Source organism: Trifolium pratense, linkage group LG1 (assembly GCF_020283565.1).
Source record: "Trifolium pratense cultivar HEN17-A07 linkage group LG1, ARS_RC_1.1, whole genome shotgun sequence".
Taxonomy (NCBI): domain Eukaryota; kingdom Viridiplantae; phylum Streptophyta; class Magnoliopsida; order Fabales; family Fabaceae; genus Trifolium; species Trifolium pratense.
Window position 1 is genome coordinate 46,281,050 of NC_060059.1, and position 72,089 is coordinate 46,353,138.

The following is a 72,089-nucleotide window of genomic DNA, read 5'->3' on the forward strand; positions in this document are numbered from 1 at the left end:
TAATTGGAAGTGCAACTCAAGCAAGGATCACAAGGAAATAATTAAAATAGTGCAACTCAAGCAAGGGTCACAAGGAAATAATTAAAATGCTCTTATTAATATAAAAATAAATTCAGATCTAAGTAAATAAATGATTCAGTGAATTTGTTAGTTTAAGAAATTGTCATCTTTGCAATATCAAATCAAATCAAATATAACACTAATGTAATTGGAAGAAATGTGTTCTAGATATTAAGTACTTGGTGATTCAAAACATATTGGTACAAGAAATATGACGAAGGCACAAGAGATTTCTTTCACCGAGTAGGGCAGCTGTGGTGATGTCTATGAATCTAGATTAGGAAGACATTAGTACAACTTGTATTAAATAGACTTAATTACACATTTGGTTCCTTACGTTTATTTTAGGTTTCAATTTGGTCCATTACGTTTAAATAGTATCAATTTGGTCCCTTACGTTTATTTTAGGTTTCAAGTTAGTCTTTTCCGTTAGTTTTGTCACTAACACCGTTTGAACAGTACACGTGTCAGTGTGTCAAGTGCCACGTGTCAGTCCACATATGCAAATTGGCTGCCACATGTGACAAAATTGACGGAAAGGACTAACTTGAAACCTAAAATAAACGTTAGGGGCCAAATGAATACTTTTTAAACGTAAGGAATCAAATTGAAACATAAAATAAACGTAAGGGACCAAATATGTAGTTAAGCCTATTAAATACTATGGTCTCTCTTGCTAGATTATCCATGATTCGAGCTTGCTTTTAGGAAATGAGTCACACACAGTCTCTTAAGCAACGTATTAGATTTCACCCTTGTAGATGAAAAAAAAGCTGTAATTGAGAGGGCAGATCCACAAAAGATGTTCAGTTAGGTTCCACCGCAGAAGTTAGTCATATGCAAATTTGATGAATATTCAGAACCAATAATTTGATGATATTTCGTACCAATGATGTGATTTTCATGAGATAGGAAAAAATTTCAATGTTATCTAGTGTGTTTGGTTTAGCGGTGATGAAAATTGAGTTTAAGAGAATTGATTTTGGTAAAAAGTAAGTTGAACAGAATTGATTTATGTTGAATACATTTAGTAAAAGTGATTTTCACCAATTTATATTGTTTAGATAGTTTAAATCAAAATTGCTTTTGGCATAATTAATTACAAAAATGGGTTTTAATTTAAAATTTTGAATTTCCATTTAAATAGTTTTTTGAAGGATTCCATTTAAATAGTTATTATTAAAAAATATGGTGCATTATTTTTTTTAACATGAAAATATGTTGCCTTAAAGACTCCTGTACAAAATATATATAAAGATTACTTTTTTTTTTTCTACTCAAAAACAATAATGTTCATTCATTCATTCAAATTCATAGAAAATACATCAATCAGAATCATTTTACATATTCAATTTCGCTAAAAACTAATAAGGATGAATCTGCGAACATGCTCATAACATCCGAGTTAATAGCATAAAATGACCCAATGTCTATGACAAAGCCTACGGTTGATATGACAAAATTCAAATGTCCGGAATAGTGATACATCCGGATCTGCAATGTTGACGACGCTAAAGTCATTGAATCTGCACTGAATTTTGATCGAGGCAAACCTACAAATCTGAACAAAAACAAACAGCGTACAAAGACGGGACAAACAAAACACCGTACTAAGACGGGACAAAACACCGCACAAAAACGGATTAAAACAACACCAGATGAGAAAATCTCGAAGAAAACTCGAATGAAACCTAATAATATGTGAATATTATCACTTATTTAAATAAAAAGAAATTAAAACGATCAAGATGGGGTGATTTTGGATCAAAATTAATTGATCAACCAAAAGAAGAAGAAGAAATAACGGCCGAGAGAATAAGGAAAGAATTAGATCTCCCAAGGTATTACAAGAATTAGATCTCCCAAGGTATTACCTGCAGCTGATTGCATGCGCAATCGTTACTGTACCTTATCCTTAATTCCAAAATAAATATAAAGATTACTTTTTTTTTTGAAGACTATATAAAGATTACTTAAACATTTAATTTTGTTACACATTTCAAAAAAAAAATCGTTAGCTACACTTTGTTTTCCATTTCTTTAACCAAAGTGATGTTCTGCACACATGAAAACCGAAATTTTTTTTGCGAGCTAGGGGAGTAGGCGAGAAAATGAGTGGGTGAGATAAGAAAATTTCCAATTCTACCATTTGTTGGATATTTTGATCTTATAATTTATTTTAAAGTTATTTAAAATAATAATTTTTGTGACACATTGAGAGAAATTGGACTTTAGCCACTTGAAATCAACAAGTGATAGGAACCCAACCTTTGTGATTGGAGATCCCATGAATAAAGTTCATATGGGTAAGAACAAGTTACTTGTTAGATCTGCTAGCACAAAAAAAAAAAAATTAATCAATTAATTTTTGTCTTAGTCCTTTTCCTATGGTGTGAATGAGAAAGTGCTATACACTGCATTATTGAGAGGGTAAGCAATAAAGCTTTTAATGATTTTCATATCCCTTATGGGTGGTGTATGATTTGCAGCATACACTTGATGAAATCACCTATGTGAGTGTCAAGTGGGGCCGCTTGTATGAGATCTCGGCAAAATCTCTAGAGCACTCATGAAAGAATCCAGGCACGCGCACGGCCTATCAGCGCAACACAGCGGCAACAGCAAGAAATGTGGGGTGTAATGCGATTGGTAGACCGCTAACATACGCTAAGTATCATTGGTTCATATAGCTTGCTACACCAATGTTACTGTGTGTTAAGTACTACCAGTCTAGCACTGGTTCATATAGCTTGTTACACCAGTTTGATACATTACATCAATGATGTTAATCCAGGAAATGTTCTTTTCAGTATTCTTTTATACTTTAAAATAAATTTTGGGGATTGTTGGATATTTTGATCTTATAATTTATTTTAAAGTTATTTAAAATAATTTTATATATTGTTTAAATGAATTAATATTATTATTAATGATTGTTAAATATGTGTTTACTTGGTCAAGTACACGTTTTATTTTCAATTGGTATCAATAGCCATTCATTCCTAGTTAATAGCCATTATGGTTAATGAAAGAAAGTTTTTGCTCCTGAGTATATACATATATACGGATGTGGCTTAAGTAGTGTGAGGAGCATATACATGATTCATTTTAAGGGCACATAGAGTTTCCAAAATAAAATCAATATTACCTTTTCATATAAAATTGAGTGTTATTTTCCTGGAGTACATCACCGGTATCTTATAATGTCTTGCTAATTATGTCACCTCGAATATAATTCATATCCGTGAAGGACCTATTGAATCCTGGGGGATTTGCGCTTATGAGGCGGATAAATCCTTAAGGACAGTGCGATCAGCACGCCTCAGGTATTGTTTCATGGTTAACTATTCTCAGATCATCTCATTTGTGACTCGGTGGTTGTTTAGTGTCAACATCAATTACAACGATCATAAGATAAGTTCTGCTAACTCTAATTTAATTTATTCTCTATGATATTTGTTGAGTTACTTAAATTAATATATGGCTGAATATTGTGATTAGGTCCAATTTTTACAACACCATTCGGAATCAATTTTCTCATGAGAGATCCAAACATCATGGCAACCTAGGAAACTCACGTTTTACCTTCTAAACGCACGTTTTTTTTATTTCAACGCAAAACCAAGTAGATGCGTAGAAACTAGATGAAACTGACAATCCATGTCAGAATCACATTTCCCTATTATGATCAAATTAAGCCATTTGTGCCAACCTAAAATTCACTATATTAAAATTAGAGTATGCTAACTAGTGCCCCCGGGCACTAGTTAAGGATATAAAAAAAGCAATTTTTGTATTGAAAATGACATTTTTTATACTTTACAAACATTGATTACACTAGTTTCAATGTAATTTTACTAAAATTACATTCCTTAACTAGTGCCCTGGAACACTAGTTAGCATTTTCCTTAAAATTATTATTGTATTAAAAAAAAACTATACCAGACAATCATTTCCGAACAAGCCGTACAATTAACGTTTCTTTTCTATTGGAATTGGAACCACACCGAACAAAAAAATATGGCGTCAAGTATGGCTGAAAATTTTGGTTTGGGATAGCCATCACATCATCTGCATATTGAAACAAAAGCAACTGCCAATGTTATGTTTGTTGGAAAAGCCACTCATCATTATTGAAAGTTACGATTTAGGATACTTTTTGCAACACAAATGTTCAATAACACTATTTTCAATGGTGTAGTATCTAGTGGACTCCAGAATTATTAGGGAGTCTGGACAAATTTTTGGAGGAAATTTTATCAATCCAAATTTTGAATATAAAAATATTTAAACCTTGTTTTTTAATATTTAATTTTGGAAGGAATTTTTAAACAAGAAACAACAAGCAATAGTATAGTCATGTTTTCAATATAATTAAGGCTCAACTAAATAAGAGACTACAATGAAAACTGAATTCACATCGACATATATAATTATATTAAACTACTTATTTATATAATCACTTACCAATCAAAACAGCTTAACAAATTTTAAAATTCAAAACAACATCAAGTCATCAAACAAAGATTGTAGATTGAGAAGATTTTAGGTTGTTAAAAATTAGAATTAATTGCATATTTGGTCTCTTATGTTTATTTTATGTTTCAATTTGGTCCCTTATCTTTTAAAAGTTTCAAGTTGGTCATTTTCCTCAAATTTTAGTTTAAATCGTCGACTTTTCTAATGAATTTGCGTACGTAGACCACTTAGAGCACCCACATCCATCTAACTCATTTAAGTTCTTTAAATGGATCCCACTTGATATTTTAGATTACTTTACACTTCCCAACAATTTAAACAATTCAACTACATTTTTTAAATATCCATATAAGACTAGATTTTTTTCCCAAAATATACCCCTCTCCCTCTCTTATTTCCCGTAATACCCCCCTCTCAATTTTTTTTTCCCGTAATGCACCTCTGACAGAAGACAAACTGGGTAGCACCATTTGAAATGGCGCCATGGCCATGTGATAGCGTCATTCTGAATGGCGCTATTGACTGCTTTTCTGCTTTTCTGCTTTTTCTGTGTCCCCTGTACCAGACTGCTTTTCCCAACATCAAGCCATTTGAAATGGCGCTATCACACAAGCATCAAGCCATTCAGAATGGCGCTATGCTCCTTGTTGTTTTTTCCTGTCTGCTGCGCGCGTGGCTTGCTGCTTGGGAGGGAGAGAAAGAAAATATTTGTGTTTGAAATTTTTTAAATTTTTTCTACTATCTCATTCTATAAATACCACATCTCACACATTCATTTTTCACTCAACTAACTTCATCTTATTCATTTTATTATCTTATTCACTCTCTTTATTTTATAAATAATGGCATCTTCGTCCAATGATTGCCATAATTTTTCTGTTAAATTTGAAGGCCGCCAAGAACATTTTAAGTTACCGATTAGCAAATTGAGTTCGCTTGCAGCTTTAAAGAATAAGATTGAAGAAATGTTCTTGTTAAAAAACAATGAACATATACAAATCCAGCATATGGCTTATTTAAATTCATGCACGGACATCACAAGTGACTCCATCGAAGCTACAACAACAAAATATTGGTACAAATTAAAAGGTGATTTGGAAGTGCAATTGATGTTTTCCTTTGTTGAAAACGAAAATGAACCACATCGTTTGTACGCGACCTTAAAGAAAAATGGTTAAGTTGTTGTTGTACGTGGTTTATTTTTTATTTTTATGGTTTATGTACTATGGTTAATTAAGAATGACACAAGTCTTCATTTTATTGTTTATGTACGTGAACTTTAGTTTCTTAAAAATGATGTAAGTCTTTATTTTATTCTAATTATTTCGTATGAATGTGATTTTAATTATTTTGTATGAATGTGGACAATTATAAACATAGAAAAAAAATTAGAAATTACTTAACATGGATTCATTCATTCATTATATAAACATGGAAAAAAATTACATAAAATTAAAAGGAAAAGTTACGACGAGGGTCCCGCAACATTAGGACAATTATTTCTGTTATGATCCGGCATTCTACATAAACCACATAGGCGCTCTTTTTTGCCGAATTCGTCCATTTCGGTTCTAATGCGGTTCTTTTTTGGACGACCTTTCTTGACCCTTTTCATATCAGGACGGGGAAAAAGTTTCGGGCCTTCGTATGTCGGCCAATACATTTGGCCTTGAACCACTTGGAAGGTATTCTCATAAACGCGGCATACATTGGCAACTTTGAACACATCATCAATGTACACTTGATAGTCCAAATGAGCGTGAAAACAAGCAGCAATAACATGTGAACAAGGTAAATGTAATGCTTGAAATTTTCCACAGTCACACCATTTTTCTTCCAAGTGTACTTTAAATGTATCCTTTGGTCGGCCTTCGCGGGGATCCTCAGTTTCCTTCACTGCGAAACGTTGCCTATCATGACGAGTGACTACATGTGAGTGGGCCTTAGTCATTGCATCTGTTAGCCTTTTCTGAAATGGCACAGAATACACCTGACCAGAAGCTAACACAGCCATTGCATCCATTCCGCGTGTTCCAAAAAGTGTCGCAGTCTTAGAGTATGTTCCTTTGACCAATGCTGTGATTGGTAGGCTGCGAATTTCCTTGTAGACTGAGTTCATCGCCTCGACAAGATTGCTCGTCATGTGACCCCACCGACGACCTCCATCGTACGCCTGCGTCCATTTTTCTTTCGGGATTTTATCAACCCAATTTAAAGCCTCCACACTTTCCTTCCTAAGTTCGTTCCGCCAGTATTTGAATGAAGGTTCGCTGGGTGCATATCCTAAATTAGAAATAAATAAATTATTTTCAATAATATATTAGAGGCAAATAATTAGTGGCAAATATAATAGTAAAATTTAGAAATATTTACCCATATTTGTAACTAACGGCCGAAGATTTTTCTGTTTGATTTCTCTCACAAAATTCTGGCCGATGTGTCGGATGCAGTAGACATGCGTCGTTGGAGGATTATTCCAACCATTCAAAGGATTTTCATAAGCACTTTTAATGGATGCATGCCTATCTGAGATGACGCATATACCTTCTTGTGGAGTGACGTACTTCCTCAAATTTTTCAGGAAAAAGTTCCACGCTTCCTTGGTTTCTCCTTCGACAATTGCGAAAGCGACCGGAAAAATATGGTTGTTTCCATCTTGGGCGACGGCCAGCAACAACGTCCCCTTATACTTTCCGTACAACCACGTTCCATCGACCTGCACAATTGGCTTGCAAAACGCAAAACCTTGAATGCATTGTTTGAAAGTCCAAAATAGGCGTTCAAAGAAAACTTGACCATCTAACGCTGTTGGACTTGTCTCCATTTTGACAACTGTTCCTGGAAGCCACCTCTTCATCACCATCAACCATTGTGGAAGCTGCTGATATGACTCATCCCAATCTCCATAAATTCTTACGATTGCCTTGTTTTTTGCAATCCAAGCCTTTTTATACGAGATTGTATAATTGAACATATCTCTAATGTGAGTAACAAGAGTTTTCACCTCTATTGTAACGTTACCTTCCACAAGTGAGAGAATGTTTTCACATATCATTTTTGAGTCAAGTTTTTGGTGATCTTGCGTCAACGCAGAAGATACACAAGTGTGGGTATTACTGATGCGGACAATTTTCCAACGGTCTGTTACCTTACTATGCGACGCTCTCAAGGAAAATTGACATTGTGGAGCTTGTTTGCAAATAATTACGTACCTCTCTTGATCAGATTGTTTTGGTGTAAAATCTATTGATCGTTTGATGTGGTACGTTTTGATTGCTTGCACACAATCTATTTTATTGTGAAATACCATTCCTTGTGTTAACTCTGCATTGACGGGAAGGTGTTGATCTTCATGGAGTAAAACTGCAGTGGGTTCGCGAATAAGAACGTTGTCCACGTCTCGCATTTGGCTCGGTGGATTGTATGGTTCTCTGCCAACGTTGTTGTCATCATTGTCGTCGTCGTTATCAGACGTTGGTGCCACATACTCTTCTTCATCCTCAGTGTCTTCATGAAAGTGCTCTGGAAAGTTTGGTACTTCGTCGGGACGTCGATGAGGGATTTATTGCGGTTGTGACTCAGCGGGTGGTTCATTTGAGGAGGACCATGGTTGCCATTGTTGCGGTTGTGACGACTCAGCGAGTGGTTCATTCAAGGAGGCCCATGGTTGCCAGTGTTGTGGTTGTGACTCAGCGAGTGGTTCATTCAAGGAGGCCCATGGTTGCCATTGTTGCAGTTGTGACTCAGCGAGTGGTTCATTTGAGGAGGCCCATGATTGCCATTGTTGTGGTTGTGACTCAAGGAAAGGTTCATCCGGAATTGTTGCATTTAAATCAATCGGCCATTGTTGAGATTGTTGTTGGTCGCATTGAGGCCATCGTAATGACGTGTTTCCGGACGACCATTGTTGAGATTGATTGTATGGCACCATTGGTTGACTATGCAGTGAGGTAAATTGTGGGTTAAATAAATTAACACTTTCTAACGTAACATATAACTCGATAGGAGTTAGGTTAGAAAGCTCGTCTGAGTTGAACATATAGTCAACCTCGTCGTCGTTTGTAATTTTCATATCTTCGTATCTTAAATTACCCCGAACATCAACAAACAGATGCCTAAAAGTAATTTCGGAGACCACTTGATTGTCTCCTAAATTCAACTTTTCTTCAATTATTTTCTTTAAGGGAGTAAATTTTCTCTTAGTACTCACATTAAAGAATTTTTTTTCATCACTTTGAAAAAAAATACCATTAGAATTTCTACCACATTGTCCATTATAATACACCACTACAGCTTTATTTGGTGCCATATTATATAAATCAATGTGTGTTTTTGTGATATTTTGATATTTTGAATGTATGTGTGTTTTTGTGATATTGTTGAGTTTGTAACTGATAGAGGAATATGTAGTTATTATATACAGATTTTTGCTACTCAAACCCTTAAAAAAAAAATTTCACTATGTGTTTCCCGTGAGGTGTGGTGTTCCCGTGACTGTGTGGTCAAAGCTTGCTGGGAAAAAATGAGACAGACATTGATAGCGCCATTCAAAATGGCACTATGTGTGGTCAAAGGCGCCAGTCAAAATGGCGATATGTCATAGAACGCAGGCTTTTTCAGTGATAGCGTAAAACGAAATGGCGCGATTCATAGCTGATGGCGTCAGTCAAAATGGCGCTACCTACTGTACCTGTCAGTTTGGTCGGTAGCGTGTTTCAAAATGGCGTGATTCATAGCTGATGGCGTAAATTCAAATGGCGCTACCTATGCATGCGTTTTTTGACTACATTTTTCTCTATATAAATGATCAGCTTTACCTGTTAAATCACACCTCTGAACTTATTTCTTCTGTTCAAGAAAAGATGGAAGCTGGATATCTTGCATGTGTTCACTCGTACGGGAAAAAATCAATGACTGAATTTGGTGTTTATTATACGAGCGGAAATCCAATTTTATGTCGTATCAGTGAAGATATTAGCATGTCCGAGTTGAAGGAAAAAATTCGACAAGTAACGATGAATGGAAGAAATATTCTGGAAATTTGTTATCGAAGTCCTTTTCTAGACAAACATGGAGTTGTTATGTATCAAGAAAAATATTTGTGTAGTGATAATAATGTACGTCAAATGTTTGAAATTATTTCAAAATTTCAAACATTTATCGGACCGATTGAGTTGTATGTTCAATTTGTTCGATCGGTCGACGGAATTATAGAACTCTGTCAAACACCGGCTTCTGATAATTGTATGCAACATCTTTAATTTATATGTTTAGTTAATTGTGTAATCGGTGGTTAAGTGAAATGAATTGATGATTAAGTGTTAACAAAGTTTATTTCAGTGTTGAATAAATATGCAAATATAGTATACATACATACATATCATCAAACTTAATAATACTCACCACACACCTTACTCATTTACTCACACACTTATTACTACTTTTTTCACTCACCTAAATTTTCTAAACAACTTAATACTCACATTCACTCACACACTTACTACTACCCTCACTCACCTACACTATAAATATACCACTCCTCTACACATATTCTTCACACTACAACTCATTCACACCCTTACTACTACCTTCAATTACTACTTCTTTCACTCACCTTCATTTTCTAAACAACTTAATTCTCTCATTCACTCACACACTTACTACTACTCTCACTCACCTACACTATAAATATACCACTCCTCTACACATATTCTTCACACTACAACTCATTCACACCCTTACTACTACCTTCAATTACTACTTCTTTCACTCACCTTCATTTTCTAAACAACTTAATTCTCTCATTCACTCACACACTTACTACTACTCTCACTCACCTACACTATAAATATACCACTCCACTACACATATTCTTCACTCATTCACTCATTCTTCACACTACTCCTTTTTCCATACATCCTAATACTCTCATCCACTCTTTCACAAAATGGATCCATTATGGCTCGGTGAAAATCATTTGTCACAAAAACTAAATGTATAAGTTATTTTTATGTCATTTTTCATTTATGTCGTTAAAATTAAAATTATAGTAAATTTTTTCATATTTTTTTGATAAATTCACAAACACATTACATCACAATGAATTTTTCAGAAAATGTTAAAACATTATAGAATTATAGGAAAATGTTATTATTATTATTTTTTAATGATTTTTTTTTTTTACATGAATGATATTTTTTTGAAAGGTTATTATTATTACTGTGTCACTTTTACTACTACTTTTTTTTTTGTTTACAATATACTACTCTTACTTTAGTGTCTTTTTTACACGTCCATATTTTTGAACTAATTTTTTTTTGTTAATTGTTTTTTACGGTAACTAATTATAAATTTGTTGTGTGTAGGCAACGGAAACTATTAGACCGCGTGCTGGAGGCCGATTTAAAGCACCAAACCCTTTGTTAGAACCACTGTTAGCAGAATGTGGTTTTGGTAACGTCGTCCTCCTTCAAAAATGTAGGTTGGACTGGGCCGTAGTCACAGCTTTGGCAAAAAGATGGAGATCGGAAAGACATACATTTCTGTTACCGTGTGGAGAGGCCACAATAACTCTCCAAGACGTGTCAATGTTGTTTGATCTACAAATTTGTGGACAAGCTGTTACCGGAACTTCCAGTAACATATGGGAGACAGATTTCCCACGACTATTGGGAGCCATTCCTCCATCTAACGGCCGATCAGGATATTCTGTTAAGCTATCATGGCTGGAAGAATATCTTAACAAAATGCCCGAAAACCCCACCTACGAAATTCTCTTGATGCACCTAAGGGCATATATTCTTTATTTTTTGGGAAAATTTTTATTGCCCAACACCTCTGGCGACCGTGTGCATACTATGTACCTCCAATTGTTGGAAGATACACAAACAATAAGAGGATATAGTTGGGGTTCAGCAGCTTTGGCAACGTTGTATAGGGGCATGTGTGATCTCGCAGATCAAAACCAACCAACCAAAACCATGTCCGGATGTGCCTTACTTTTACAGGCATGGGCACGTTGCCGAATAAGGGAATTTCACCACGAGAGAACTAGAAATCCAGCGTCCGATAGGCCATTGGCTCTAAAGTAAGTATGTGCTAATTTATCTATTAGAATTTAATAATAAATATGTATATTTACTATGATATTAATCGTATCGTGAAAATATTATTTTAGGTACGTTGCATCCGGAACAAGGTACTCTGGCGGTCCGGACCACGACGTACAAGGCGCAACAAACGTGCTCGACCGTTTAACGGCCAACGAGGTAATATATATTCTCTTAATATTTATTTGTTTTTTTTAAACTAATTAAATTCATACACTAACAAATCTCTAATTTGTTTTTAAAAATATCAGTTTAATTGGACTCCTTATGACGTCAGCCAGTGCTTATATCCAGAGGACGTTGCATGTTGGTCAGCAACCACATTTCTCATAAACTTTGAGGTTGTAGAATTCATCAGACCGACAGGGTCCGTCTTCAATTTGGATTTCAACATGCGAGATTTCAGGGCGTTCCCCAAGTCATGACGAGTTACCACAAAACAACAATGATATCATCGGTTCATGATTGGGCAGCCAAATTTATGGTTGAAATCCAACACTGGAATAATCGTCATAATTGTGTCCTCGTTGGAGATCAGGTGGATGGTGTACCTATGCACTCAACGGAGTTCTTGAATGATTATACAAGGTTCAACATGCCATATCTCTCTTCCGAACATTATTTATTTGATCCACGCCCACGTCCTGATGTGCAGCAGAATACATTTACCCAACATACCGATATCCCAGACCCACCATCTTTTTCCCCTCAACAACAACATACATCCCAACCATTTACCCAACAACCATTTACCGACCAATATCCAACTAGCCAATCCAATTTTTTTACCCCATTGCCATACACCCGAAATTTTTTCGACGACCAATCATTTCAATCACCGGGAACTCAACGGTTCAATGAAAATGCTTACCACCCCGATGAACCCCAACAAACCCAACAAACCCAACAAACCCAACATACCCCCCTACATTGGGGTTCTGCTGTACCGGACGATATGTTAAACTCAACGTGGGCTGCTGGTGAAGGTTCCTCGTTAAGTCTTAATGAAATCGAGAACTTTCTTAACAGGGACGATACAAATGCGGAAGAGGAATTATATGGACGAGGACATCCGAGGAATGCAGGTCCTCCACCTTGTGGCACCGGAGGCCATCGTAGACATCGTAGACATTAGGAATTTTAGTGTTTTGTTTGTAATTAATTATTTATTTATATAATTGTCTTGTAATAAATTTTTTTCCATCAAATAAAAAAAACAATTTATTTATTCATCGAATATTTGTTCATCAAATAAATAAAATCAAATAAAAAAAAAATTAAAAAAATTTCAAACAAAACTCTTTTCTTTCTCTCCCTCCCATGCATTCAAAAAAATTTCAAATCTCCTCCCAAGCAGCAAGCCACGCGCGCAGCAGACAGGAAAAAACAACAAGGAGCATAGCGCCATTCTGAATGGCTTGATGCTTGTGTGATAGCGCCATTTCAAATGGCTTGATGTTGGGAAAAGCAGTCTGGTACAGGGGACACAGAAAAAGCAGAAAAGCAGTCAATAGCGCCATTCAGAATGGCGCTATCACATGGCCATGGCGCCATTTCAAATGATGCTACCCAGTTTGTCTTCTGTCAGAGTTGCATTACGGGAAAAAAAATTGAGAGGGGGGTATTACGGGAAATAAGAGAGGGAGAGGGGTATATTTTGGGAAAAAAATCTATAAGACTATGTACAATGATTATAAAACTTCAACACCACTTTTTCACTTCCCAACACTCCACATCATTTGCTTTTTCTTCCACCTAATCATTCAACACTCATTCAACTTTTATCCTCTCCAATGGTTTTTTCATTAAATACTCTACCCCACCACTTTTTAATTCATATTCTTATTTAAATTTATATTTTTGTTTATAAGATTACATAAAATTATAATTATCGATTAAAATTAAATAATAAACACTTAACAATTTATTTTTTAGTTTTTTTAATAAAAACAAAATTTATTTAAATAATTTATACGATACAAATCATTTTAACTTAATTTAAAATACAACACACAAGTAACGTAATTAGTACGATACAAATAATTTGAAATGTAATACAACACACAAGCAAGATAATTAGTACGATACAAATAATTTAAATTTGCGATACATTTTTGTTGAGATTTTGATAATTGTTGGGATGATTAGAAGAATTTTGGGTGTTGTTGAAGTAATTATTGGGATCCATTTTACTAAAAAAAGACTAATACTTAAAGATTAACACTAATAAGAAGATAATAATAAGATTATTATAGTGAAAAAATCCGTTTTTTTTTTCTTTGTCCAAATCAAATGAACCAAGTCTATTTATAGATTAAAAAAAATAATGAATTTTGGTAAAAAAAATAAAAAATTATTTTGCGATGAAATAATTGAGTTCAAAGTATTAATGTGATAAGAATTCGCCCAGCCAATCAGATGTTCACATGTGTCATTTGCGTCAAGTTCAACATGTGTTGAGATTTCTCAACATCTCTCCCCTCCATGTCATTTTCAACACTTCATTAAACATATCATTGGGCTTCTTTTTGGTGTTGAGAGTGATTTCAACACCACCATTGCACTTGGTCTAACCCATTAAACACTCATAAGGATCCCACTTGATAATACAAATATATTTTATTTATCTATATTATGTGAAAGAGAAACTACCATCACATGCTTTTACAGAAGGAAAAAAAAAAAGACTATGTGTATGTGGCACTTTAAAGAACGTGTGTGGGCAGAAAGACGATCATAACTGTAGGAATGATTGAAAGTTGTTGAATGTCGGGTTGCACTGACAAGCAACGTTTGTTGCAGAGTTAAAAACCCTTGATAATCATGCTCTTAGGAGAGTACTATATGAATGTTTTAGAAAATTTAACTCAAAATTTAACAAAAAGTTAGAAAAAATTAATTCAAAATTTAACGAAAACGACCAACTTATGTTGAGATCAATAACATAAGGAACCAACTTGAAACTTTTAAAAGATAAGAGACCAAATTGAAACCTAAAATAAATATAAGAGACTAAATATATCTCGTACGGTACCTTTACGAGATGCGTTTCTTTCTTTTATTTTTTTTTCCTATTTCTTATTATTACAAAAAAAAGGCAGCCCATGCCCGACGTCATAATCGCCTATGGTAGTACCTATTAGATACTTCACTGACGGAACTAGGTGCATTTGATTAGGGGCAGCCGTCACCCCTGTTAGTCAAAATGTTATGAATATGCATACTTGAATTTCATACTCGCCCCCTAAAACGTGAGACACTTGTGTTGATTGTTATTAGATTTAGAAAAAAAGCATGATATTGAATTTTATTTCAACACCACTCATTGCACTCCAGCATACACTACTAATCCAACTCTTGTAATTTTCCATTTATTCAATAGACATTCACCATATGGCTTCAAACCAATCAAAAACTCATAGATGAGTTAACTTTTTGCCACCCTTAATAAGTTTTTCTGGTTCCGTCCCTGATATTCATGGTACTTATTAGGTACTACCATTAGAGCAAAATACCTTTGAGTACCTATTAGGTATCACTTCTCACATAAGAACTCTCTCTTCTCTTGGACCCACCTTACTTTATATTAAAATATTCTTTTTATTGGACTCACACACACTTTTGAATTGATGTGGAATTATTGATGGAACTCATTTAGAACTTTTTAAGAAGTGCTAGGTTGGAGGAGTTAAGTACCTATTAGGTACTATTATTAAAAAATAATAAATGAGTGATGTGTCTACGTGAGACCCAATTAAGTACTCAAAATTAGAGTTCTCAATTGTGGATGCTCTAAGTTGACATTACTAGCTACAGGTTCATGTCTTTTCAAGCTTCATATCAAAACTAGTCCCACACCCGTGCGATGCACATGTGTTATGCGGTATTTTATATTTTATAATGTTGAAAAATCATTCGTATAAATTGAAACAATAAGTATTATAAAAATTATAATAATAACATCAACAACAACAAAATAATAATAATAATAATAATAATAATAATAATAATAATAATAATAAAATAAAAAAAAGTGGTGTAAATATTAGATAGATATTAAAGATGTGTTTATACATTTCGAAAAGATTACAATGGATCCTATTGCATCTACTAAAATAAGTTGGTAATCCATAAATTGTCATGTCACTATGAAAACGGTTTGTGGTCATACTCATACACTTTGGTTAGATTATTGGTTGCACAACTATCTATGAATTATATATATAGATGTTTATAAATTTAAAAAACTTATTTATACACCACATTTGAAGTTACTTTGGTATCTTCTTCATTAACATTGATTAGCAATATCTTTAACTCATTCTTCAAAATAATTATGGAAATGACAACATATAATTGACCATGGAAAACAATCGATGTTGAAACATAAGTTTTTGTTTATATTATAAATCTCATTGAAGGATTCTGAGTTGGATAAACTACTTCATTATCTCTTACCAAAAAACTACTGTATTATCGAATTTGACATTTATATTAATTTGAAACTTATTGGAGCAAAGATAAATCAACTTAACTCATACTCAAATATCGAATATGATAAAAATCATACAGGGCATAGCAATCATTAGTAAATTTTATTTTATCTATTTTTTTTACTAACATTAGAAAGTAGTCCTGACAATCGACCAACTCCTTATATTTACAAAGATTAGACAAAAGATTATTAGCAAAAACATTAACTTTTTTGAAAAAAAAAAATAAAATACACAAAATAATAAAATAACAAAAAAATTTAAAATGAATAATAACCCAAAACAACAACAACAACAATAATAATAATAATAATAATAATAATAATAATAATAATAATAATAATAATAATAATAACAACAACAATTAGTACCCCACTGTTTACGTGAAAATTTGGTAAACAACCGCTAGTTTAAGTATTTAAACTCGCGAGAACAACTAGTAAATCTCAGGACAATTTTGTGTTTTGTTTATTTAGAAAAAGGTTTGAATGTTCGTTTTAATAAGGAAACAAACACTTAGAAATTGAAACGTTTTCAATTAACACAAGAAAAAAACTAGTTCGAATCGCCTCGAAGTAGCAGTTTCTCAAGCAAGCATTCAAATTAAACTAAAGAAAATTGCTGGAAAGTAAATTGCATTGAATGTAAAACAATTACAAATAAATGGTTCACAAAACATACATTTCTTCTCAGATATTCCTTTCTTTCGAACGTTGAGTACTTAGAATTTCAGAGAAAGTTTTATGTAAAATTTTGTGACCCTTGTTCTGAATGAAAAACTGCTATAAATACTACAACGAAGTGGTAACTGCTTCTTGATCATCTGGACGCTCTTCGATCTGCCACGTCGACCCACGTTCTCCACTTTCATCTTTCATTCCTTCAGCGCGCGCGCCAATGCTTATTGGGCCGTTATTGTTTCTTTTTTCGGCCTGACCCAACTCGCCCTTCGACTCGATTCTGTGCTTTCGACAGACTCCTGACAAAACCAAAACCAAATGTGCCTTCCAAAGCCTTCGAAATGCTCCTTTGCTTCGATATAATTAGACCTCGACACAAAATTTGAAAGTTTTATTTTGACAATATAACCTTCAAATAAATGTTGGACCCACCAATTATATTTAATTGATAAATACCAAGTTTATATCCAACAAATTGCCCCCCAAAAATGCCATTTTCGACTATGTCTGTCGAAGGAGGAAGTGGCATTTTTGAAAGTGTTAATGGATATCTTTCTTTTCCACTTATCTCTCCTATCGTTTAGGCTGACATTCAAAACTTTGGATTGGCTCCAAAAATTGTTTCTTTCCCACTTATCAAGGGATTTAGACACTTGTCAACATAGGAAGTTGAAGAAGTTGCTATTTTCCTTTTTTGGATTCTTTTAATCCTCAAATCACGCGCATCTATAAATAGGTGGATTCTCTCTCCATTACGCTTTTTCCAATTTCGCTTCTTCAACTATTCATCTTCTTCCTCATCTTCTGCGATTCTTCTTGGATTCTTGCTTCCAAAGGTCTTCTACTTCCACAACTCTGTTCATCACCAAATTATCAACTTTCCCTTTCCTCATATTTTCTCTAAACTGTCCCAAACAACCTGTGATTCCCAATTTCAACCCTAATCTTCGTTCTTTCACAAAGTCTTTAAACCTTCATCAATGGCGTCAAATTCAAACATTGGAAAAACGCTTCCCTACGCCGGTAAATGGGCCACCACCGCGCTTTCTTCTCACGACGAAGATGTTGTTCCAGAACCGTCGTTGCGACTGGACTTACAAAAGGTTTGGGAAAGCCAGGTAATCTTTCCTTATTCCATTGATAATCTCGTGCATGCGTTTAGGGGACCCAAACCAAGTGATAAGAGCCGTAATTCCAAAACCCTGTCTATTTTCCCTGTCTACAAACCTTGTGCTCCTAGGGTTTTCATCAGTGAACCTTATAACTTTAGTTACATCAAAGCGCCTAACAAGTTGTTTCGATCAGCTCCTTCTTTGAATGACCAATACCTTGGCTGGTTAGATAGGATCCAACATGATAAGGCTGATATCTGGCAAGCTTGTGGTATTTATGGCCTTATTCAACTTTCTAAGACAGGCCTCAAATACCAGCAAGAGATGATCATTGCTGCTTTACATTTCTTTGAGTCTTCCACCAACACCTTCCACTTCGAATGTGGCATGATGACTCCTACACTGCTAGATGTTGCTGCCATTACTGGCCTATCACCTCTTGGTGACACTTATGATCCCTTTAAGGCTTCCAACACCATCAAATTTGATTTTCGGAATAAGTCTTATTCCAAATACATTGTTGAAAATCGAAAGACTGATGATGAAGTGAGTGATGAAGAACATGTTGCTTTTCTGACCCTCTGGCTGTCTCAGTACGTCTTCTGCACTCAATCCCTCCAAGTGGCCAAAAAGTTTATCCCTATGGCCATTCAACTACATGAATGTCAGCAATTCAATTTTGCTCGACTCATTCTTGGCTGTCTTTATGAGTCTATGAGGGATGCTTGTGAGCACCTTAAGAAAACAGGCGATGGATCTACCTTTTTAGGTGCTGGCTGTAACGACCCAATTTTCAAATTATTAATTTTTATGTGTTAAAATATTTTATTTAACGTGGCATTTTAATTAAGTTAATAACTAGAGTTATTTATCGAGTACTTTAGTTATTAAGCGAGTAGAGTGAGTTAATGTGTTATTGGGCCAAGCCAATTGGGCTTGAGGCCCAATGGGCCTTGTGTGAGGTGTGTGGGGCACCCATATGGCCATGAGAAAGGGAGAAACATTTCATTCTTCTCATAGTTTGTGTTCTTGAGAGAGAGTTGGAGAGTGGGAGCTAGGGCAAGAAGAAAGGGAGAGATTCAAGATCATTCTTCGAGTTTTCTTCGAATCCAGGTATGAGAGTAGATTTCATTATCGTGGGTGATAAGAGAAAGGGGAGAATGTCGATTTCTCCGTACCCGAACTTTCTCCACCCCATTTTCGTTTTGGTTTGGGAGAGTTAATCTTCGAGAAAATGAAACCCAATGTTAATAACATGTTCAATATACTTCTACCATGTGGTGTGAGCGAAATCATGGGTTAAATAATGAGAATTTGTATGTTTTGAGTGATTATATGTGTTCTTGAGCTTTTAGACTCATAAATGGTAAATCCTTGCTTTTTCGATGTTAATGATGTGGATCGGAGAATCAATCCGTCCTTTTATCCTTATATATGTGTTATATACATGAAAACAAACATATTTGGGGTTTATCACATGAAAAATGGGATTTTTTGGGTGATTTAGAGTAGAAAATCGTTTTCTGAAACTCAAGAACAGGTTTGGGTCTGTGTGGGTTCGCCACCTGCTCGCCAGCTGCTCGCTGAGTGACCAGCTACTCGCTACCTGCTCGCGAAGCGACCATGCTCGCCAGCTGCTCGCCAATGGAATTTAGCACGGGTTCTGTTCGCCAGTTGCTCGCTAAGCGAACAAGCTCTGTGACAGGATTATTTTGCTGATGTTTTGTTAGTGGAATTATGCACTTATAACATGTAATTATGGTATTCTAACATACAATTAGGTGCTTTTAGCTATGATTAATTGTATGTTGATGAGATATGATAAAGGAAGTGATTAATGAAGAATATTAGGATAATTGTTTATTCTAATAATGAAGAATGTTGGACATTATTCCACATTGTAAAGGAAGAAGCTTAATGCTATTAATTGTGAGTGGATTCATGAAACATATACATGCATTCATGAATTAAATAGGATATTGGATATTCCAATAAAGAAGTATATCGGATTATATTTATCCGATAAAGAAGGATATTAGAGGTGAGATACTCTAATAAAGAAGATGGTACCACATGCATTAGAAATGTCTAGGGTGACATTCATGAAGTTGAAGCATTAGAGTTGCATTAGGCTATGTGTGCATTTTATGATAAATGATATGTGACACATGTTTGGCTATTGTGGTATTTGATAATTGATACTTGATAGTTGGTATTTGATTATGTGTTTTGAGAACTTATAATTGGATTATAGATGTGAATATATGTATATGTATATGTATATGTATATTTGTGAAGCATGCTTATGTTATAGAAGGAGTGTTTAAGTATCGATTTACTTGCACTTGTATTTTGATTATGTAATCTAACTCTCATATTTTGTGTTATGTGCTGGACCGTTGGGGGTTCAGGTTCTCAGGTTGAGGATCCAGCTCAGAATTAGAGGCGTTGCTCGTGCTTAGTGTAGCACACTTTTTGGTGAGGAGTTTAGCTTAGACTACTCCTTTAGATAATTGTATATCTTTTGATGGGTTGTATAGAATTGCTCTGATTAGGTGTTTACCGTGTCGGGTTATTCGCTTGGATTGTATTAAGCCCGTGATGGCATATTTAACTTTGTTAATCCTATCTTTTGGGTTGTAAACATAATATCCTTTGTTGATATGGCCTAGAGCCTAAGGATATTGTGTGAACAATTATGATTATTGTATGATATACATTATGATAATTATTCGCTTTTAATTCCGCTGTGCTAGCATGATTATAATTATGCCGTGGTTCGTATTATAACATGTGACGCCTGAATTTTCTTAAGTGTTTTATTTATTTATATTTAATAAATTGCGTTAAGGGGTTTGGGTGTTACAAATAGTGGTATCAGAGCAAGGTCGGTTCATGTGGAACCAATTAGGATTAGTTGCCCATATATTCAACTTGTGTAGAGATAACACTATTGATATTACCTTTCTAAGTCTATTCTTGGATTGGTTGGTTGTTCAGGATCATGGCGGCAAGGGCTAACAATCAGATGGCAGATGCGATAGCTACTTTGACCAACATCGTGGCCAGAGATCATCAACCCGGGAGGGAAGATGAGATGAGGTTAGAGAGGTTCATGAAGCATAATCCGAAGCTTTTCATTGGAGGCTATGCTCCGGAGGCTGCTGTTAAGTGGATAGAGGAAGTGGAGATTGTCTTTGAGGCCATGAGGTGTACCGAGGAGAGTAAGTTGACCTTGGGTACCTATGTACTTCGTGAGGAAGCTAACAAGTGGTGGAGAAATGCTAAGCTGAGGATGGGAGTTGGTGGTGTGGTAATCACTTGGGAGATGTTCAAGGGAGAGTTCTTGAGGAAGTACTTTTCGGCTGATATTAGAAACAAGAAAGTGGTGGAGTTCACGGAGCTCAAGCAAGGGAACATGTCTGTAGCGGAGTATTCCGTGAAGTTTGAGGAGTTGTGTGCGTTTAGTCCACACTACAACACCGTGGAAGCTGAGAATGACAAGTGTGTCAAGTTTGAAAGTGGGTTGCGCCCGGACATCAAGCATCTTATCGGATTTTCTCAAATCCGAGACTTTGCAACTTTGGTGGATAAGTGCCGTATTTGTGATGATGATGGAAAGGCCAAGACTAACTACTACAAGGCCATGAGTGACAAAAGAGGAAGAGGTCAAGACCGTGGGAAGCCTTATGGATGAAGGTGTGAAAACACAAGAAGGGGGGGGTTGAATTGTGTTTTAGCCAAGTTTAAAACTTTTTCAAGTTCTTAACTTAACTACAACAGCAGTGGATAAATAACACAATAAAACAAGATAAGAGAGAGAGAGAGAGATCACACAGGCAAATTATACTGGTTCCTCTCACAAAACGAGAGTAGTCCAGTCCCCTTGCACTTCCAAGGGATTTCACTATAATCACACAAGATTACACCTGCTCAAGCACACAAGCAAGAGACTTCACAACAATGCTCAAGCACACAAGCTTAAGACTTCACACTTAAGCACACAAGCTTAAGTTTCCACAAGAAATTGTAAAGTATATAAAAATATACAGATGCTCTTAGAAGAACCTAAAGAGAGCAAATACAAAGAGTACAGATTATTTGACTAAAGTGCAAAAACACTTGATAAGAGGTTCAGAGCTTGTATACACAGAATTCAGAGTTTGTTCAGCGCACGTTCAATCCTTAATAATTATTATATAATGCAGCTGATCCTTTTAGTATATATACCACCAGAAAAGAGTCGTTGCAAAAAGAACCGTTGGAGTTGATAATCTTTTGTCTTCAAGCAGCCTGTCTTGATGCAGTTTGTTTGTATCTAAACTGAGTAAGAGTTTCAGATACTTTGACTACTGCAGAGTAGACTTTCCTTATTCAGCTAACAAGTCTGAAGACCCACGTTCTCAAGTGAGGACAGACAAAACGAGATTAGCTGTTCTGATCAGGCTTGAAAGGTCCTTTTCTTCATTGGTAGAAGAGTTGACTTGCAAAGGGAATCTTCACAGCTTTCAAAAAGATCTTCAGAGGTTGATGAAGCTTTAGTCACTCAAGAAGTTCTGAAGACTTCATCATCTGAAGGTTGTAACTTCTGAAGTTCAACATCTTCTGAGCGCTTGTGAACTTCTGAATTCTCATCCTCTGAGCTTCACTCAGAGCTTATCTGATGCTTATATCTGCGCACTTAAAATAAATTTTTAGTCCTTCCAATTGTTTATTAATACTTTGTTATCATCAAAACCTTTATAGATTTAGGGGCAAACATTTTTAAATCAATTTTGTTCCAACAATCTCCCCCTTTTTGATGATGACAAACATAAGTATTAATTGACAATTGTTGTTAAATTAACTTATCATGTTTCTCTTAGGTTTGTGAGGTTTGCAAGCTCCCCCTAAGATTGATACTCCTTAAGGCCTAAGCTTTAAGTTTTATCCATGACATTTTAATTTAGTATAAGATTAAGATAATTTGAAATAAAGTAAATTTCATATCTTTCTTCAGAGTGAGAGGTTTGCAAGCTCTCCCCCTAAGTCTCATAAGGCTAAGTTAAAATTGCACTTTTAACTTATCCTTACTTATGAAATTTATTTCAGTTTCAACTAACTTAGTCTCCACCTTGAAATACGTAAAACAACTTAAAAGTAACAACTTTTAACTTAACGGATAAAAGCGAGATAAAAGGCGTGGTTTCAGTTTTGAAACTTATCACTTATCAATTAATGCGTAACTACTCCCCCTTTTGTCATTATCAAAAAGTAAAAAAAAAAAAATTATATAACCAAGACAGTCAAAGAAGAAGAGTGGTTGTTACAAAGGTGAATTTATTTCAAAGACAAAAAACAACGCGCTAAAAAGTTTATAAAAGAGGTGAACGAGTTAACATGCCTTCTTCACGTAAAAACAAGAATAAACGAGTAAATCAAGAGAGATTAGGAAGAATGAGAAGGTTTAGTTCACGCATCGCAGAGTTTCGAAGAAAGAAAGAAGACGAAAAACGCGAAAAAGATGAGAAAGATAAAGAAGACAACAAGAAACCACAAGAAGCTGAGGTTATAATCATCTCATCAGATTCTGAAGCTGAAGAGAATGAAGATGATGCTGACTATGTTGAGTTCTTGGCTGGCTATGTTCCAGAAGAAGAACAAGAAGAAGAAGAAGAAGAAGAGCAAAACCCAGATCCAATAGTAATTTCATCAGAGGATGCTGAGGAGAAATCTGAGATTTCTTCTGAGTATTATCCATCTGATTAGGATTAGGTTGTCTTTATCTTTTTCTTTTTACCAATGTACTCAACATTGTTAGATCATTAATAAAAATTTTGTTTAAAAGCATCTTGTGTTCTTATGTTCTTATTTATCAAAGAAAATTAGCACAAACAAAACTAAAAAATCCGAAATAAGAAAACAAAAAAAAAATAATCAAGCAAAACATAAACAAAACAACTTGAAATATAAACCAGACAAATAAAATTGTTCAGAAGATAACAAGAAAAACAAAAACAGCTTAAAAACAAGTGCATAGAATCCTAGGGTTTCTTAAGGAAAGCTAAGAGTTGGTCAAATTTGTCATTCAGCGATCCCACATTGGAAACTAGACCATCCACTTTGGATTCCAGGTTGAGGTGAGCTGTCCTTTGCCTTTCTAAACCTTCTTGTTGCTCCCTCAGAGCTTCTTGAAAGATCTGTAACTGATCAACAACTACAGGAGCTTGATCTTCAACCATAGGTGCCTTGCCTTTATCAGAGGAGGGTTCACCTTCCTCTTGATACTCAATCATCAGGACATCATCCTGATTCAGTACATCCAGTACATCCTCTTCTGGGGCATCCTCTTGATGTAGCTCATTTGCCAACTGGGCAACTCTAGCAGCAGCTTCTTCCAGACGTTCCTTCTCAACCCTGTGAGCTTCAAGACTCTGAAAAAGCTTGGAATCAACCCAGCAGACCTTGAAAGCAGTTAAACGTTGTTCAGCAGCAGCAAGGGCTGCAAGCTTAGCACGCTCAGATTCTTCATGATTGAAAGACGTTAACCTCTTCAACTCAGCCCTAGCCAAACTGACCTTCATGAAGCTTATAACATCCAGATCTCTTCTTCCAACGACAGCCTTAATCTCTTCAGCAGCATCATCCAAAGCATTGCAAATCCTTGCCTTAATGCTTGACACTTCTAGGTCCACATCAGAAGGACATACTAAAAACCTGTCCTTTAACAGAGATAATCTAACCAAGTCATCATGAAACTGAGTGGATAGATTACTAAAAGGGTTAGATGATGAGGGTGAAGGATTGGGAATGGTAGAGAGGTTTGGTGTTTCAGTAGCAGGGTTGTCAATAATAACAACTTCTGCCTCTGAAGGCTTGGGGGCACAAGTATGAATACGCTCAGGAGAAGTATATTCAGCACTTGGTTGAGGTTGAGGTTCAGGAATTGGTTCAGAAGTTGGTTCAACAGTTGGTTCAGGGTTTGATTGTTCAGGGGATTTAAGTTGGGATGATGGTTCAGCAGATTTAATTGGAGATGGTTGTTTTGTGGTTGAAGCTTGTTCAGGGTTAGGAATAAGTGATTCAGGTTCAGATGTTGAGATGATAGGTGTTTCTTTTTGGGGTTGAGGTTGAGGTGATTTAGGTTTAGGGGGTGATGAAGGTTTCTGGGTGAAGGTTTGATTATTTAGAGGATCTGGACTAAGATGTTTCTCTAGTTCAGACAAAGGGTTGTCAGAGGTTGGAATATTAGAGGTTGGAAGTACAGTTCTGAGTGGTTTGGTGTAACCTATTCCAATCTCAGTTTCATTAAAGATGTACTTAGAAGACTTACCTTTACCTTTAGGAACAGGAACAAGTCTTCTACGAAGTCTTTCAGCTAGTGTCTCTTCATCAGACTCAGTCTCATCTTCAGATTCAGACTCTTCAGATGAGCTGTCAACTTCAACAACTATAGGCTCTTTGGAAGCTCCTTTAGCAGCCTTGGTTGCAGTTTCTTCATGCTTCTTCTTGGTTCTCTGTTCAGCATCAGCTTGCTCCACCTTAATCCTCTTCTGAGCCAAGAGATCTGGCTTAGGTTGATCATCTTGAGAAACAACCTTTCTCTTAGGTCTCCTTGTAGGATTATACATATTTTCAGGAGCAGGAGGAATCATACTCCTATCAACAATGAATCCTTCTTTTCTGAGCACTTCCAAATAGTCCTGAATGATGTGCTCAGCATCAGCTTCTGAAATAACTGGATATCCATCCACATACAAACGATCTTCAAGACGAGCAGATAATTCTTGTGGAGGTGGAACTAGCTTTGTAGAAATAAGACGCATCTTGGTAAGGAAACTGGCATGTAGAATTTCAGGCGAGAACTTCTTCTCCACAAGTTCTGGATGAAATTTCTTTAAGTTCTGAACAACATGACCTTGATGCAGAAGGTCTGATAGCAGCCTAGGATAAACAATAGTTGTTTTCCTCTGAGATTTGCTAGCAAAGATTGCTTCACATATCCTTTCAAAAAAGTAGTCTCTAAGATTCACCTTCTTTCCTGTCAGAAGGAAATACAGCAGATGACGATGAGTCCAGGAGATTGTATCAGTCCCACCAACCCTTGGACTGATAGCTGCTAAGATGATCTTGAAAAGAACTCTGCATTCATCAGTCAGTCCTTTGACTTTGCCTTTCAATGAAAAATCAGTGCAGATGAGATGCAGAAGATCATCTCTGTATCTGGTATCCTTCTCAAAAGCATCTAACTCTATCCCAGAGTTAGGCAAACCAAGTAAAGCATTGAAGTGAATAGGCGAGAATGCCATATTCATTCCACAGATATTTGACCTAATCTGTATACCAGTGAATTCCAACAGACCCATTTCCTTCCTAGTTTTTCCTTTCAGACTAGGATTCCTCTCAATTGCAGCAATTTCTTCCTTCTTAGCTTCATGCTTGTCAAAAACCTTAGCTTTCATCCAGAATTTCTTCAGCAAATCTGGATATATAGGACCATTAAGCATGTCGAAGTACTTATCCCATCCCTGAGTGATAAAGTACTTTTTAACGTCAAACCCATTAGCTTGTAGACCGTCGAAATCAACCATCTTCTCTGAAAGAAAAGTGAGTTCAGATTCTGGAAACTCCATCTCGTTTCCAACGATCTGAAGATTTTTGAACATAAACGGTGGAATCTTTGTTGACGAAGAAGATGAAGCACCAGCCATTGTTGGAGATTAGGGTAGGGTTTGGAACTAATGAGAGAGAAAGAAAGTTTGTTGAAGGTTTAGAGAGAAAAGAAAGTGTAGGTTGTGAGAGTGAGAAGTGTGCAAGTGTATTGTGTAAGTTTTATTTAAATGCACACAGTTAACACAAAAATAGCAAATTTGGGAAGTTACGCTAATTGACAGAAAGTTGAATACCAAAAATCATCATTAACCACCCACTACCTGACACACGTAGACCACGTGCAGAAACTTACTCGGTAACTGCTATTTTAATGGACAACTGTTCAGCAGCGAATGCTAAACGTTTCCCACTTAAATAGTTCAGAGCCTCTGAGATATTTAAAATTCTCTATCAGAGTTAAGTACTTCAGAGCTTGTGTTTCAGATGTTCTGAATCATAAGTTCTGATATACATAACCTCTTACACTTTAATTGCCAAAAAAAAAAAAAATTTTCATTCAGAGATTGAAAACATGTTCAGATGTTTCTTTATAAAATCAAATCTTTCAACAGATAAAGCTTTAGTAAATATATCAGCCCATTGATTTTCAGTATCAACAAACTTAATATCTATAATGCCTCTCTGAACATAATCTCTGATAAAATGGTGTTTGATTTCAATATGTTTGGCTCTAGAGTGTAGGACAGGATTTTTAGATAAATGAATGGCTGCAGTATTATCACAATATAAAGGAATATTGTTACTGCTTACCTGATAATCTTCTAACTGATATTTTAGCCAGAGTAGTTGTGTGCAACACTTAGCTGCTGAAATGTATTCTGCTTCTGCTGTAGACAAAGCTATAGTAGTTTGTCTTTTACTAGCCCAGGAGATAAGGTTTTCACCAACAAATTGACAATTGCCACTTGTGGATTTTCTTTCAATTTTATCTCCAGCATAGTCAGCATCACAGAATCCATTTAGCACATAATCATTGGATTTCTTATAGAGAAGTCCAAGATTAGTTGTTCCTTTCAGATACCTAAAGATTCTCTTTACAGCAGTAAGATGAGATTCTCTGGGATCCGACTGGAATCTTGCACATAAGCAAACACTGAATAAAATATCTGGTCTAGAGGCTGTCAGATAGAGTAAGGAACCAATCATACCTCTGTAGACCTTTTGATCTACTTTTCCTTCTTCTTCTGACTTGCTCATGTTGGTAGTTGGATGCATAAGAGTGTTCATTATCTTGCAATCATCTAGGTTGAATTTCTTCAGAAGTTCCTTGGTATACTTTGATTGATGAACATAAGTTCCTTCCTTCTTCTGATTGATTTGAATTCCAAGAAAGAACTTCAATTCTCCCATCATGCTCATTTCAAATTCATCCTGCATTATCTTAGAAAAGTTCTTGCACAAGGAAGCATTAGTTGAACCAAAAATAATATCATCAACATAAATTTGAATGATTAAAATGTCTTCTTTGGTTGTTTTTCTAAAGAGTGTGCAGTCAACCTTCCCTTTTTCAAAACCCTTTTCAAGAAGGAAATTACTGAGTCTATCATACCAAGCTCTTGGAGCTTGTTTCAGACCATATAGTGATTTCTTCAATTTGAAAACATGTTCTGGATTTGAGATATCTTCAAAACCAGGGGGTTGCTTAACATACACTTCTTCAGAAATAAAACCATTTAAGAAGGCACTCTTAACATCCATTTGATACAAAGTTATTCCATGATTAACAGCATAAGATAGAAGTAACCTGATTGCTTCAAGTCTAGCAACTGGTGCAAAGGTTTCAGTATAGTCAATCCCCTCTTGCTGACTATAACCTTGTGCGACCAATCTAGCCTTGTTTCTTACCACTTCACCTTGTTCATTCAGCTTGTTTCTGAATACCCATTTTGTTCCAATAATGTTCTTGTGTGAAGGTTTAGGCACTAGAGTCCACACATCATTCCTTTGAAATTGATTCAGCTCTTCTTGCATTGCTACAATCCAAGCATCATCTTTCAGAGCTTCATCAATCTTTGAAGGTTCCATCATTGAGATAAGACCAACTAAAGATTCCTCATTTCTTAGTTGAGATCTTGTCTTCCTTGGACTATCCTTGTTGCCTAAGATCAGTTCCTCTGGATGTGATGATTTGTATTTGAAGGTATTTCTTGGGGGCTCATCATCTTCAGACTCATCAACATCAGGTTCAGCAGTTGCTTCAGTTCTTTGTTGTTCAGAGTCTGTAGGAACTGTTATGTTCAGAGGTTCTTCAGAGAATGGATGTTCTGAGTAGTTTGGAATGTCTGAATATTGATCCTCTGATACCTGAAATCTAGACAAACCTTCCACAAGCTCTGACACTTGGTCAGGCTCTTTGTCATCAAATTTGACATGCATGGTTTCTTCCACAGTATGTGTTTCAGAAATATACAGTCTGTATGCTTTTGAGCGTTCAGAATATCCTATAAAGATACCCTTATAACCTCTAGCATCAAATTTCTTTAGATGGACTTTGTTATTTAAGATGTAACACGTACATCCAAACTGATGAAAATAAGAAATATCAGGTTTTCTTCCTTTGAACAATTCATAAGCAGTTTTGTTCAACTTAGATCTGATATAGATTCTATTTTGAACATAACATGCTGTGTTTACAGCTTCTGCCCATAAAAACTTTGCTACATTTGTTTCATGCATCATGGTTCTGGCCATTTCTTGCAGAGTTCTATTCTTCCTTTCTACAACCCCATTTTGTTGAGGAGTTCTAGGAGAAGAGAATTCATGCAGAATGCCATATTTTTCACAAAAGTTTTCAAAAGGTTCATTTTCAAATTCTCCACCATGATCACTTCTAACTTTTAAAATAGTGTAGCCTTTTTCATTTTGAATTTGTTTGCAGAAGATGCTAAACTCATCATAAGCTTCATCTTTTGTTCATAGGAATTTTACCCAAGTCCATCTACTGTAGTCATCAACAATCACTAATCCATACTTCTTTCCACTGATAGAGGCAGTGTGAACTGGCCCAAAAAGATCAATGTGAAGAAGTTCCAATGGTCTTGAGGTAGAGACAATGTTCTTAGGTTTAAAAGATGATTTTGTAATCTTTCCTTTTTGACATGAACCACAAAGTGTGTTTGAGTGATATTTGATTTTAGGTAAACCTCTGACAAGGTCAAGCTTGCTAAGCTTAGAGATTAACCTCCAGTTAGCATGGCCTAACCTCTTATGCCAGATCCATTTTTCTTCACTCAAGGTCAAAAGACACAACACTCTTTGTTCATTCAAGTCAGAAAGATTAATTTTATAAACATTATTCTTTCTCAGACCTTTGAATACCATGGAGTTATCAGATTGTTTAGACACAGTACATGATTCCTTATTAAAGACAACTACATAACCATTGTCGCAAAATTGACTTATGCTCAATAAGTTATGTTTGAGTCCATCAACTAACCAAACATCATTAATGGATAGGGAAGAATTACCTACTGTACCTGTACCTATTATCTTTCCTTTTTGATTACCTCCAAAGCCAACAGATCCTCCTTCTTTCATAGTCAGCTTAGAAAAAAGTTGTTTGTCACCAGTCATATGCCTTGAACATCCACTGTCCAAATACCATGAGTGATTCATGATACTTCTTTGAGTGGCAGGCTGTATGAGAAACAACTTTAATCATTGCGATAGAATTCTTCATCAAGGTGAAGGGATTTAAGAGGGGTTTTTCAAAATAATTAATCCTCTTAGCGGAACAATCCCGATGAACGGATCTTGATTAAACCATTAATCACAAATCAAAGAACACAAAACCACAAGTTTATGTGTTTACCTCTTGAAGTGCAGAATCTTTGAGGTAGAAACTGTTTCTGATCACGAGCAAAGCAAAGTAGCGATGCATCTACTCAGTCCACACGAACAGAACTTCTCCGATGAATGGTGCTAGCCAATTCCACCAGAGATTCAGAGAGAATAGGGTTTAGAGAGCGGCGGCTAGGTTTCACTTTGTAAATTAGGTTAAAAAGCTTACAAAACTTCATCACAAGGGTTCTATTTATAGAAGCACTTGTGTGGTCATCAAACCAAGCACTGCACCGTACCTTACGGTGGACCGCATTTCTCTATTTTCATAAATTAAATAATAAGTCATACTTAATTATTTAATTACTAATAAGTCCTACTTATTATTTTATAAATAAGTCTTACCTATTTATTTCTCTCATCTATCTGTTCTTTGTGTGTGACCCTATAGGTTCTCGTAACGTTGGCAATAATATTAAATCACATATTTAATATTATAAACAGTGAGCGGTATCTAGCAACACATCACTGTTACCCAAGTGATGAGAATGTCATGTGATCTGACGAAACCTTTCTGTGATAACGATCGTGTGTATAATTACCCCTTTGCCCTTATGTCTATATTGAACACAAGGCATAGTATGTCACCCTTGTTAAGTTCAATATTGGGCCCATAGACATATCTCCTGTTATGTAGGAGGGGCAAATTCCATCTAGGTCACTCATGTCCCTCAGCATGATTCGTGGAATACCCATCAACCAACTTTATAGTCATCCTGTTACGGATAACGTTTGAATGGCAACAAGGTAATACACTCCTACATCTAGGGTACATAGTGATTTCAGGTCGAAGGGTGGAATACACCATTATCACTATGAGAATAACTTATGACACTTTTCATAACATACCATGTAGTATTCTCATGGCGGGTCAATCCAATATAAATATTACTCCTAACATTTATATCTATGTGAAGACTTGATATCTCATATCCATGACTCGTGAGATGAGGTCATCAGTCTACTCACATAATAGTCTCTATGTTTTATCGTTATCCCACATCACAGTAAAACTTGACTATGGATACTTTAAGAATAGTGTCCTTATGTTTAATGGAGTCTCACTATTAAGTCACACTTAATGTTCCATTAATTAGACTAGCTATTCTAGGGACTTTATTAGTTTCAAATAAACATAATAAAGAAATGCCTTATTATATATATTAAATACATAAATCAAAGTCATCATACAAAAGACGATTCTATCAAAATAGATTGGCTTTTAGGGCTTACTCCAACAATCTCCCACTAGCACTAAAGCCAATCAGATATTAACTCAACATCTATTGGACTAGCTTCATCATCAAGCATATTCTATGCAAGATTTTCTATTAGTGGATAAGGAACTCTTTCCTATGTTGGTACCCGATACATCTTTCAATTCACACTTTTGATCTTCTATCAAAAGGAAATAAAGTGTCAAAACTTGTATTTGAATCGTTGGTGAGATCTGGTTTTCCGTTGCTTGCAAAATTAAACCATTACCATCTTTAATGAGGTCAAGGGAATCTGCAATGTAAGGAAAACAATTTTCTTCCTCATCTTATGAGACAAACGATTCAAATCATATATTTGACCTTTGTAATAGATATATCAATCTTCTGAAGCTTTTAAGCTTACAGATTTGACATCCAAGCATAAAGTTTATTCCAGACTACAAACTGGTTATACTGTTTTTGGTTTGGAAAATCAATATCATTGTAACTCATTTACAATGATCCTTTCCAGATCCAATCAAGAAGCCATCCTTAGTCCTTTTAAGATATCCATGGATATTCTTGATGGTGATCTAATGACAATCACTAGAAATAATTTGGTACATATTGTTTATGCTAATAGCATATAGTACATCTGGTCTAGTACATATCATGATGTACATGATCAATCCAATTGCCAAAGCATTTGGTTACTCCTCATGCATCCCTTTCTCGTCTAATGAGGTTGGATATTGTCTTTGAGACAAAATACATCATGTGACGTATGCAATGATTTCAATAAAATTAAGCACACGAGGTGTCTGTACACTTCATCAAATATGTATGTAGGCTAAGGTTGAGATATGTCAACAATCTATCTCTATAGATTTTGATTCCTATCTTTTAGGAAGTCTCACCTAAGCATTTAATCAAGAAACAATTACCTAATCATGTCTTACATGTGTAGTGTATGAAAATTGTCTTGATGATCAGTATGTCATCCACATACAATACCAGATTAATTTAAATACTCCCACTGAATTTCTTGGGTGCACAAGATTTCCTTTATTAATCTTAGTTTTCATAAAACTTGATCAACGAAACCGATAATTCAACTTTGAGAAATTTTAACAAATTCATAAATGAATTTTGTAATTTTTACACTTTCTAGCATCCTTTAGATTAACGAAACCCCATCCATATGTCAAATACATATGTAAGGTCATTCCAATTAAGGAATGTAACCTCGTTGTCCATCTGCCAGAACTCGTAATAAAAGATACAACAATTGCAAGTGAAATCAAATGAGTTTAAGTACTATGATTGAAATAAAGGTTTCATCATTTGTGTGAAACTTTTCACATCCAATCACACCATAAAGGTATTCACAATACCATCCATGTGAGTCTTTACAACAAGACCCAATTTCATCATATGGGTCTTACCCATTTAGATGTCAAAACCAATATCAATATATGGTTTGTGTACATGGACTCTATTTAAGATTCCGCCACTTCTCAGAATTTAGGTCACTCACGACCTCCTAATAAGTCACATTTTCATCTTCTATGAGCATCAGATCACCTTGTTGAGTCATGGTAAAACCATGTCTCTCAACCGTGTGATATGACATATCTGACTTATATAGGTCTTGTGCTACTCGAATTGGTGATCCAATAACAACCCTTGTGGAACTGATTCCTTGTTCATTCTCAAAAGATATGTATTTTGTGGTACTTGAATTTACTCAAGTTCTACATTACTCCCACTATCTATTCTAGAGACACATTCCTTCTAAAGGAATATTTTAATTCTAGTAACAAAACAACTTTTGTCATAGTGAGCGTTGTAGAATTAGTATTCCTGAGTTTCTTTAGGATACCTCCACAAATACACATTCATCCAAGTCGGAATTAAGTTTATCTAATAAACCTTACAATCCAAACTATCATAAAGTCGAACTAGGTACTCTTACCTCCATATCAAATATGGTGTCTTTATGATTTCTTTTATTGGAACTTTTGTGGGTAAATAATAACTCTAATTAAAATAGATTTTCGAAAGAGTCGCTGGAGATATAAACTAACTATCTTATTTGTAATCATGTTAAACATGATGTAATATTAATAGTTGTTACTATACTCCTTGTCTAAGTATTTACCATTACGACTTGTTCGTATGGTCTTAATACTTTTCAAAATTATTCCTTTACTTCATTCATAAATTCTTTGAACAAATTCAAAGAATCATACTTTGTGTCAACCACACATATTCACAACTACTAAGCTAATTAGTAATGTAAATGAAGTAAAAGAAATAAAATTATATCTAGCAAATAATTAGTTTAGTGGTTCATATACATCTCATATGTATATATTTCAAATAGATCAAATGTCACTTTGCCTTAGTTGGTAATTGACATACTGAACTATTTTTCAAAAGTGGAACTCACATCCTTCAAATGATATAAATCAAATGAGTCCAAAAATTCCTATCCATGGAGTATGGAAATGTGTGTCTCACCTATTAGTACTAAACAATATTAATTGCCACTAATTTACAAGGTTCAAATCTTATTTGATCCTTATTCATCATTGTTATAGATAAGGTTATCAAGTTGATGGAACTCAATTCCATTACTCAATTAGAACAATAGAATAGAAAACATTATTTGGATAATGAAACAACACTTGTCTATTATTCAAACAAACAGTCCTTTCTCTTGTCAATACAAGATTTAGGTCCAATGTTTCTATTATTAAATGAAACATAATAACAATTATTTGGTTCCATGTCAAACTCAACTTCTACGATCAATGAAACTATTTCATTCTAAACGTAGGTTGACTTTATCTATGGTCAAATTTTCACTTATTTAAAACAACTTCATATTTCAACAAATATGAAATTAACAACTGGTATCATATACCTAAGATAAAAAGTGGATAATTTAACTTTCTATAACAAGGTCTATGAAGAAGTCTTACTTCTTTCTTCCACTTTAACTCTTTCAAAATCATTAGTAGTTTTTCTCGTATTTGAGAGAACAATTCTCAATACATGTACCAATTCAGAAACTCCTTTCTGAACTATTTATCCTTCGTAAGGACATTTTACAGTAAAATATAAAATATATGCCAAATATATCTAACTACGAAAATAAGAATATTTGTATCATGATTAAAACATATTTAACTAGGTCTTTAATTAAATATGCTCCCACTATTTTACTTAAACCAAATGACCCTCGACATTTGATTCGGAAAATCCCGTTGGAAGATTTTCTAGTGGGAATGAGATCCATATTTTACTATGTTCTAAGTCAGCGTTGGACTGATTACACAAAACATAGTTATTTTAGGTAGGAAACTCTTTTCCAATTGTATCTCATACAACTCTCATATCCTTTCCGTTGGGTGAATAACACTTATTTTAATCCATCATATGGAGTAACCCAACAATTGCTTCTAAAATCATATAATCATATTATATTTCTTTTAGTTAAGTTAGACCCAATGAATAGCAATCGGGTAAACTGGTTACCTCACCGCAACTTATCAATATAGACAATGCACTTTACGTTGGCAAAACCTACATTGATCGATATTGATCTTGAAGGGTGCACTAGTAAAAATATGACATATTACTTAAGAAGTTTACATCTGTGGAACATATGTCAGATGTAATAAGCTATATGGAGTAGGGTTTTCATCTGGTTTCAATATCCACAGAAGTGAAAAATACATAGACACAACTTTTTACATCTGGTCATAATATAATCAGAAGCAAAGCTGAATGCGGTGGCAATCCTGTAATTATGGTGAGAATTGTGTAACTCGCAGTACTATCATGATCTCACTCATCTCTCTCACGCACTGCTCACTCGATTTCTCTCACTTCTCACTCGAACCCTAGCGGCCTTATCTCTCTCACGATCGATCTCGTCTTCTCTCTCACTAATCTCACTCGAACTCGGCGGCGTCATCTCTCTCACCGACCTTACGTACTCGCTCATCTTTGTCGTCTCTCTGTCTCACTGAAACACGAATTGATGGCTGAATCGGAAATTCCAAAACCCAGTGAAACATGAATTGAAGGTTGAAGCACTCATATCTGTCTTCTCTCTCGTTTCATCTTCTCTAGCCCTAAACCCAGAGAAAAGGTCAAACCCTAATTTACTCATGGTTTTTTTGAGTTAATTACTTTGTTTGGTTTTTGATTTCAATGGTATTGAGGAGTGATATATTATGAATTATGAATAATTTTTTGTTTGATTATGAATAATTTTTTTAGTTGGGTTTTTGAATTTAGTGGTATTGTGTTCAAATTAGCTTCAATTTTATGGTTTTCATAATTAAATTAGGTCCTTTGAGTGATTCAGTTTGTGTTCAACTTATTGTTCAATTGTTTTACTCTATAATCCTCTTATTGATAGTGTGTATGGAAAACATGGAAGATCAATCCCTTGAATCTACAGTTTTTATTCAGGAGGAAAATCATAATCACATGGCTGTATTTAAATTGCAGAAAGCATACAAGAGTTTTCGCACACGAAGAAAGCTACCTGAGTATGCAATTCTTCTTGAACAAATCTGGTATGTTATATTTACTTAATATTGGGAAGTTTTGCACTCAATTGTACACAAATTTAATTTCATGTGTTTTAATTTTGATCTTTTGTTTTAACCATATATAGGTGAAGCTTTTAGATTTTGTTGAACTAAAGCAGCTCGATACCTTTCTTTGACATTGAGAAACATGAAACTACGATTTTGCGTTGGTCTATAGCTAGGACAATAGCTACTAAGGTTAGTAAAGGTTTATCAAAACATGTTAAAGTTAGTTAAGGTTGAACTAAAGATTTACAAATTACAAGAACAAGAAAATCAAAATGATTCCAGTCAAATTACAAGAGCAAGAAAATCAAAATGAGATCTTGTTCATGAGTTTCATATTCATTGGGATCCTTTGAGTGTAAATTATATTGTTTTCTAAGATATGTTCTGTTTTGTGAAAGCCACTGGTAGTGTGTAGTAATTACATTTATTGGAAAGTGGAAACTATGTTTGATAATGATATAGTATATTTTTTCAAGGTCACTTACATGCTTCATGAATACGAGATCATTAAGGATTTGAAGAAGTTACTGAATTGGTGTCTGACTTACCTTTAAATATATCTAAAAATATATCTGAAGCTTGTACAATATTGGGACTGCATTGTGTTCTTGTTACTTGTCAATGCATTAATTTGGCTTTCAGCTAGCTGAAGTTGTTTTGTTGCGTTCCTCTGTACAGTGAGTTTGATTCGTGTCAGTGCGCATTGAATTATGCTTTTATATGTTCAACAAAGCCTGATTTAAGGGATTTTAAATGTTGGAAAGCTTTCAACTTAATATTTCTTTTAAGGGATTTTAATTAAATTTAATCTCACGGTATTTTGTATCTCATACAAAACGTGTTTCAATTTACATGACACTCATGTAAATATATGTTTAACAATTATATAAAATATTCAAAACATATATAATTAAAACATTCATCTCATGCATCACATACATAAAATAAACTAAGGTAGTATAGTTATGGCCTCCTAAAATGAAAGAATTAAATAAACTAATTTATTACAATTCTTTGACCCTCGAGCAAACTTTTCAAGTTACTCCGTCGACATCCTTCGTTTGGCTTTGTCTCCCGTCATCACGAGCAATTACAATTATTTAAAATAAATAAAGTAAGTAAATTGTCACGACACGCAGGCCGTATTTATAAAATAATAAACCACGACACGCAGGTCGTATTTAAACCAAATAAAATAAACGCCAAACATGCTAAGGCCATAACTATATACCTCTAAGAATTAATTGATTAAAATTTAATCAATTAAAAAAATAAAAATAATCAATTATAGTATTACACTATTATTATTAATCTCAAAATTTGAATACATAAAATTAATTCAAATAATTAATTTAAAATAGAATCAAACATTTTGATTCACACGCTTTTAAAGTGCCAAATAAATTAAATTTGAATCAAATCTTTTAATTCACAATTAAATCTTTTATTCAAAACCAAAACAAATTATGCAAATTATTTTGAATAAAATTATTGATGATTCTCCAATTATCAAATATAGTAATTTAATTAAAACTCTTTTAATTAATAATCAATTTTGTAGTATCAAATCATATCTTAACAATTAAGAGCCAATCGTAACAAATCAGAATTTTTATTTGTCTCAAATATATTTATATCATAAATATAGCTTCCAATTTGTTACAAGCAGTATGGAAACAATTTCCAGAGACTACATATTAAAAGCAACTTCAATCAAGTTTGTTACATCCAATAACAACCAATTCAAGTTTTATCAAAGTGTATATATCTCATATATAAAATAAGTGATAAAGAGAGTATTGAATCATATTCAAAACTAGAGAATTTGTTATTGAAGCATATGTAGCCACATAATAAAGAAAATATCAACATATAATCTAAATTATGCATATAAACTTTTGATACTGGTATAGCAGATCACATATAGGGATTAAAATATTGTTAACATGTTGCTTCTTCAAATTAAACGTGAAAGCAAAATCAAGCACATGAATCAAAACACCTTTAAAATATTGCGTCAATATAATTATTATAATAGTTTTGAATCTAATAATAATAAAATTATATACCGGTTTTCGAATCAAATTCCATCTGCTCCAACCATTGAAGCATAAAACCAGTAATTATCATTCAAGTATATATCACATATATACAGAACAAAACCAGAATGCTTTTCACGAAGAACAACATATATACAATTAAATAGATTTATATAATTATGAATACAACACTATATAAACATCAATATATATCAATCCGATTTGAATATAATGATTTAATTAGAACCGAAGCTCTGATACCACTGAAGGGATTTAAGAGGGGTTTTTCAAAATAATTAATCCTCTTAGCGGAACAATCCCGATGAACGGATCTTGATTAAACCATTAATCACAAATCAAAGAACACAAAACCACAAGTTTATGTGTTTACCTCTTGAAGTGCAGAATCTTTGAGGTAGAAACTGTTTCTGATCACGAGCAAAGCAAAGTAGCGATGCATCTACTCAGTCCACACGAACAGAACTTCTCCGATGAATGGTGCTAGCCAATTCCACCAGAGATTCAGAGAGAATAGGGTTTAGAGAGCGGCGGCTAGGTTTCACTTTGTAAATTAGGTTAAAAAGCTTACAAAACTTCATCACAAGGGTTCTATTTATAGAAGCACTTGTGTGGTCATCAAACCAAGCACTGCACCGTACCATACGGTGGACCGCATTTCTCTATTTTCATAAATTAAATAATAAGTCATACTTAATTATTTAATTACTAATAAGTCCTACTTATTATTTTATAAATAAGTCTTACCTATTTATTTCTCTCATCTATCTGTTCTTTGTGTGTGACCCTATAGGTTCTCGTAACGTTGGCAATAATATTAAATCACATATTTAATATTATAAACAGTGAGCGGTATCTAGCAACACATCACTGTTACCCAAGTGATGAGAATGTCATGTGATCTGACGAAACCTTTCTGTGATAACGATCGTGTGTATAATTACCCCTTTGCCCTTATGTCTATATTGAACACAAGGCATAGTATGTCACCCTTGTTAAGTTCAATATTGGGCCCATAGACATATCTCCTGTTATGTAGGAGGGGCAAATTCCATCTAGGTCACTCATGTCCCTCAGCATGATTCGTGGAATACCCATCAACCAACTTTATAGTCATCCTGTTACGGATAACGTTTGAATGGCAACAAGGTAATACACTCCTACATCTAGGGTACATAGTGATTTCAGGTCGAAGGGTGGAATACACCATTATCACTATGAGAATAACTTATGACACTTTTCATAACATACCATGTAGTATTCTCATGGCGGGTCAATCCAATATAAATATTACTCCTAACATTTATATCTATGTGAAGACTTGATATCTCATATCCATGACTCGTGAGATGAGGTCATCAGTCTACTCACATAATAGTCTCTATGTTTTATCGTTATCCCACATCACAGTAAAACTTGACTATGGATACTTTAAGAATAGTGTCCTTATGTTTAATGGAGTCTCACTATTAAGTCACACTTAATGTTCCATTAATTAGACTAGCTATTCTAGGGACTTTATTAGTTTCAAATAAACATAATAAAGAAATGCCTTATTATATATATTAAATACATAAATCAAAGTCATCATACAAAAGACGATTCTATCAAAATAGATTGGCTTTTAGGGCTTACTCCAACACAAGGTTAATGATAAAATCATCCCAGTATTCTTCCTCTTCATTTTTCAAGTTCTGATTGTTAACTTGAGAACTTGTCAGCCATTTGTCTAGGACATAAGCCCTTCTTCCTTTGCATAGGACTTGTTTCCATACTCTAGGTAGGACATATCCTTTCCTAGTTGGTAAATCTGAATGATACATTATTTCAGCTTTTGGTACCCATCTTCTGGGTCCACGCTTGTTAGTCCACAAATGCTTATTATGTTGTCTAGTGTTAGAGAAAGATCTTGGTTTGAGATAATGACCTTTTTGAAACCTTTTCTTTTGAAATTTGTTATTATTCCAGGATTTGGATTGTTTATGATTCCAGGGTTTGTATTTATCACCAATCCCATGTTCTGATTGATTATATCTACTGACTCTAGAATCATAAATAATCTGAGTCCTGTACTTCATCTGAGATTTAGAATTTTTTCTTTTAAAAACTTCTGATCTTTTAGATTGACTAGCTTCAGGTACTGAAGTTCCTTTGGTTCCAGAATTTGAAGTCTCAGATTTTGAAGTTTTCAGAACTTCTGAACTAATGTTCTCAAGTTCTGAACAACTTCTATCTTCTGAACTTTCCTTTCCAGATCCTGAGGAACTTGGTTCCTCTGAGCTGTCAGCTTCTAAATCACTCAGATCATCATTGTTATTTTCAACAACACCAGGATTCTTTCCCTCTTCACTGGATGGAACAACATAATAAACCCAAGATTTTCCAACCTTTTTGGCAGAGGTCTTCAGCTTTGAATATGTTCTACCATATTCATAGCCAAGTCCTTCTCCTCTATTTCTTAAAACATTATAAATTCTATTAGCAGCTTTGCTCTTCCCAAGGTTGAGATGCACAAACTGTTGAAGAGCTATTTCCTGCTCATCAATAGGTTTGTGACACACAGCACAACCCTTTTCAAAGTCATTTACTCTATTCAGAGTTTCTTGATAGAGACCTTGAAAATGTTCTGCTTGTTCAGTCAGAGTGTCAAGCTTTTCTTGTAAAATTTTTTGTTTACTTAACACTCTGAGATGTTTCTCAATGACCTTGTTAAGTGCAGTTATAAGTTGAGATTTAGAACAGTCAGAAAATACCTCATCTGTTACTTCTGATTCTGATTCATCCTCTGAGTCTGCATCTGAGTCAGTTGAAGCCATCAGGGCTAGATTTGCCTCTTCTTCTTCCTCAACTTCTTCCTCAGATGATAGCTCTTCAAAAGTAGCCATCAGACTCTTTTTCAATTTGCTCTTAAATTGTTGCTTCTTTGAGCTGTATCTTTTGCTTTTGTCTTTAGCAGACATTTCTGGACAGTCAGCAATAAAGTGTCCTGGCTTCTTACAGTTGAAGCAGTTCTTCTGATCATCCTTTTTGCTGACAAAGTTTCTGGAACTGTTACCTCTGAAATTTCTTTTGTTAAATCTGTTCCATTGCTGAAACTTGGTGAATAAAGCAAACTCATCTTCACCCATTTCCTCCTCTTGACCATATGCAGAAGATTCCTCTTCAATGTCAAGAAGCTGATGTTGAGGCAAAATCCATTTTAGTGTTTTAATGACAACAAACCTTATGGAATAAATGTTAAGTTTTATGAATGGTGATCTACTGATGTTTGCACTTGAGTTTTTGTTGAAAGATAGGTAATGACAAAAGTGGACAATCTAGAAGCCACTCACATCAACAAGTGCATTTTAAATACTCAAGCAATGAAAGAATCAGAGTAGCATCAGATGATCATAACAATAGCATCACAAGCTTCATGAAGATTTTTAAAGGATGTTGTTTGAATCATAAGAAGTTTCATTCGAAGATTCAAACAAGAAAGCAAGTTTCATGGTTAATAGTCTTCCTCATCACCACAAGGTTCACAATGAGCTTAAAGATTCAAGGAAGAATATGAAGATCATAGTTGATGGAAATACTTGCATCACAAGCTACACAAGAACATATTTGATGTTATCATGTCAAAACTCACATTGAGTTTTGTTACATGCTTTGAGGATTTACTACTACAATTAACATCAATGGAAATGATGCATATGTTGAAGATCTTCAAAACCTACTCAAAGTTTCATCTTAGCTTCTCAAGACAAGAATGATCTAAGAATGATTTTCCATGAATTTACAAAGGAGCTTATGCACCACAAGGCATAAAAGTTTTAATCATTGTCTAAGCTAGAAAATGATAATCCTCATGATGAGTACTCCCACGCCTCCACTAAAAGCATCTCAAAGTACTCAATGAACAAGTAACAATGTGTGCAAAACATCAAGAGGAATTGTGGAAAGTTTTGCAGCAACATGAAGATCCCTCCTTAAGAAAATCTTGAGATACTGTTTCAAGAATGATCTGAGAACATTCTTAACAGACAGACTGCACTTTTGAATATAAGCACATTTTGGATTAAGTGCTTTCTGATTTTATAAGTCAACTTTGGACAAAACAAATAAGCACTTTACAAAGGAAATATGGATCAAATCTCTACAGAAGATAATATCTTTTTGGATCAACACTTTTGATGGAAAATGAGCATATACCTTTCCTAGTCATAATTCATGCAATGAATTATAAGTTTGATCTTTTATGATCTTTTATAGTATTGATCATCCAATGAAAATACCTGATCATATATCATAGGCCAATCAGATTGCAACAACACATTATGAACTATGAGTTGTGATGTACTTGCAAAATGACTATGTTGGAACATTCTTCAATGGTGTTGTCATACAAGTACATTTTTGTCTCACATGCCTTTGTACTAATCCAGATGGTTTATTCCCAAGCTAAGGCTATCTCTGAGTTGTCCTTGAGCCTACTGAACAGTTGCATATCACAAAGGAAATAGAGATAAAGCTTCATCACACTTGCTGATGCAGTCAAGACTGGTTCAAGACTGATTCAAGACTGATTCAAGAATGATCCTGCACACAGTTTTTCAAAACCATTTCCAACTGTCATGAGTCCTTTTACTGAGGTTCCAAACGGCTATATCTGACCTCTGACATTGGAAGGAAGCAGGAAACAACTCATTTGTACTTGCCAACAGCTCACACTTCTTTGGCTCTTGTGGATCAAAGCAAAATTCAGTTCAAGACTGTTTCAAGAATGAGCAGAGAATCTGGCAATTTTGCAGCAGCTGTCTAAAGCATCTTTGGCACTGAGTAACAGCTATAATTTGCTCTCTAACTGATATACTTGAAGGCCAAAACTCACACATAAGGTTGCATCTATAAAAGGCAAGCAAATCCAAGAGAAATAGCAAGAGTTCAAGCTACAAATCATCAATTACTTGTTTTTGTCTACAAGTCCTAAAGCTCTTCTTTCATCACTCAAACTCAGGCTCTTCATTCACATCATACTTCTGAGTTTATTGAGTGTTTCTATTTGCTTCTCAAACAACCTTTGAGTTTCTACAAGCAAATTTCTCAAGAGACCACTTTTCAACATAACCCACTTTTAAGTGGTTATATCTTTGTCTCTCAATTTTACCACTCACACTCCAGCTCTCTATCAACCTATTGGATCACAATATTACTGAGTGTATTGAGTGTATTTTGTATAAGCTTCTCAAACTAGTTTTGAGTTTTTGTATAAGCTTAGATCCAGAACAACTTCCTTTGTAAAAAGAAGATTGGCTCAAGTCAATACGTAACTATTGATTGAGTGACACCTCTGTAAGGCTGAGGTAGATCAAGCTTGTAGGGATTGGAGGTTTCTGATCGTGGTTTAGATCAAAGAAGATTTGTATTTGAGATCGGTAGTATCTCGAGATCATAGTGGAAAACTCACAGGCGTGGGGACTGGACTAGCCCAGGATTTGGGTGAACCAGTATAATTTTTGTGTGTGAATCTCTCTTACCTTTAACTATTTATTTACTGCAAACACACATCACACAAACCACTTAATTATCACGCAGCAGAGAACATTCTCAGAACAAGCTCACGCAGCAGAGAACATTCTCAGAACAAGCTGTTTTATATTCCACTAACATTTATCCAAGTATACACTTGAGATTAATTTTGTAGAGTGCAGGATTAATTTTAAAAGGGTCACAATTCAAACCCCCCCCTTTCTTGTGACTATTTCTTCCACTTCAATTGGCATCAGAGCACTGGCTCTAAGGTTTAAACACTTAACAGTGTTAGAGGAAAAGATTCAGGAAGAAGTGATGTCAAAACCTGCAAATCAAAGTGCATGCCGTAAGTGCAAAAAGAAGGGACATTCCAAAACGAAATGTTCTCAAAACAAGAAAATGCAAAGAGAGCTCGCTTCCAAGAAGAAATTCATGATGACAACAAAATGTGACTTTGATGATTCAAAAATAGAAGAAAAAGGCAACACATGCCTAATGGTAAATAAAGAGGTAACATATTCTAAACCTTGTTCTTTATGTATTAAAAGGGAAGTTGAATTTAATAGTCTTCTAAATGACTCAAACTCTCTATCTCAAAAGTGTACTTTACTAGAAAATCAACTATTTGAGATGAATAAAGAAAATGAGAAATTACAAATCTTGAATGATAAATATTTTAAAATTATTCAAGAATTGCAATACTCTCATCTTAATATGTTTGAGCAACAAAAGATTCTCCATGATAAACAAACCACTAATCATCTTTTAGAATGTTCTAAAATTCATGAAAAGGATGTTGTTTTAAAAGAAAATAATTCAGATTTGGAAAAAGTCATAACAAGCTCTGTAAAATCTACAAAGAATTTTCAAAACATTAAGGAATCACAAGTTATAATCTTTGACAAAACTAGTTTAGGTTGTAGAACTTTTCAAAAACAAAAGTCATTTGAGGATTGTTTTGTTCCTCATAATGATCAAAGAATACAAAGATACAAATGCTCATATTGTTCCAAATATGATCATATTGAATCCTTTTGTTTTAAGAAAAAATTCAAAAGAAAAGAACATTCTCATCAGAAACAAGAACAGTCTCAGAATGTTCTGAAAAAACATTTTTATTCCAAATCTTCCTATAAGAGATCAACTTATTATCATAAGAAGAAATCTTATAAGAGGAACAACACTAATCTCCAAGGACCCAAATCACTATGGGTACCAAAATCATTATTAACTTGTGTTGCAGGAATGTCTTTAAGCAATCAAGAAAAAACTTTGAGGCTTGGAAAATTGATGCTCAAGGAATATGACTTTAGAAAGACAATATTTCCTCACATTTAAAAAGGGAGGAATGGTGAATCTACAACCGTTGCAATCATCGACAAAAATCAAACCAAAGGTACATGTATCATTAAGTAAAATGATTTTGCATAAATTAAGGATGATTGATATGTTAAAGGTCTAACACATAACTTCATTAAATTTTGGGAAAATTGGAATTAAAGTTATTTCATCCTCATCCTCATGATTATGATACTTAGATGATTTTTAAATCAAAATCATGTTTTAATGTCCTTGAAAAAGATAAATATTTTGGACATAAAATGGCCTGTCAAATAAGTATGAAAACTTTGGCAAATTTATTCAATTTTGATCTAGTTAGATATTTGTTAAAAATTGGTTTTGAATATGATAAAGTTTGTGAAACTTGTATTTATTATGTAAAGAGTAGTCTTCATTTGAAAAATACAATTTTAACCAAAAATCTTTTTGAACTACTTTATATTGATTTATTTGTTCATTACAAAACTACTAGTCTTTTCACTTTGTACTACTTGATGATTTATTCAACTTGGACTTTATTTTTAAAGCAAAAGAACAATTTCTTTTAAGGCTTTTAAAGTTTTGTGAAAAATGTTCAAACTTTAAAAACTCAAAAATCATCTCTTAGTAGTAGTGATCATGGGGAGATTATGAAAAACTATATATCAAAACATTCTTTGAAGAAAATGATATTTCACTTGATTTTCTTGATTTAGAATTTCAGCAAAAACAAAATTGTTATAAAGAAAAATTGATTAAATGAAATATTTTTAATCAAGTGTTGAAAAATATTTTTGAAAGAAACCATAGACATTGCATATGTTTTTGCATCATGTTTCTACTTGAGTAAAACTCCAATCCATGTGAAAATATAGAAATTTAATCATATCATGCATTTATAATTTTGATGTCATTACCATACTTGACATAGTAAAGAAAACATTGAGAAAATTGTTTTAAAATATAAAAAGCATATTTTGTTTACTCTCTACTTTAAAGATTATAGAATATGCAATCTCAAAACTCATATTTGAAAAAGCATGCATATTATTTTTGATAATAAGAGAAACATTGATAATAGTATTGACGACGAATGATAACAAAATATCATAAGATCATATCTCTCAATTATAAGAACTTTTTCATTGGAATGAACAATGGTATTGGTACACCGCTTTGAAATTGTGAATAAATGATTTAATCATGGAGACATCAATGCATATGGTACTTAAATGGAAAAATCTCTTTCATCAACTCTCAAGATGGAATACAAGGTGTTTCACAACATGTTCCAACATTCTGTATTTCCAAGAAAATGAAGCAAAGAAAAGAAGAGGCTGAAAAATTTATTCTTCCTTATGGGATGATCTTCACCGAGATTTTTCATACCTACAAATTTGATCTTAAGGAAAAGATCTTTATGCCAGCACCACCTTTAATATAAAGGACATTCATTACATGAGATAATTGATGTTGAAGCCAAACCTGGAAACAAAAGCTTTTTCAAAACATTTGTTGAAGCTGAGTTTTTCAAGGAGTACAATCTGAGAACGTTCTTGCTGTTATGATAACAACTTCCAAAGGCAAATGATCTCTCACTAAGGGTACTGGATTTTAGTCTAATTCCATTCCCTTTGTGGACCTTGATGCATCACTGCATTTTGACTCAAGTGTAGACATTGGTGTTGATCTCACTCAATCACAAAGCTTCTACAAAGAGTTCTTGGAGATTTTTCAACCATACCTTATCCTTTTGACCACTCTTTATTTTTCCCATTTGAGAATCACTATCAAAGATCTTTTGATTCAATTTTTAGCTCTGAATTCCTAAACAAAAATTGCTCAAAATACCAAGCCCAAAAATCCCAGAATATTTGTTCTCGTATTCTCTACATCCGCTGCACCAGTTTGAGATGAAGAAAACATCAGGTCTAAGCATTCTAAAATGGGAAGAGAGGACCTTGAAAAATAGAGCAACTTGGATGAGTTACTTTATACTGTGCTGGATCCAGTAGATTAATCTCAGAACGTTCTTCCTTCTAAGTCAACAAGTGAAAAGATACTTGAGAGATGATGAATTTACTCAACATTGGAGAATGCTCTAAAAGATAAAACTTTTCTCCTCAACCGTCAACCAAGTGTCTTATATTTACAATGACGAGCATGTGGTGAAATTTCAAACAATTGAAGATGCTCCCATCATTGAATCTCAAGTGAAGAAATCCATTATATAAGGTACACAAAATTCTAGATCTTATAACATTTGCATTATATTAAGCTTGAATACATTTATGCAATATTATTATGTGATTGATTTGATGATCTTGAAATCTAGAATTTAGTGTGAAATTTTCTGTATATGACCTTAAAAGCTTAAATTACATATCATTGTTTGTTAATGACTAGTATGTGCATATGCATAATTCATATCTTTAATGCACTCTTTGTTCTTACACTTTTTCATGATTTTTGTTCATACAATGGAAAATAATCTCTTTCAAAATATCATGCTAAATGTTAAATGAATGAACATTGTTGCTGTGCAAAATCATCTTTCTACACCTTTGTAAGCAATACATTTTCAAAAATGTTATACTCATATTGCTATCAAAGTTTTTGTTATGGGTTATTTTATCAAGTTAGATTTTCTCCATATGTCTTAGTCACATTTTTCAATGATCAATTTTATTGTGACATACCAAAAGACAATTTTATTTTAAATTAACACTTGTCTTAATTTATGTCTCGTGATAAATATTTTAAAAGTTCATAATCACATTGTTGATAAATATTTTTAAAATACAAGTCATGTTATGTGCTTAATGAAAAATTATCCTTAATGATCGATGAATAAATTTTGGAGTTAGTCTCTTAATTATCCTTCATGATAGACCAAAACTTTTAGAACAAGAAAAATGACATAAAACTCATAATTTTGATAAACAATTATATGTCATATTTGTTCTTACATAAGTCCGGCTTATAGTATACTTTTTTTTATGAAAACACATTTTTTCTATAAGTCTTTTATATGTGCACCGCTCTTAATATAAAACTTTGGATGAATCCAATTTTGTTGCACATCTTGATTAGCCTATAGTTTGCTTAATTGATGATTAAGTAGAACTTTTTGAACATGGCTTCTCAAAAATTGAGATTTTGTTATGACTTATGTAAAAGATCCTCCTTCAAAGGTTTTAAATGAATATCCATTTTTTGTTGGATTTATTATTTGAAGGATTTTAACAAGAGAACATATGATTGGTCTTCATGAGAATAATTTGTGTGTCTACTCTCCATAAAATTAGAATTTGGTCTAAGAATAATAGTTCTTGCACATTATGTTCATAAACTCATATTTGAATGTGTTTTGATCAGATGTTTTAACATAAAATCCTCTTGAATTTTTTGCTATAAAAAGGAAACATCTTCATCATAGAAATATTTGGAAAAGAGAGAAATCTACTTTTGACATGTTGTCAATTTACTATGATTTCAAAGTTTTTTCGTTTGCGCCATTTTCTCTCTAATTTCAAAGTTTTTGGACAATTTTAAACTATATTTTATTGTTAAAATGACCACAACATAGTCTTGTCCATCATTTTTTTTTGGAATGATCATGTTTTAAAAGAAAAAAAAAAGTTACCTCTACCCAAATTATTTTGAAACTTTTAGAGAATATTCATCTCATAAGATTTAGGGGGAGTTTTTCTAAATTTTGAGAAATTTTGTTTCTTTAGAACTTGCAATATCTTTGAGGTCAAAATCCTTTTTTTAAATTGAGAATGTATAACATTATCTTTTAAAATCAAATATGTTTACATGTGATTTAACCATTATTCATGTTGTGATTGCAATATTTGATTAAAATGATTATTGATGATCATACATGCTATGTGCTTTAATGTTTAAATGCAAACTTGATAAGTTTGATATATGAATGAACTTCTCAACTTCATGCTCTATGTATGCAATGTTTCTTAATTTGAATCCTATCATTGCACTTCATATTTAAAATTACCCCAAATACTTTTTGATAGATGACAAAAGGGGGAGAGATATATATGATGGGAGAGAAATGTTAGATGAAACTAATTAATGAAGAATGTTATGAATTAACCTCTTGCATGTATTTAGGGGGAGTTTAATTAGAATGATAAGAATTAAACCCTTGCATGTGTTTAGGGGGAGCTTAATTGCATATCTACGAACATTCTTGCATTTGTTATTATTTCCATCCATAAAACATAAGATTTATTCAAAAGGTTTGTCATCATCAAAAAGGGGGAGATTGTTGAGGCAAAATCCATTTTAGTGTTTTAATGACAACAAACCTTATGGAATAAATGTTAAGTTTTATGAATGGTGATCTACTGATGTTTGCACTTGAGTTTTTGTTGAAAGATAGGTAATGACAAAAGTGGACAATCTAGAAGCCACTCACATCAACAAGTGCATTTTAAATACTCAAGCAATGAAAGAATCAGAATAGCATCAGATGATCATAACAATAGCATCACAAGCTTCATGAAGATTTTTAAAGGATGTTGTTTGAATCATAAGAAGTTTCATTCGAAGATTCAAACAAGAAAGCAAGTTTCATGGTTAATAGTCTTCCTCATCACCACAAGGTTCACAATGAGCTTAAAGATTCAAGGAAGAATATGAAGATCATAGTTGATGGAAATACTTGCATCACAAGCTACACAAGAACATATTTGATGTTATCATGTCAAAACTCACATTGAGTTTTGTTACATGCTTTGAGGATTTACTACTACAATTAACATCAATGGAAATGATGCATATGTTGAAGATCTTCAAAACCTACTCAAAGTTTCATCTTAGCTTCTCAAGACAAGAATGATCTAAGAATGATTTTCCATGAATTTACAAAGGAGCTTATGCACCACAAGGCATAAAAGTTTTAATCATTGTCTAAGCTAGAAAATGATAATCCTCATGATGAGTACTCCCACGCCTCCACTAAAAGCATCTCAAAGTACTCAATGAACAAGTAACAATGTGTGCAAAACATCAAGAGGAATTGTGGAAAGTTTTGCAGCAACATGAAGATCCCTCCTTAAGAAAATCTTGAGATACTGTTTCAAGAATGATCTGAGAACATTCTTAACAGACAGACTGCACTTTTGAATATAAGCACATTTTGGATTAAGTGCTTTCTGATTTTATAAGTCAACTTTGGACAAAACAAATAAGCACTTTACAAAGGAAATATGGATCAAATCTCTACAGAAGATAATATCTTTTTGGATCAACACTTTTGATGGAAAATGAGCATATACCTTTCCTAGTCATAATTCATGCAATGAATTATAAGTTTGATCTTTTATGATCTTTTATAGTATTGATCATCCAATGAAAATACCTGATCATATATCATAGGCCAATCAGATTGCAACAACACATTATGAACTATGAGTTGTGATGTACTTGCAAAATGACTATGTTGGAACATTCTTCAATGGTGTTGTCATACAGGTACATTTTTGTCTCACATGCCTTTGTACTAATCCAGCTGGTTTATTCCCAAGCTAAGGCTATCTCTGAGTTGTCCTTGAGCCTACTGAACAGTTGCATATCACAAAGGAAATAGAGATAAAGCTTCATCACACTTGCTGATGCAGTCAAGACTGGTTCAAGACTGATTCAAGACTGATTCAAGAATGATCCTGCACACAGTTTTTCAAAACCATTTCCAACTGTCATGAGTCCTTTTACTGAGGTTCCAAACGGCTATATCTGACCTCTGACATTGGAAGGAAGCAGGAAACAACTCATTTGTACTTGCCAACAGCTCACACTTCTTTGGCTCTTGTGGATCAAAGCAAAATTCAGTTCAAGACTGTTTCAAGAATGAGCAGAGAATCTGGCAATTTTGCAGCAGCTGTCTAAAGCATCTTTGGCACTGAGTAACAGCTATAATTTGCTCTCTAACTGATATACTTGAAGGCCAAAACTCACACATAAGGTTGCATCTATAAAAGGCAAGCAAATCCAAGAGAAATAGCAAGAGTTCAAGCTACAAATCATCAATTACTTGTTTTTGTCTACAAGTCCTAAAGCTCTTCTTTCATCACTCAAACTCAGGCTCTTCATTCACATCATACTTCTGAGTTTATTGAGTGTTTCTATTTGCTTCTCAAACAACCTTTGAGTTTCTACAAGCAAATTTCTCAAGAGACCACTTTTCAACATAACCCACTTTTAAGTGGTTATATCTTTGTCTCTCAATTTTACCACTCACACTCCAGCTCTCTATCAACCTATTGGATCACAATATTACTGAGTGTATTGAGTGTATTTTGTATAAGCTTCTCAAACTAGTTTTGAGTTTTTGTATAAGCTTAGATCCAGAACAACTTCCTTTGTAAAAAGAAGATTGGCTCAAGTCAATACGTAACTATTGATTGAGTGACACCTCTGTAAGGCTGAGGTAGATCAAGCTTGTAGGGATTGGAGGTTTCTGATCGTGGTTTAGATCAAAGAAGATTTGTATTTGAGATCGGTAGTATCTCGAGATCATAGTGGAAAACTCACAGGCGTGGGGACTGGACTAGCCCAGGATTTGGGTGAACCAGTATAATTTTTGTGTGTGAATCTCTCTTACCTTTAACTATTTATTTACTGCAAACACACATCACACAAACCACTTAATTCTCACGCAGCAGAGAACATTCTCAGAACAAGCTCACGCAGCAGAGAACATTCTCAGAACAAGCTGTTTTATATTCCACTAACATTTATCCAAGTATACACTTGAGATTAATTTTGTAGAGTGCAGGATTAATTTTAAAAGGGTCACAATTCAAACCCCCCCCTTTCTTGTGACTATTTCTTCCACTTCAGCTGAGTCTTAAGAGCTTTAGAAGGAGTCCTAGTTGACTGTAAAGCCACAGACTTGGACTTCTTCTTAGCTTCTGAGTCAGCGTTCAGAACCATCTCATGGCTTCTGAGATTGCTTATCAGAGCCTCAAGACTCAGAGTCTTGAGATTTTGAGCTTCCTCTATTGCAGTGACCTTAGGTCTCCAAGCAATAGGAAGACTTCTCAGAATCTTCTGAACATGGTCATAGGTGGAATAACTTCTCTTAAGAGCTTTAAGACCAGATACAAGGATTTGAAACCTTGTAAACATAGTCTCAATGTTTTCATCTTGTTGCATAGTGAATAGTTCATATTGCCTTATCAAGAGACTAGCCTTAGCCTCTTGAACCTTTTCATTGCCATCATAGGTAGCACACATAGAGTCAAAGATAGATTTAGCAGTAGACTTGTTCTCTATTCTGACATAATCCTCATGTCTAATAGCACCAACAACAATGTCCTTTACTCTATGATGCTTAGTGTAGGTTTTTAAGTTAGCTGGTGTGAGTAACTTTCTATGCTCAATGGACAATCTTCCATGTTCATTTAAGTTTTCAAAAGTTACTCCCAGCTCAACCAAATCCCACAACTCATGATCAATAGCAGTAATATTGCTATACAGTCTTTCCTTCCACCACTCAAATAATGATGCATCACCATTGAATATAGGGGCTTTTCTATTGCCACTATGTTCATGTGATTCATTACTTAAGTAGTCAAAACCAAAGGCATTTCTTGGACCACCACCAGCACCACTGGCCTCACCGGCTTCACCGGTAGTTCTAGTACTACTATCGTCTCCTCCAGACATAGTGTTCTCACAAGATCTTTACTGTCTCACTGTTAGGTGAAAGTAACAGACCAGAGCTCTAGATACCAATTGAAGGTGTGAAAACACAAGAAAGGGGGGGTTGAATTGTGTTTTAGCCAAGTTTAAAACTTTTTCAAGTTCTTAACTTAACTACAACAGCAGCGGATAAATAACACAATAAAACAAGATAAGAGAGAGAGAGAGAGAGAGATCACACAGGCAAATTATACTGGTTCCTCTCACAAAACGAGAGTAGTCCAGTCCCCTTGCACTTCCAAGGGATTTCACTATAATCACACAAGATTACACCTGCTCAAGCACACAAGCAAGAGACTTCACAACAATGCTCAAGCACACAAGCTTAAGACTTCACACTTAAGCACACAAGCTTAACTTTCCTCAAGAAATTGTAAAGTATATAAAAATATACAGATGCTCTTAGAAGAACCTAAAGAGAGCAAATACAAAGAGTACAGAGTATTTGACTAAAGTGCAAAAACACTTGATAAGAGGTTCAGAGCTTGTATACACAGAATTCAGAGTTTGTTCAGCGCACGTTCAATCCTTAATAATTATTATATAATGCAGCTGATCCTTCTAGTATATATACCACCAGAAAAGAGTCGTTGCAAAAAGAACCGTTGGAGTTGATAATCTTTTGTCTTCAAGCAGCCTGTCTTGATGCAGTTTGTTTGTATCTAAACTGAGTAAGAGTTTCAGATACTTTGACTACTGCAGAGTAGACTTTCCTTATTCAGCTAACAAGTCTGAAGACCCACGTTCTCAAGTGAGGACAGACAAAACGAGATTAGCTGTTCTGATCAGGCTTGAAAGGTCCTTTTCTTCATTGGTAGAAGAGTTGACTTGCAAAGGGAATCTTCACAGCTTTCAAAAAGATCTTCAGAGGTTGATGAAGCTTTAGTCACTCAAGAAGTTCTGAAGACTTCATCATCTGAAGGTTGTAACTTCTGAAGTCCAACATCTTCTGAGCGCTTGTGAACTTCTGAATTCTCATCCTCTGAGCTTCACTCAGAGCTTATCTTATGCTTATATCTGCGCACTTAAAATAAATTTTTAGTCCTTCCAATTGTTTATTAATACTTTGTTATCATCAAAACCTTTATAGATTTAGGGGCAAACATTTTTAAATCAATTTTGTTCCAACAATGGAGACAAGGGAAAGAAAGTTGTTGAGACTAGTGGTGGAAAGAAGAGAGGTGGTGGACAATGCTACAAGTGTGGTGAGTTGGGTCATAAGTCTTATGAGTGCCCAAAGAAGGTGGACAAGTGTTTCAATTGTGGGAGGCTAGGACACAAGTCGGATGTTTGTCAAGTGAAGGTGACTTGCTTCAATTGTGGTGAAGAGGGTCACAAGAGTCCTATGTGCAAGAAGCCGAAGAAGACTATGGGGAAGGTGTTTGCTTTGAGTGGAGATTGTTGGGTTTTTGTATGATTGGCTACATTTTGCAAAAACATATCTTAGCCAAGTGTTGAGACAAATGTGCTGACCCCAAGTGTTGTGACAAATGTTGTTACACTTTGGAACAACACCTGACTCTGTTCTGCGCGCGCCAGCTGGATGTTATTATTTTCTACTCAATCTTTTGAAGATCTGTTTGAAGAATTATTTCAAGGTTTCTTACAGAGGAAGGCGCACGTGTTTAATGTGTTTCATGAGGCAGCCAAACCCTAGTTTTATTTCCCAAAGGAATTATATTTTTGGAAAATATATTTTTGCGGTTCAAAAATATAACTATTGTTTTCAAAAATATATCACTGCTGCCGCAATTCTAGAAGCCCTAATTTTGTCTTGAAGCCCAAGTCATTCTACTACTATAAATACGAAGGCAAGCATATGGTTTCAAGTATCTAAAACCGTGTTCTTAAAAAGCGTGTGTTATTAGGGTTTTAGAGTGTTAATTGTGAGCCTTTCTTGTATCTCATTGATGCAAGCTAGGACCTGTGTTTTACTGAGTTGTAATTGTGAACTTCTCCCAAGCTTTGAAGTACGGAGATTGTTCTATTGTGTTGTGTGGTTTACTCGTAAGCTTTTAAGCAAGAGTGAATCCTAGTTTCTTAGGAGTGTGTCTCCATCTGCTGTGATTGTTGAATTGAATAACAACGCTGTCTGTGTTGTTAAGGTGGGAATTGGGATGAGGTCTCATATCTAGGAGTTCCTAGGTAGAAGTGTCATTGGGTAGTGATTAAGTGAGAAGTTGTAAACGGGTGAGTTTAGCTTCAAAGTAATACTGCTGATAGTGGACTTCATTCCTGGATTGGTATCCCCCAGAGTAGGCTTTAGGCTGAACTGGGTTAACAACTCTTGTGTGTTATTTACTTTATTGTTTGTATTGTTTTATGTTATTTGCTCTGTTCTGTAGACAAGTGTTGGCGCACCGGTAGCAACATCTGTCTACAACAGACAAGTGTTGATACACCTTGATCAACACCTGTCCACTGTGTGCCAGGAATTTCAATTGGTATCAGAGCAGGCACCCTGTTCTGAATTTTAGGGTGAGCTCCAGGGAAACTTTTTCTGGCAAGGATGGACAAAGAAGGAGGGTTTGTTACCAGACCACCTCTTCTGGTTGGTGCTTCAAACTATGACTATTGGAAGTCCCGCATGATGGCCTTTCTAAAACAAATTGATAGCAAGACATGGAAGGCAGTTCTGAGAGGGTGGACTCCACCTGTGAAGATGGACAAAGATGGTAAACCAACTCTTGAGTTGAAATCTGCTGAAGAATGGTCCAAAGAAGAGGATGAGCTTGCTCTTGCAAACTCAAAAGCATTATATGCACTATATAATGGTGTTGACAAACACATATTCAGACTCATCAAAAAGTGTGTCTCTGCTAAGGAAGCTTGGACAATTCTTGAGACTGTTCATGAAGGTACCTCTAAAGTGAAGCTGTCAAAGCTACAACTCCTAACCACTAAGTTTGAGAATCTAAGAATGAATGATGATGAAACCATTCAGGAATTTCACATGACCATACTTGACTATGATAATCAGTTTGATGCCTTGGGTGAAAAGATACCTGAAGAAAAGCTGGTAAGGAAGATGCTTAGGTCTTTACCTAAAAAGTTTGATATGAAGGTCACAGCTATATAAGAAGCCAAAGATATCACAGAAATGAAGCTGGATGAACTGGTTGGTTCATTACAAACTTACGAGGTGGCTACAAATGAAAGGATGGATAAGAAAACCAAGAGCATTGCCTTTGTCTCGAATGCTGAGGAAGAAGATCAACAGAGTGACACGGAGTCTGAGAATAGCATCTCTGATGCAATGGTTCTTCTAGGAAAACAATTTAATAAGGTGCTAAAAATAATGGACAAACGTCCAAAGACAAGTGCAGCCGACACTGGTCACAACACTTACAGAAATTTCAGAAAACCTATGTCAGATGAGAAGACAGCTCTTAATAAAAGTGTCCAATGTCTTGAATGTGAAGGGTATGGACACATTAGAACTGAATGTGCAACCTTCTTGAAGAAACAGAAAAAGGGGTTAACTGTTTCATGGTCAGATGAGGATTCTGAAGGAGAAGCTGATACTGCAAAGTCTATTCATGCACTGACAGGTGTATACACATCTGATACTGAATCATGTGATGAAGAACTCACCTTTGATGAACTTGCTGAATCATACAAGGAGCTGTGTCTAAGGAGTGAAGAAGTCTGCAGAATCTCAGAAAAACAAAAGGAGACAATCTCAAAGTTGCAAACTGAAAGAATTGTCAATCTAACAAAAATCTCTGAGATTGGTGTTAAGTGTGAAGAAGGGTTGAAAACAATTGAGGAGCAGAAGGCAATCATCGCCAATCTGGAAACAGATAAGCTTGAGCAACTAGCAGAAATATCTAAGCTGAATGAAGAGGTAACTGAATTGAACTCTCATCTTGAGAATCTAAAGAAGATGTTGTTATGTTATTTAAAGGAACTGACCTAGATGAAATCCTAGAAAAACTACCTACCCACAGTAGAGCCAAAACAGGCATTGGGTATGAGTATAAAAGCGTTAATAGAATTAAGGATTACAACAAAGATGGAAAATATATGCCTGAGATAAGTAAGCAACCCTCTCCAACAATGTATGGAAAAATGTCACCACACTTGTCCACCGGACATCATACTACACACAGACAAGTGTTACCACATATGGCTCCACATCGTCAAAGAAGGCAGAATCCTAAATTTATACCAAGGCACAAAAGCAAATATCGTTCATGGAGATGTCATCACTGTGGAAGAAAGGGGCACATAAGACCTTACTGCTATAAGTTATATGGGTATCCAAATGAAACTATTCAAGAGAAACTTGATCCATCCATAACTAATGCAAAGAAGGTGTGGAAACAAAAGGTTGATGTAACCAACACCAAGGGTTGTGTAGCTGAAAGTTGTGAGAAAAGCTTGATTGCTCACACTTCTCTTAGAACCTCATCAAAAGAAGATTGGTACTTTGATAGTGGTTGTTCTAAACATATGACCGGTGTTGAAAAATATTTGATGGATATAAAATCCTATGCAACAAGTTTTGTAACATTCGGAGATGGAGCTAAAGGAGAAATTAAGGGTATAGGAAGGCTGATTGACAATGGTCTACCTAAACTTGAAAATGTTCTTATTGTAAAAGGGCTAACTGCTAATCTAATTAGTATACGCCAACTATGTGATCAAGGCATGCAAGTCAACTTTACAAAAAATGAATGTCTTGTTAGCAATGATGAAGGTGACATCCTGATGAAGGGTGTTAGATCGAAGGATAATTGTTACTTGTGGGTTCCTCTAGAAGAAGTTAATGTATCTACATGTCTCTTAACAAAAGAAGATGAGGTTAAGTTGTGGCACCAAAAACTAAGACATCTTAACCTGAAGAGTATGAAAAGAGGTATATCTGAGGAAGCTATCAGAGGCTTACCAAACTTACAAATACAGGAAGACAACATCTTTGGCGAATGTCAGATTGGCAAGCAAACCAAAGTGTCGCACCAAAAGCTGCAACACTTGTCCACTTCTAGAGTTCTTGAGCGACTACACATGGACTTGATGGTCCTATGCAAGTTGAAAGCCTTGGAGGTAAGAAATATGTTTTTGTTGTTGTTGATGATTTCTCTAGATACACTTGGGTTAACTTCATTAGGGAAAAATCTGAAACCTTTGGTAAATTCAAAGATCTTTGCTTACAACTTCAAAAAGAAAACGACTGTGGTATTTTAAGAATTAGAAGTGACCATGGAAAGGAGTTTGAAAACTCTAAATTTGCTGAGTTTTGTGTTAGCTCTTTACAAAATGGTGTGGTTGAGAGAAAGAACGAAACTTTACAAGAATCTGTTAGGGTTATGTTACATGCCGAAAACCTTCCTTATAAATTTTGGGCTGAAGCTATGAATACTGCATGTTACATCCATAATAGAGTAACATTAAGAACAGGTACTGCAACAACACTGTGTGAACTATGGAAGAACAGAAAGCCTACTGTAAAATATTTCCTTGTGTTCAGATCAAAATGTTACATCTTGGCCGATAGAGAACCTAGGAGGAAATTGGATCCCAAAAGTGATGAGGGAATATTTCCAGGTTATTCAACCAACAGCAGAGCCTATAGAGTTTTCAATTCTAGAACGAAAACCATGATGGAATCAATCAATGTCGTAATTGATGATACTGATTTGACAAGTATAGATTTAGCTGAAGAGACAGATGTAGTCACACCTGTCCCAACACCAGATGATGATCAAGCTGAATCTGATTCTGTTCAAGACTTTGAGCCTAATACAGAGAATTTGAGACCAAACAAAGGTCCATCAATCAGAGTTCAGAAGAAACACTCAAAGGAAATCTCTATTAGAAATCCTGACCAAGGAGTTACCATAAGAAGATCTACATATGTAATTCTCAAGAATTTGAAAGAAGAAGCTCAATCTGGAAAGTTAAGGGGCAAGCTAAGTATTTGCCTATTTAAAGAATTGTAGCAGTTACTGCATGTAACGCGTGCAACCGCCTCTTTTCCCCCTCTCCATTGTATGGTGCACGCTAATCAAGGGAAATGTGATATGAACTCTTCTCCTAAAGTTGATGTTAATGTTGGTACTTTTGGTAAAGTCATGATTGACTATGTGATTGATTGGCTCAAGAAAACCGTTCTTGAGACTAATGTTGTGCAAGATGTTGACACATCTTTGGCCCGAGAGAATACACAAGGAGAAACTGTTCCTGAAATCCCCAAACATGTGACTGTTCTTGTAAATGAAAATAGCCAGGTGATGGCTGATAATAAGGAAGAAGTATCTGATGAACACACTGATGTTAATTCCCCATCTAATGAGAAAAGTTGTTTGAACTTAGAGAAGTTCATATTGGTTGAATGGTCCCTAGAAGTGGAGGATGGACTATTCATGACAGGGTGTGTAATAGACCTGTCCATTATTATTCAGGCGTGTAGCTTTAGTGATGATTTGTTGTATGGTTTGATTTATTTTCAAACCTATTTTAACCTGTTGCACCTAGAATGTGGAGTTTGTGCAAAGGTCATTATGTTGTGCCTGAAGTTTGTTGATGAGTTTTCTAGTTTGAATTCCGCTGCACATATATCTGATGGAAAACTCCTGGTGATTTTGAGTGCTGAGTATGCAACACTATGTTGTTCTCTAAAGATGTATCCTTTGGTATGGTGATACTCGATGAAAGGTCCAACTAACTTGTTAGAGATGCCAAAGATACTTGAGGGTGATCTCAAGTCCACTCAAAAAGGCACTCATATATGAGTTGGTTGAAGAGAGATCTGAAGGATGTTATCAGCAATATATTTTTCCAGACCTAAGAGCCAACCTCTAGTGGCTTTGATAAAAGATCTCCTAGTATGTTCCTTGAAAAGGGAACTGATGTCCTCCCAAATGTTGGAACATCTGACCAGCATATTATGCAGTTATTAAGGGGGAGTCCTTAATCTGAAGCTGGAAGACCTTGAAGACATGTCAGACTCAATATCTTGACATCTTTATATCGAGAATTTATTTTTCTCAGTATGAATGGTGGTATTCCTCTGAAACAGGATGGAGGTTGTTTACTCTAACTTGATATTATCAAGTCTATGAGAGCATGGAACTCTTGTTTTGTTGTAGTAAAAAGCACTTCAAGGGATTATGAACATTGGAGCTGTTTCAACTTATGTTCAATGGTTAATTGTTATCTGTACTTTGGAGCGTCATCCAAATCACCTAGGATGAGCATTTTAGTTAGTTCAAGCAAGGAGGAGTTATTATTTTTGGGAGCAAAGGATTATTGTTCTTTGGTATTAAAAGTTGATCAACTACTGATGGTTGATTCTCTTGTGTTCCCCTGCTATTGTTGGTGCTTCCACTGAGACCAATGATGCTGTTGCTGATGAGTCTCTTCAGAAAACTGCTCCTGAGACTCATGTTGCGCCAAATGTTGCAACACATGGCGCTGCGCCAAATGTTGTGCCAGATGTTACCATATCTTTGGCAGAGGATAATATAGTGGACTATTCTGAGTCTGATGAGAGTCCCCAACCTAAGGATGCTGATAAAGAAACTGTTCCTGATAAGGTTGTAGATGAAAATCCTGAGGTTATAATTGTTAATGAAACAACTGTGAGTGAAAAGTCTATTCCTGCAAATTCTGAAGCTAGTGTGGCTAGGAGGACTAGAAGTAGGGCTGGTAAAGGTGTAGAGGCTACTAACACACCTGTCCAAACAGCCAAACCATCTAGGGCTGAAAAAGTTACTGGTAAAAAGCCCCTATATGGACCTCCAAAACTTGTAAGTAAGGTGGTTCCTAGAACTGAGACTAGGAAAAGGAAGGCTCCACCAACTAGTGATTCTGATTTTGAGCCAGAGACAGATGTTGCTGCATCTGGCAGCACATCTAGGAAGAGTATAGGAAGGAAGAAGGTTCCTCAAACTGTTCCCTATGCTCCTTTGGATAATATCTCATTTCATCTGGAGAATGGGTCTGCAAGATGGAAATTTGTATATCATAGGAGGCTGGCCCTGGAAAGAAATTTGAAAGCTGATATTCTTGAATGTACTAGTGTCGTTGAAGCTCTTGAGTATGCAGGTTTGATGAAAACTGTGGTTGGTTTGGACAAGTGCTATGACAGGCTTGTCAAAGAATTTTTGATTAATGTGGCTGCAAACTGTAATGATCCAGCAAGTCCTGAATACAGGCAGGTTTTTGTTCGAGGAAAGTGTGTTCAATTCTCTCCAACTGTGATCAACCAATATTTGCAAAGGGATTCTGAAGAAGTGGCTCCTCTGAAAGTCACAGACAATGAGGTCTGCAAGGTCCTCACAGGTGGCAAGATCAAGGTATGGCCAAGCAAGGCAAAGTTGGCTGCAACTTCTCTCTCTCCATTTTATGCTGTTTTAAATAGGATTGCTGCCCATAATTGGGTGCCTACAACCCACTCAGGAGATGTGGCCAGAGGACTGGGAAAGTTTATCTATGCTGTGGGTACCAAGGCCAAATTTGATTATGGATCTTATTTCTTTCAAGAAACCTTAAGCCATGCCCTGACTTATGCTGTTGAGAAGCCAGTTGCTCTCCCTACTTTGCTATGCAATATCATCCTTGAGCAACACCCTGATATACTAAGAAATACTGATGTTCCTTGTAAAAGGAAAGGGGTGTTGGTGATTGAGCAAAGGCTGCTGGATGGGACAAATGCTGCAGTAGGTGTTGGCACATCTGTCCAGGCTGGTGTACTCTCTAGAAAGCAGATGATTGCAGATCTGACTGAAGCAAGCAGAGCTCTTGAGGCAAGGAAGCTGAAAATAGATCGTGTGATTGAGGCACTCAAGGCTGAGGAGACTGCTGAGACTGTTGAGGGTGAGCCCAATGGACAAGAAGGGGAAGGAACTAGTGGCTCTGAGGATGGTTCTGAGGATGTGATGGAGGACTCTGATGAAAGTTCTTCAATTTGATTGCTGGTGTTTTCTTAGTTGTTTCTGATGTACTTTTGTTGTTTTTCTTTGTTCCTTTTATGGGCAAGGCCCTGGATTTCTAGCACCTGTGTGTGCTCTATGGTCTGTAATAACTGCACACTGATATTCTCTATGCTCTGGTACACTATGATTTCCTATGCATGATGTTTGGCTAAATTGTGGCTAAAAAGGGGGAGTAGTGTGTGTGTGTGACAAGTGTGTGGTCAGATGTTCTCACATCTGGTGACCTGTGTGTTTGCATGAATTGTTCGTATGCTCGTATTGAGGGGGAGTGTGAGTAATATGCATGTACTGAGGGGGAGTAGTGAATATTCTTTCTCTATCTGGTGTGTGTATGCATGAATTCAGGGGGAGTGTGAGCGATATTAACTCTTGATCGCCTGAATATGTTTGATGACAAATGTTGTGCCAAGTGTTATGGCACCTGACTAATGAGTCCACTATCCACTATGACTGAGAATTTATTTTTCTCAGATGTTTATGGGAATTTATTTTTCCCTGTTGTTCTCATGATGAATGGATGCGCGTTAAACTATTAGGAGTTTATTTCTCCTATTTCTTTGCATCTACTATGGGAGTTTATTTCTCTCTTGTGTTGTTCCATGAGGCTAGATGTTTTGTTCCGCTGTTGCATTGCCTCTGATACTACTTAATTCTTCTGGAAGTAGTTTTTATTGTGTGTTACTTTCTTTCCTAGTTGTGTGATCATGTTGACTCGAAGGAAAGGTAATACTGTATCTCTCTATATACTGGTCTAATATTGTTTTAGCCAAAATTTGCCAAAGGGGGAGATTGTTGGGTTTTTGTATGATTGGCTACATTTTGCAAAAACATATCTTAGCCAAGTGTTGAGACAAATGTGCTGACCCCAAGTGTTGTGACAAATGTTGTTACACTTTGGAACAACACCTGACTCTGTTCTGCGCGCGCCAGCTGTATGTTATTATTTTCTACTCAATCTTTTGAAGATCTGTTTGAAGAATTATTTCAAGGTTTCTTACAGAGGAAGGCGCACGTGTTTAATGTGTTTCATGAGGCAGCCAAACCCTAGTTTTATTTCCCAAAGGAATTATATTTTTGGAAAATATATTTTTGCGGTTCAAAAATATAACTATTGTTTTCAAAAATATATCACTGCTGCCGCAATTCTAGAAGCCCTAATTTTGTCTTGAAGCCCAAGTCATTCTACTACTATAAATACGAAGGCAAGCATATGGTTTCAAGTATCTAAAACCGTGTTCTTAAAAAGCGTGTGTTATTAGGGTTTTAGAGTGTTAATTGTGAGCCTTTCTTGTATCTCATTGATGCAAGCTTAGGACCTGTGTTTTACTGAGTTGTAATTGTGAACTTCTCCCAAGCTTTGAAGTACGGAGATTGTTCTATTGTGTTGTGTGGTTTACTCGTAAGCTTTTAAGCAAGAGTGAATCCTAGTTTCTTAGGAGTGTGTCTCCATCTGCTGTGATTGTTGAATTGAATAACAACGATGTCTGTGTTGTTAAGGTGGGAATTGGGACGGGGTCTCATATCTAGGAGTTCCTAGGTAGAAGTGTCATTGGGTAGTGATTAAGTGAGAAGTTGTAAACGGGTGAGTTTAGCTTCAAAGTAATACTGCTGATAGTGGACTTCATTCCTGGATTGGTATCCCCCAGAGTAGGCTTTAGGCTGAACTGGGTTAACAACTCTTGTGTGTTATTTACTTTATTGTTTGTATTGTTTTATGTTATTTGCTCTGTTCTGTAGACAAGTGTTGGCGCACCGGTAGCAACATCTGTCTACAACAGACAAGTGTTGATACACCTTGATCAACACCTGTCCACTGTGTGCCAGGAATTTCAGAGATGATGCGGATCAAGAGGATAATCTCATTAGAGGTACGTGTTTCATCTATAACACTCCTTTAACTGCGATTATTGATACGGGAGCTACACATTCTTTTATATCCGTTGATTGCATGAAGCGTCTTAGTATACCTGTGTCTGAAATGTCTGGTCGTATGGAAATAGAAACTCCTGCTAATGGTTCTGTAACTACCCGTCTCGTATGTCGTGACTGTCCCGTAACCGTGTTTGGTAGACACTTTGGAATGGACCTAGTGTGTATCCAACTTAGTGGAATAGATGTTATCCTTGGTATGAACTGGTTGATATTTAATCGAGTCCATATCAATTGTTGTGAGAAGACTGTTGTGTTTCCTAAACCCGAGGAGAGTTTGCATTTGATGAGTAAGAAAGAAGTAGTAGAATCTTTGAAGGAACCCGTAGAGGTGTATGCGTTGTTTGCATCCTTGAAGATGGAAGGTGAAGTTAAGGTGGAAGAGTTGCCGATTGTTTGCGAATTTCTCGATGTATTTCCGGAAGACGTGTCAGATGTACCGCCGAAAAGAGAAGTAGAGTTTACGATCGATTTGGTACCTGGTACTAGTCCGATATCTATGGCACCATATCGAATGTCAGCGTCAGAGTTGAATGAGTTAAAGAAGCAACTAGAGGAACTACTTGAGAAGAAATTTATTCGACCTAGTGTATCGCCGTGGGGTGCACCTGTGTTGTTGGTTAAGAAGAAAGAAGGGAGTATGCGGTTGTGTATTGACTACCGACAGTTGAACAAAGTGACGATCAAGAACAAGTATCCACTTCCGAGGATAGATGATTTAATGGATCAATTGGTTGGAGCTTGCGTGTTTAGTAAGATTGATTTGAGATCCGGATACCATCAGATTAGAGTAAAAACGGAGGATATACCAAAGACTGCTTTTAGGACGAGGTATGGTCATTATGAATATTCGGTGATGCCTTTCGGTGTGACCAATGCACCTGGTGTTTTTATGGAGTACATGAATAGGATTTTTCATTCATTCTTGGACAAGTTTGTAGTGGTATTCATCGATGATATTTTGGTTTACTCAGAGTCTGAAGAGGAACATAAGGAGCATTTGCGGATTGTTTTGCAAATTTTGAAAGAGAAGAGGTTGTATGCCAAGTTGTCGAAGTGTGAATTTTGGTTGAAAGAAGTAAGTTTTCTTGGTCATGTGATTTCAAGTGGAGGAATAGCGGTTGACCCAGCGAAAGTTGATGCCGTATTGCAATGGGGGACGCCAGAGTCTGTTTCTGAGATAAGGAGTTTTCTTGGATTGGTTGGTTATTATAGAAGATTCATTGAAGGATTTTCAAAGTTGGCTTTGCCTTTAACGCAGTTGACTCGGAAGGATCAAGCGTTTGTTTGGGATGTGAAGTGTGAAGAAAGTTTTCAAGAGCTTAAGAAGAGGTTGACTACCGCGCCTGTGTTGATTTTACCGGATGCTAAGGAATCTTTCGTCGTGTATTGTGATGCTTCGAGGATGGGACTAGGAGGTGTGCTTATGCAGAAAGGTCAAGTGGTAGCGTATGCGTCAAGACAACTGAAGGTTCATGAGAGGAATTATCCGACACACGATCTTGAGTTAGCCGCAATTGTGTTTTCATTGAAGGTATGGAGGCATTACTTGTATGGATCTAAGTTTGAAGTCTTTAGTGATCACAAGAGTTTGAAGTATCTATTCGATCAAAAGGAGTTGAATATGAGACAAAGAAGATGGCTCGAATTTTTGAAGGATTATGACTTTGATTTGAGTTATCACCCCGGAAAAGCTAATGTGGTGGCCGATGCGTTGAGTAGGAAATCGTTGCACATGTCATCACTAATGGTGAAGGAGTTGGAGTTGATTGAAGAATTTCGAGACTTGAGTCTAGTGTGTGAAGTGACTCCTAAGAGTGTTAAATTGGGAATGTTGAAGTTGACGAATCCTTTTCTAGAGAATATCAAAGAATGTCAAAAGACGGATAAGAAGTTAATGGAGAAGTTGGCAATAGTAGTTGAGGAGGGAAAAGAAGCTAATTTCAAAGTTGACGAGAATGGAGTTGTGAGATTTCATGGAAGAGTATGTGTGCCCGAGATGAAGAAGATGATTTTGGAAGAAGGTCATAGGAGTGGAATGAGTATTCACCCTGGAGTAACCAAGATATATCAAGATTTGAAGAAGTTGTTTTGGTGGCCAGGAATGAAGAGGCAAATTTCTGAGTTTGTTTATGCTTGCCTAGTTTGTCAGAAGTCGAAGATTGAGCATCAGAAACCGTCTGGTTTGTTGCAACCTTTGTTTATACCGGAATGGAAGTGGGATAGTATTGCGATGGATTTTGTGGGAGGTTTACCCAAGACTACTAAAGGTTATGAAGTGATTTGGGTGGTGGTAGACCGTTTGACGAAGTGTGCGCATTTTATTGCTATTAAGAAAGGTACCTTGGTGCCTAAGTTGGCCGAAATTTATGTGGAGCAAATTGTGAAGTTGCATGGTATTCCGTCGAGTATTGTTTTGGATCGAGATCCGAGGTTCACTTCGAGATTTTGGGAAAGTTTACAAGAGGCTTTAGGGACTAAGTTGAGGTTGAGTTCGGCTTATCATCCTCAAACGGATGGCCAATCGGAAAGGACAATACAATCTTTAGAAGATTTGTTGAGAGCTTGTGTTTTGGAACAAGGAGTAAGTTGGGATTCATGTTTACCGTTGATCGAGTTCACGTACAACAATAGTTTTCATTCGAGTATTGGAATGGCACCTTTTGAAGCTTTGTATGGGAGGAGGTGTAGAACACCGCTTTGTTGGTTTGAATCCGGAGAGAGTGTGATTCTTGGTCCGGAGATTGTGCAAGAGACTACGGAAAAGATTAGAATGATTAGAGAGAAAATGAAAGCGTCTCAGAGTCGTCAAAAGAGTTATCACGACAAGAGGAGGAAAGACATTGAATTTCAAGAAGGTGATCATGTTTTCTTAAGAGTTACATCGACTACCGGAATTGGACGTGCTTTGAAGTCGAGGAAGTTGACGTCGAAGTTTATTGGTCCTTATCAGATTTTGAAAAGAGTGGGGAAAGTGGCGTATAGGATTGCTTTACCGCCATCATTGGCAAATTTGCACGATGTGTTTCACGTGTCACAACTGAGGAAGTATGTAAGGGACCCGTCACATGTGATTGAATCGGATGATGTTCAAGTGAGAGATGACTTAACGGTCGAGACTGTGCCTTTAAGGATTGAAGGAAGAGAAGTGGAGAGGTTGAGAAACAAAGATATCGCCTCGGTGAAGGTGGTATGGGGAGGACCCGCTGGTGAGAATGCGACTTGGGAATTGGAGAGCAAGATGATGAGTTCGTATCCAGAGTTATTTCCAGGTAATTTTCGAGGGCGAAAATTCTTTAAGGAGGGTAGAGTTGTAACGACCCAATTTTCAAATTATTAATTTTTATGTGTTAAAATATTTTATTTAACGTGGCATTTTAATTAAGTTAATAACTAGAGTTATTTATCGAGTACTTTAGTTATTAAGCGAGTAGAGTGAGTTAATGTGTTATTGGGCCAAGCCAATTGGGCTTGAGGCCCAATGGGCCTTGTGTGAGGTGTGTGGGGCGCCGATATGGCCATGAGAAAGGGAGAAACATTTCATTCTTCTCATAGTTTGTGTTCTTGAGAGAGAGTTGGAGAGTGGGAGCTTGGGCAAGAAGAAAGGGAGAGATTCAAGATCATTCTTCGAGTTTTCTTCGAATCCAGGTATGAGAGTAGATTTCATTATCGTGGGTGATAAGAGAAAGGGGAGAATGTCGATTTCTCCGTACCCGAACTTTCTCCACCCCATTTTCGTTTTGGTTTGGGAGAGTTAATCTTCGAGAAAATGAAACCCAATGTTAATAACATGTTCAATATACTTCTACCATGTGGTGTGAGCGAAATCATGGGTTAAATAATGAGAATTTGTATGTTTGGAGTGATTATATGTGTTCTTGAGCTTTTAGACTCATAAATGGTAAATCCTTGCTTTTTCGATGTTAATGATGTGGATCGGAGAATCAATCCGTCCTTTTATGCTTATATATGTGTTATATACATGAAAACAAACATATTTGGGGTTTATCACATGAAAAATGGGATTTTTTGGGTGATTTAGAGTAGAAAATCGTTTTCTGAAACTCAAGAACAGATGTTCTTCTGGTGTGGTTCGCTAAGCGACCAGAGGCTTCGCTACGCGACCACGCTCGCTAGCAGCTCGCCAGTTGAGGTTTGGGTCTGTGTGGGTTCGCCACCTGCTCGCCAGCTGCTCGCTGAGTGACCAGCTGCTCGCTACCTGCTCGCGAAGCGACCATGCTCGCCAGCTGCTCGCCAATGGAATTTAGCACGGGTTCTGTTCGCTAGTTGCTCGCTAAGCGAACAAGCTCTGTGACAGGATTATTTTGCTGATGTTTTGTTAGTGGAATTATGCACTTATAACATGTAATTATGGTATTCTAACATACAATTAGGTGCTTTTAGCTATGATTAATTGTATGTTGATGAGATATGATAAAGGAAGTGATTAATGAAGAATATTAGGATAATTGTTTATTCTAATAATGAAGAATGTTGGACATTATTCCACATTGTAAAGGAAGAAGCTTAATGCTATTAATTGTGAGTGGATTCATGAAACATATACATGCATTCATGAATTAAATAGGATATTGGATATTCCAATAAAGAAGTATATCGGATTATATTTATCCGATAAAGAAGGATATTAGAGGTGAGATACTCTAATAAAGAAGATGGTACCACATGCATTAGAAATGTCTAGGGTGACATTCATGAAGTTGAAGCATTAGAGTTGCATTAGGCTATGTGTGCATTTTATGATAAATGATATGTGACACATGTTTGGCTATTGTGGTATTTGATAATTGATACTTGATAGTTGGTATTTGATTATGTGTTTTGAGAACTTATAATTGGATTATAGATGTGAATATATGTATATGTATATGTATATGTATATTTGTGAAGCATGCTTATGTTATAGAAGGAGTGTTTAAGTATCGATTTACTTGCACTTGTATTTTGATTATGTAATCTAACTCTCATATTTTGTGTTATGTGCTGGACCGTTGGGGGTTCAGGTTCTCAGGTTGAGGATCCAGCTCAGAATTAGAGGCGTTGCTCGTGCTTAGTGTAGCACACTTTTTGGTGAGGAGTTTAGCTTAGACTACTCCTTTAGATAATTGTATATCTTTTGATGGGTTGTATAGAATTGCTCTGATTAGGTGTTTACCGTGTCGGGTTATTCGCTTGGATTGTATTAAGCCCGTGATGGCATATTTAACTTTGCTAATCCTATCTTTTGGGTTGTAAACATAATATCCTTTGTTGATATGGCCTAGAGCCTAAGGATATTGTGTGAACAATTATGATTATTGTATGATATACATTATGATAATTATTCGCTTTTAATTCCGCTGTGCTAGCATGATTATAATTATGCCGTGGTTCGTATTATAACATGTGACGCCTGAATTTTCTTAAGTGTTTTATTTATTTATATTTAATAAATTGAGTTAAGGGGTTTGGGTGTTACACTGGCCCCTTCTGGTTCAAAGAAACAAAGACCTACTCCAGCCACTTGTTCAAGTGCTCCAGACAAGGTAACTACCTAACCAAAGATTGCTTTTCTTCTGTCTCAAATGCGAACTTATTGAGATGTGGATTGCAGGATACGCCTGTCCTTTAGACTATCCCTGAACAAACAAACACTGCCACCACCCAAGATCTTCCCCATAATGATGAACCCATCAAAGACAAGAAGAAGAAAAAGAAGAAGAAAAAGGAGCAACAGTCTAGCCAAGTGGCTACTCCTGAACACAAGTCCTCTGAAGTTGAGGCACAACCTCATACTCCTGCATCTCCTGAGAACCCTCCTCCAGAACAAACAGAAAAGAAGAAGAAGAAGAAGAAACACAGAAAGCCTCCTGCTTCAACTACCGTTGTCGAGACTCTTGCTGCTGCAACAGAAGTGCCCTCGGTGCTTGAAACTACTGTTGTCCATCAAGCCCAAGTAAGCCATTTTTCACTTCTTGTTATTTCTTCAGCTCTTGAACTTGTTACTTACTTCATATGGCTTCATTTATTTCAGCCACAAGATTCTCCCCCAGTTGTCTCTCAAGATAAACCTTCTCCTAGCAAAGCAGCTGAAGGAATGGTCGAAGGACCAACTGGTGCGCAGTCTGAAGCCCTGCTAGAGAAATCTCCATCCCCTCAGGCTGTCGAAACCATTATTCTCAACAGGACACCATCACCACCTAAAGCTACTGGCTCACCCCACCATGTTATGGAAGATAATGCTCTCAAGCCTAACAATGAGGAGATCCAAACTGACCAAGGCCTAACACAACAAGACCCTCTGTCAAATCCAGCCCAAGTATTGATTGATAATGATCCTCCAACCAACATTCAAGCTGACCATGCTGTCAATCTTTCCACTGAACAAAGGCCATCAGTTGATAGTGAGCATTCTACTACCAACCAACCCCAACCAAGTGGACCAAACCATGAGTCTGGCTCGACGAGTGCTGACACTTTCGACTCTGATGACAGCAATTCCCACATTGGTGATTCGCTTGGTGAAGAAGGGACCTCTGTGTCGAAGCCGCCTTGTACTGTTGTCTTGCCAGCTGAACTTGCTAGAGAGTTGAAAGATTTAACTCCAGCAGATGCACTCAACAAACTTCTGTCAAGCCATGTCACCTCTAGTTCCGTTGCTGAAAACACAGATGGCAAAGAAGACTTGCTTGAGCAGGAACAATTTGGGCATGAAATCAGGTTTAGGCGAGAGATTCTTAATGGGGATATGCTGGGCTTGCTTGAACGTGATTCTTCCATATACTACAACATTAAAGCCCTTTTCCACAAACTCCAGAATCCAATGACTGACGAAGCAATGTTCCTTTTGGTTACTCAAGCTGAAACTTTCATAGAACAATTTGTTAGCCAAACTCAACTCTTGGCCAGAATTAGCGAACTTCTATCATCTCTGCTTGCTACACAGCAACGCCATTTTGAGCAGGCCTCTAGTTGCAATGCAGAAGTCACAAGGATTAAGGCTGCTTCTACTGAGGCTCTCGAACAGCTCGTAACCTGTGAGAACAATATTGCTCAATGGCAATCTGAGATTGAAGCATTACGAGAGAAGATTCGACAAGAAGAGGCCAAGATGGAGAAACTGGCTGCAGTGGCTGTCGAAGCGCAAAGGGCCAAGCTTGATGAGCTAGCACACGAGGGCATCCAACATTATAGTGATGGTTTAGCTGTCCAGAGGCAAGTTGAGCGCCTTACCAGTGATAAAGAGATGTTGCAGCGTAAGTTGGTTTCTATTCGAACCCAGTATTATCAGTTCCAAGCAGCCAATCGAAAGCCCCCTTCGCCGTCACAACAACAACCTTAGGACTTTGTAATTTTCTAGTTTTAACTTTTTGATATTTCGACTGTGAATCTTTTGACACTGGGTATTGTCGAACAATTTCAGGCATGCTCTTTAAATGTATGCCTACTTTTGGTTTTTTAACGCTGCATGTTTATATTTTGCCTAAGTGTTTTATTTTCAAGCCCTGTCATTATTTGCTTTCCCTCCTTTTGGTTGTTATCCCAGATCTAATTAATGTCATTTTGCAAGGAATAAAGCAAACATGTTTTCAAAGCGGTCAACATAACTGATTGCCCAACTTTGGGCATTTATTAAAACGACATTTCCCTAGGAAACTGACCATAGTTAGTTGTAACCACACGAGCATTAAACACCCACTGAACTATTCTATAAATAACTGCGCTTAAGGCTCTCTCCTTCATCTCCCTTCACATATCAACGTATCAATACCTCTTTGAAAAAGAAATGGATAACAAGAGAAACCCATCTTCTTCCACCCAAGATTCAAGCATTCAACGTCCTCTTGGCAAGGGAAGAACCAAGAAACCAGCTTTCAAGCCTCCACGCACCAGAATTCTTCGCCCTCGGAGGGCAAAAGATAAGGAGATAGAAACTATTATTCTATCTTCTGACTCTTCAAGCTCCAGCTCAAATGATGAAGATGAACATTACCTTGAGTTCCTCAGCACCTTGGAACCTGACGAAGAATATCCAGGAACTCCTTCTTCTGAGGGAGAAGACTCTCAAATTTCAGAACTTTCTAGTTCTGATTCGAAGGATGTAGGAACTCCAGTTCAGGGTAAACCCTAAGTGGCTACCCCTCAACATTCAACCATTTCTTGTACTTTCTTGAAAATTCTTGATTGGTTGTAATGTTGATTTTAATGAATAAACATTTATTTTTCTTGGCACTTTCTTTTACCATTTTGCAATCTTTTAAACTCTTGCGTTTATTCACTGCTTATACGTACTTCTTGCAACATTGGCTTGTATTTCTTTAAATATTTGCCATTCATGTTAACTGAACGTTTC

General features: G+C 35.7%; 1 protein-coding gene and 1 long non-coding RNA gene across 2 annotated transcripts; one reads left to right on the forward strand and one right to left on the reverse strand.

Moving 5' to 3' along the window:
- Window positions 1-6,004: 6,004 nt before the first annotated feature.
- On the reverse strand, window positions 6,005-7,594 carry LOC123895190. Its single transcript, XM_045945427.1, has 2 exons — window positions 6,913-7,594; window positions 6,005-6,822 (listed from the first exon to the last, which is right to left on the reverse strand). The coding sequence occupies exons 1-2, from the start codon at window positions 7,592-7,594 to the stop codon at window positions 6,005-6,007; spliced, it is 1,500 nt and encodes a 499-aa protein (XP_045801383.1).
- Window positions 7,595-35,257: 27,663 nt separating this feature from the next.
- LOC123897284 lies at window positions 35,258-36,943 on the forward strand. The gene is made up of 3 exons (XR_006804940.1): window positions 35,258-35,783; window positions 36,149-36,216; window positions 36,318-36,943. It is a non-coding gene; the product is annotated as an uncharacterized LOC123897284 (long non-coding RNA).
- Window positions 36,944-72,089: the final 35,146 nt, after the last annotated feature.

Coding starts and splice junctions, on each gene's coding strand:
- LOC123895190 (XM_045945427.1), bottom strand. CDS start 7,594: ATGATATGTGAAAACATTCTCTCACTTGTGGAAGGTAACGTTACAATA. Junction 6,823..6,912: donor GCCGTTAGTTACAAATATGG/GTAAATATTTCT, acceptor TTTCTAATTTAG/GATATGCACCCAGCGAACCT.